The following is a 72,089-nucleotide window of genomic DNA, read 5'->3' on the forward strand; positions in this document are numbered from 1 at the left end:
ACCCGCCGGTAAATCTCCACTGGATGACTCACTTCAGAAGGGTTGAAAATCGCGTCATCCTCCCCAACTCCGCCCTTTTATCTAAATATGGTCACTTCTGGCTCCAAAATACCAACATGGCAACGGCCAAAATGCAAACTATTGGCTTCAAAACAGCAGTCCAGAAACCAGTGGGTGACATCACTGATGCTACGTTCATTATTTCATTTTTTTGTCTATGGTCTTTACCCCAAAATGCACTAAGCATAGTGGCCAGTATGTGACAGTGTATGTGCTCAGTAGCAACCTTAGACTTAGACTTAGATTTAGAAGACTTTAATGTCCCCGAAAGGCAATTTGTTGTACAGTACAAGCATATTGACACATAATCAACGACACAAACATTGAACCAGACATCTACAGCGCTATTTATCTAACACATAACATACACACATCAATAAATAGAATACAGTAAAAGGAGTATATTGCACAATATCATAAATAAATAAAATAAAACTACTGCACATTAGCCTACTTCACATCTATTCCTTCAGTCATACCCCTCCCTACATCTTATTTAATTGGGTTATTGCCATGGGAATGAATGAGTTTTTTGCTCGGTTGGTTCTAACGTTAGGATATCTATATCTACGACCAGAAGGGAGCGGCTTGAACTCCTCTGAAAGTGGATGGGTTGTATCCATACAAACCTTGTCTGCCTTCTGTGCCAATCTGGTCAGATATAGCTGGTACAGGTCTACCTGTTGCCTACCAATGATTTTTCCACAGGTTTTAGCAATCTTCCCCAATTTGTTCCTATGGCTGATTTTTGAATGTCCATACCAGCATACAATACAATAGGAGAGAATACTCTCGATAAAGGACTTGTAAAAAAGAGTCAAAATTTTGTTGTCAACATTCAAATAATTAAGTTTCCTAAGAAAATACAAACGTTGTTGGCCCTTTTTAAAAACGGCATCAGCACACTGATCCCAGGATAATTTATGGTCAATGATGAGACCGAGATATTTGTACTCCGTCACCAGCTCTATCTCCTCTCCTTTTATCAGAGTCGGAGTAGGTGAGGGAGCCCCATGTCTAAAATCCAAGACCAACTCTTTGGTCTTGGACATATTCAAATGCAACTGGGAGGCTTCACACCAGTCAGCAAATTCATGGACCATGTTCAGTTTCATCTCGCTCCAGTAAACTAATCACAGCAGTATCATCTGCAAATTCAATTATATGACGTCCAGGGTGACTACTGCGACAACAGTAGGTGTACAATATATATAGCAGTGGTGACAAGACACTACCTTGTGGTGTCCCAATTGAGGTAAAGCGGACCCCAGATAATGTGTTTCCCACCCTTACTCTTTGTGGCCGCCCACTCAGGAAGTCCAAAATCCATTTAATTAATATTGAGTTTAGCTGGAAATTGTCTCTAAGTCTGTTTGCTAAAATTTGTGGGTGGAATGTATTGAATGCTGATGAAAAGTCTGCAAATAAAACACGAGCATGCGTTTTACAACCCTCCAGGTATGTATACAGATAATTTAAAAGCACTGCAATGGCATCGTCCGTCCCCCTCCCAAATCTATAGGCAAATTGCAGAGGGTCAAGGGCATGTCTACAGGAGTTAATGATGTGTGTTTTAATAATTCACTCAAGTGATTTCACTAAAAGAGAGGTGAAAGCAATGGGCCTATAATCCTTGGATGAGGATGGATGGGAGACTTTGGGAAGGGGGGTCACGACTGCTGTTTTCCAAAGCAGTGGAACCACCTGGGTGTCCATTCAGCGCTGGAAGAGGGAACAAAAAATTCCACTTAATTGGACCGCACAGTGCTTCAGCACTCTGCCTCCAATGTTATCTGGCCTCGGACTCTTCCGCACATTAGTCCTCTCAAACACTCACTGGACCATCTCCTCCTTAATAATCAAAGTGCTCTCCATCCCAGCATCGTCTATCACAATCTGTTGCCAGGCAGAGACAATTGTCACTGTAATTTATTTCAAAGCGGGTAAAATGTTCATTTAAGTTGTTGGCCAGCGCTAATGATGCTGTGTCATCCATGAAGTAAATTTTTTTCCCCGTCTTAAAGGGGGCATTGGCCATCAACTTTATACCAGTCCATGCAGCCCTTGAATTCCCCACAGCCAGGGTACTCTGTACCTTGTCCTTGTACTGACACCTGGCCTTATAGATCTCCTTATTGACCTTCCTTTGCATGTCTTTTCTGTTCTGTAATCTTCCTGAAGGGAAGACTCTCTTTTTCTCATTTAGTGTCCTTTAGTTCTTTCGTCACCCACGGTTTATTGTTTGGGTACACCTTAATGGTCTAAGTTGGAATGACCGCACTCACACAAAACTCTATATAGCCCGAAATAGGTTCTGTCTGTTCGTGCAGGTCAGCTGAAGAGTCCTCAAAGATGGTCAAGGATGTACACTCCAGGCATCCTTTCAGCGTCTCTATTCTGTCCTCATCCCACATCTGGATCTGCTTTTCCACAGGCTTAACCCTTTTCAAAACCTGTTTATAGGTTGGTCTTAGAAGGACTGTGTTGTGATCTGAGCCACCCAGGGGAGCCCTGGCACTGGATGAGTATGCCTTGGGGATGGAGCTGTAGCATAAGTCGATTATTTTATTTTTTTGTGTTGGACAGGTGACATACTGCGAGTAGGTAGACAGAGTTTTTTTGAGGGTGCAGTTATTAAAGTCCCCCATTATAAACTTTGGCGCATCTGGTGAGATTTCATCCAATTCTTGGGTGATATTAAAAATAATGTCTGCTGCCTTGTTTATGTCTGCTCTTGGATGTATGTAGACAACAGTCACAAATATTTGTGGAAATTCACAGGGAAGATAGGAGGGTCACACAGAAACTGATAAAAGTTCAGATGTGCAGATCCTTGCAGATGTGCAGATCTTTCTTCTTACCACAGTTGTTTTGCACCATCTGTCATTCATGATGACGCACACGCCCCCTCCGTGTTCCTTGCCTGTAGCCTTGCTGCATCGGTCCAAGCGTACGATACTAAATCCGTCAGGACAAACTTCAGAATCTGGCACGGTATCATTAAGCCAAGTCTCAGAAAAGGCTAAGACACAGGCTTCCCTGTATTCATCATGCAGGTAACGAGTGTTTGCTCGCAACTTATCTGCGTTTCTTTTTATCGATTGGACGTTTGAGAGAATGATAGTTGGAAGTGGAACCTTTGTTTTCCTCTTCTTGAGTCTTTGTCGCACTCCTCCCCTCTTCCCTCGTTTTCTCTTGTGTTCCTTGTCATTTAAAGTTCTCCGTGGGTATGTTTGCATCGGTATGATTCCAATCGCCTGCGTAGGCACTCAGTTGTAGGAGGAAGTCTCTGTTGTCCAGCTCTCAGCGAAGGCGGTCGCTTTTTCTCCCTCTCCCTCCCAGGCCTACCCTGCTTGCTATCTTGTCTTGTGTTGTCTGCTGTTAACTTTTTAGAGACTCTCCCTGCAAGGCTCTACAAATACCTAAAAATCATGGAATTGATTAACTGGTCTCTCAACGCAATTGACACTGTATTCTCGAGGAGGAGCACTGGTTCGGGTGAGCCAGCATGTCCTGACGGGACGTTTGCTGCGGGGTATACGATGGACGGCTGGGAGAAATGGCGTGTCGTGTGTCTCTCTGCTCTTTCCGTGGAGGACGTTGAGGATATCTACCTATTTGGAACCCTGATAACTGGAATGTTGCTGATTGGAGGATGCTTCGCTCTGGTTTATCGAAGAATTGGAAAGACTTTGGTAGCTGTCCAAAGCCCAAGGAAGCTGCCTGGCCTGACTGAAGCTGTCGGAAAAGCGATCAGTTTGCAAACTGGAACTATTAATCGCGTGATGGAAAACAGCATGGTAATGACCCGCGGCTTGGATACCATCATGAGGAAGGTCATGGATTTGGAAAGAAAAATTGACCAGTTGAACAGTGTGTAGTTGGACAATAGAATTAATGTTTAAATTAGAGCAGCCATTCGCGTAGACAAAACAAATTTAATCTTTCGGCTCCCTTATCCTGAACGGCCTTGCCAAGGCCGTATCTTGGAACAAACAGTCACCCTGTTGGGGCTCTGCAAGCGAGATGCTCTTGGTTCCTCCCCCGTCTTCCCCACTGCCTGCTGATTGTCGTATCGGTTCTGGACTGTTCAAGGGTGTCACCATGGCAACGTGCTGTGTTTTCGCTATAACATTCTGCGGACTGGGTCACTAGTGGGACTGCCGGGCTGTGCGTTTCTCAGCAGGCCAAACTCCCCCAACCTACCCTCTCCCCAGTCCAACGCCTTCGCAGCCAAATGTGCAACTGTACATTTATGTTATGTTATGTTATGTTCAGCAGTGCAAATGTACTGTTTGTGTGCCTATGTGCTGAGGTGTTTTTTTTCCTGTTCCCACACTGTTCTTATCTTTATGAGGATAGTCTGAGAGTTGCTTTTTTTTTCCCTCTCCTCTCCTCATGTGATGCTGTATTCTCCCTGCGAGAGTTAAGAGAGAGTTGTTTTGGCGCCGCATATATGGCGACTCGGTGTGTCTGTGCGTGTTGCTTTAATGTGACATGCACCTACAGCATCAGGACAAATTCCTTGTGTGTGTAAACGTACTTGGCAATAAAGCTTTTTCTGATTCTGATTCTGATTGTAGAGTACATGTGACTCCGCGTTGCTGGCCGGTTCACTTGCCATGCTGATAACAAACAATATCGACCCAACTATAAAAACCAGCTCCCATACGCGACTCATAGTGGCTTATGGTAACGGTCCGTAAGACAGTGCATCTAATGATGGTTCTTACCGAAAATGATCGCAACAAACAACTAATCAAACAAACAAAAGACGAGACAGCCTGCTCTGCTAGTCGCCACTGTGCAGCGCCCTGGGTCTTCTTCTTTAAGCTTCCACACTTTGAATACCCCCCGCCGCCCCCGCCCCCCCCATCTCACCCTCCATTTCTCGCAGAGGTAATGAATGGAGGAGCTGCGAAGGCCACGGTGGGTTTGAGAGGAGGCGCCGGGGCAACCCCCAGAGGTCCACCACGATCACAGGAGTCGTTACCCACTGTCAGTATTGATCTGCCCACTAGTGCTCTCTCACATTACTGTGTGGTTTCAGAATTTCATTACCCCCTCTCTCTGTCTCGCTGGGTGTATACTGAATGTTTATGTGTATACGTGCCATCTAAGGATATATACCTGACTCTAAAAGAGTTTTCTATACGTACAACGTGGCCACAACCGTCCATATTTGCAGCCTCCACACAAGACTCACAAGGTGAAGCTGGAGGCAGTGAGGCAGTACAAACGCCTGTCCAACATTATATTTTCTGTTATGTACCTCATGACAGCTGCACTGAATCACACCTGTCGAAATTATCTTTTCTGTAAGCGTGTGTTTCTGGACCCTGTCACTACCTGTGTGTGTACTGTAATGTGGTTTCCATTTATGGTTTAATTCCATTTAGTAATCTAACCAATGCACTACAGATAATGGGCCATTTCACCCAACATTTGAAAAAATAATAATAATAATTAATCTTCTTGCTTATTTTTTCCAGGTGAATCTACGTTGATCTAACTAGTCTGGCGTTAAATATAGTTTCCCGTAAGATTATGTGGTAGATACACATCTGATATTACGCGTGACATTAACACATATCTCTGCCATCTTTTCACATACACATCTTTTTGCACTTTATACTTCATACTGTGAACTTTTGCACATCCCTGGTCAATATTTTCCACATTCCTGCATATACAGCTCTTCCACACTTGCACCCCGCAATGTTGCATTGGTTGCAGAGAGTGAGCCAAAGAGAGGCTGGGTCTAACGGTCCCCTGACCCCCGAACGTCTCCGGAGCTGCATCGGCCGGTTCTCCGCTCCAGCAAGCGGCGACACATTTTACAGCCCCACTGACGCACGTTGTCACCAATTATAACTGACAACAATCGCCATTTTGATTCGTAATAATCAAATGACCATGGCAAACAGTTCAATGGCCATTCTATCCATTTTATTTCTATGCTAATATCCTTTTGTTTAGGGGTTCTGGGTCAAAGGCTTTTAACCCTTGTGTTGTCCTCCAGGGTCAAAATGAACACTCAGCATGACACAGTTTTTACGTTTATGTTGCTTTTTCCCCACGTTATGCTTGCTTCTTATCATTTTTGTCACTTATTTCAGCGTTTTTGGCCCTTTTTTCCATTAACTCCAGTATATTCACCACTAGACCTATTTATTTGCATTAGTTTTACACTTATTTCTTGGAATTCGTGGTCAATAAACCTCATTTATATGAAATTGAAAAAATGCAGAAATTGTGAATGATTTTGACTAATGGTTAAGATCAGAGGAATGAAGGTAATGGATATTCACAGATCTGTCAAAGTTTAGTCAGGATAATGCTATAAAAATTCAATACAACACCCAAAATTCCATGAAAATGGAGATCTCATCCTTAATTTCCTTTGTGAAGAGCGTCTTATGGAACCATCCGTGTTATTTTGGGGCAATTTGGTTAAAAGAAACCCAAATTTATGATATAGAAACTTTGAAAACAGGTCAAATTTGACCCAAGGACAACATGAGGGTTAATACATAGTAGCGTTGTGACTTTTGCCGTTCTGCTTTTATGTATTCTTTTTCTGATTTTACTGTATGTTATGTTTTACTGTTGTTACTTCATGTAAAGCGCTTTGGAAACCTGCTGGTTGCTTTAAAGTTCCTGAGCCTCCTGTTAGCTCTGTCGCACCTGTTAGGGCGGGACAAATGACAGCTTTATCAATCTTATTGGTAGATATAGATTTGTGACCTCGGCGCGTGACCGCTGGGTTCAGTAATAAACTAGTCAAATGAATGTTTATGAACTATTTTTTGAAAACTGACTACATTACATTAACCGATAATTTAGAAAGAATAACTATTTACTTATTAAACAAATATGACTTATTGATACAGATAAAATTAGTGCGACAGTATTGCAGACACAATTTCAGGGTAGTTACTAGTACTGCACGATATGAGGAAAATATGTGATATGCCATAACGTTGTTGGATATCGCGATTTTACTTACAATAAATAAACAGATATTAAATTGTACTCAGTTCTGCCTTTCTGCTGCTTTCAGTATTCTGCTAAAATATAACAAATTGCTTGAATGAATGAAAAATGAATGAAAGGAAAGTGTAGCCATGATGATTTTTGCCGGTTCAGCAGATAAAATACCAGATTACCTGGAGCCCAAATGTTATATGTACAGTATACTATGCAGTGGTGTTGTCACCGTGATACGCAGGTATACGCAATATACCCACTAAGAAATCTCCAGGATTTCCATATACCCACAACAACATAGTTTTGTGACAGAACTTTCACTTCACATATTTGTATTCACAAATACGGGGTCGAGTAATGTGACAGCAAACTAAACTAACACTGCAGAACATGCAGAGAGAACGTAGTGTATGCGTAGCGACCGGGCCCAAATGCTCCGCCTACACTAACACCAGTATCCTCCCTTCAATGCACATTTAAGACAAATATAAGTAGCTTATTTTATTTTGTCCTCGTTGCTTTGGGGTCAACTTTTGTGATCCAGGCTCAGGTCCCTGATGTGAAAGCCTCTTACTGCTTTATATTCCGTTATATTTTTGAATGTCATCTGTGTTTTCCTTCTCATAGGATAAATAAAGGTATTCCCACCTTAAATTGGTGCATAAAAATGTATCAGAATGCAGGAAATGTCTTTGATGCTCAAAATAACCCTGGGGGAGGACACCCAGACCCCACACTTTGATATGAAAATATTCCAAAGCTGTAGGAGCCACATTCTGTATGATGTTTATGGTCTCATTCATATTATTTATTTATTATTATACTGTGCACTTATATTGTAGGTGGTGGGCGTGTTCATTGCGGTTTGAGCGGAAGTGATAACATTAGATTTGTTTGCTTCACCTGTTCACCTGGGTTTTTTGGGCTTTGACGGAGAAGGGGTGAGCCTGGGAGCGAACACTTTCTGTTGACCAACGCACTAACGCACTTATTTCGACTAACGTGTGGAGGAATAAATCATTGCAATACAATCTTCAGCTCGTCACAGTGTGTTTATGCATCTCTCAGTGTTTATAGTCCCTCGCGGCAGCACTTTGTTGGACTGCTTACAGCCGCAACAAAAGCGTTGCGGGAACATTTCAATGAGCATTAGAGCTAGTGTTACATTGTCATAGGAAAATTAAGACCTGTTGAAAATTATTTTAGACCTATAACACAATACTTCAGCGAATTTGACTTTTTTTGATTTTGAAATTTTAGACATTTTATTTTGCTTTTTAAGACCCCGCAGAAACCCTGATTATAAAGTAGGCACATTCGTATTTGAGCCTATGATTTGGCTGTATGCAAACAATGGTGCTCTGATTAGAATATCCTTTTCGATACTGATTTATTTTCTCCTTGAAAGAGAGACATTTGATTTACAGATCTTAGTTGTGTAGCACAAAAAAAAATGTGCCGTATGTCCAATTTATGAATCAGAATAAATACTTATATCCATCAGATTAGAACTGTGCCACATGTATGGGACAAGATCTGGTGTGATTTATGTGTAAATCACACAGATATCGCTATAACTGCACCTTGAATAGTGAATGGGTTTAGCAGCAGTTTGAATGTAAGGCTCCAGGGTGTTGTAACACTGATCTGATCCCGTAATGGCTGTTGCAGGCTGAATCCTCTTACTGTTGAATGAGGACACCTACTGGCACTCAAATCACCTCCATTATTACTTTTCCCTCATCTCTCCGCTCCCCCTTGCCTTCACTTAAAACCCCCATCCCAATTTTCTTGATACATCTCTCCCGCACCTTATTGTCTCCTTAGAAAGCTTCATGTCACAGGAGATCACAGGCAGTGGTAGAGAGGATATCACAGCCTCAAGGAGCTTTTTGTCCCTCTGCTTCTCCACTTGAGCCTATGAAAAAAAAAAAGATTACATAATGCATCCCATATCTTTTAAGACCTGCTTTAGGCACATCCAGATCCATGGGGTATGAGACAATGGACCCTTGGGTACGGACGTGTATAGCCCCACCAAACAACAAAATAAATAGGATTTGTTTTGCGTCTCCTTGAAGGCATTTTATTTTTTGTATATCATCTCTTTGTAGTCAGCCTGCATCTTTTTTATATTCAATTTGTGTCTTTTCATAGTCTGTTTGCATCTCTTTGTAGTCATTTATGTCTCTTTATAGTTGTTTCGCATCTCTTCAACTGCCGCGTGTAAAATCACCTGGATGATCGGCACCGCTTCCACACTATGGGGCCCCATAGAGCAGGTGCACCAGCTACTTCCGGTTTAGCGCTCCGCTAACCTGCATGGGGATTAAATTATTGAATCATGCAGCTCTTCTAGAGTTTCCAAATGTTTTCGGACCAAATGGACCAAATTATGATCGTGAAACGAGAAATTTCAGGGGGGTTGGGATGCTCAAAAAAAATGTATCCACTGATTTACAGACGTCTCTTTCCCCATGTGAGTCTATGGGAAAAAGTCTTTTTTGGGCCTCATGGCATCACATGACGGACACAGAAGTTGTAATTCCACTGTTTGGCCACTTTGTCAAATTGGCTTCAAACCCTGGCACACTCCCTGGGGTAGTCATTGTGTTTTGGGCCTTGGTAGTGGTTTTAGGTCTCTTTGTAGTCATTTTGCATCTCTTATGCTGACCTTACACCAAACGACTTTTCATGCAATTCCATTGTCACTGACTAATTTTCAACATCGGAATGAAATCCTGAGTCTTGCTAGAGTTGGGCTCTCCCGTCATTTCAATCCTTTGGTGTAACGTGGTCATAAAACTCAGTCCCAGTCAGTCTTTTTCCCGTCTGGATGTTCTGACAAAATGAAACGTGTTTGATATTATTAAGTTTTAAGTCTTGGTAGCGAAGTTAAATCAGACCCTGCAAGATCCCCGGTCTTTACATATAACAACAGTCTTTAACGTTAGATGTGAGATGATTGTCTTTAGATGTGAGATGGTGTCAGACTTTAGTTTTTTCAAAGTCTGTTCAAAGACTTCTAGTGACTGGTGGGCATAAGTTGTTGTTTTGCGCCTCTGTAGTTGCTTTGTGTCTCTTTATAGTTGGATTGCATCTCTTTGTTGGTTTGCATCTGTAGTTGGTTAGCATTAGTTTGTAGTCATTTTGTGGAAATGGTTGTTGTTTGTTCATTCGTCAGCATTCTGGCCATTCTCTGTGCCAGGAGGTTCCCAAAGTACCTCCTTTATCACATGGATAATAGATGTTTTATTTAAGGCTAATGACTGGTGAAAGGGAAGATGGGGACAGCATGGTCATCCTCAGTGTGCGATTTTCTGAGGAGGATATGTGAAATTTTCCCCCTTTCTGGTCTACATATCCCTACCTCTGCTGAATTATTTTCATCCCCGGTGGGGACAAAATGTATCCCCCCCCCCCTCAAAGTGATCAATGCTACTTTACCATTAGCCTAGACCATATTTAATTATGTAGGCTACCTTAAACTAAGTAAAGTGCTGTAACATGAACAGTCTATAGTGATATAGAACGACAAAATCTGAGCAGCAGTTGCTGGATGTATTTAGCCGCTACAGAGCTCTGGGATGCCGGCTACCAGCGGCAGTTGGTTCGCCAATAGGTGACTGTGAGCCGGCTACAGGCAGCGCCAGATAATGGTTCTTTCAGGGGCCGTGGTAGTGGAGTTTAGCCAGTAAAAATGAGAATCATGCGGCGAGTTAAGTTTAGGCACCAAAACAACTAGTTGAAGTGTCTATACTGTAACTTTCAGTTTGTGTTGATTCTAGCGGCCCCTTTAGACAAAAGAGGTAGTGTTGTTACCACACTTGCTGTCGTAAAGCTCTTTTCTTTATGGTGCTGTATTACTGAGTTAACGTTACCGGGAGGTCATATAGTCACGATGAATGTTTTGCTCAACCAGAAAGAATAAGTTATAGGTGCATCTTTGCATTTAAAGTGTTGCATAAGGTAAATTAGTGTGACAGGATGAGGTTTTTCCCTCCCTCTTACCTGTGCACAAGAGTGCGCACCAGTACACCTGGGGCTCATCCCCTTTGATTGGGAGAGGTGGGGGCTCTATTTAAGCCTGTGTGTAGACTCATTCTGTTTCTGTCTTCTCCTGTTGGGTGTGGAGACGTGTCTGGGCTGGCATGCTGCACGCTTTTTGCCGCTGCCAGAGGTTGTCAGTTTGCTGCGGAGTGGTAAGGATGCTTATTCATCCTTTGTGCCTTTCATTGTTTGTATTGCCGTGCGGGTGGCATTAATGAGCGTTCTCTCATAGAGCCGACTTTGTGTCGGCCGTGGACGTTAGTGATGTGCGGATCGATACTAAAGTATCGATATTTACGATCCCAACGTCTCCTGCTCTAGTATCGATTCTCATATAAAAAGATCGATATTTAAACTCAGTAATTTGGAGTGAATGTTTATGTTATCATAAGTAACTTTTTGTCACCAGAAAAGTCTAATTATATCCGGTTAGGGGTTACTTCTCCTTCCGCCGGTCAGTTGTGTGTGCACTGCGGCTTTGTGACGGAGCCAGCCGCTGCAGCAGCCCTTCTTTAATTTCCCGCTACGAAGACTGCAGGCTGCAGAGTGACTATGGCTGACTGCAAAAGGAGCCATGTCTGGCTGTATTTTGAATGTTTTGTGAAAACAATTTGAGTTAATGGTTTTCAAGGGTGCCTGATTTACATGTGTTGTAAAGAACAGCAAAAAGTGGATATGGAATATTTTTAAGGTTAAGAGTCAAAATTTTTTTTATTTGTGTGTAATTTTCAACCTGTTTTACTGTACAAGTCTCTGAGATTTTCTTTATAATTAAATAATATGAGAGTAGTTTATTGTCTTGTCATTATGCAGCTATAATTTGGAATTGGTAAGCCTACAGCCTACTTTTTTACTTTACTTTAAACTAGTTGTCACATCACACTACAAATAAAATAGTAAAAAATATTGGTATCGGTATCGGCAATACTAGCCTGGGTATTACTTGGTATCGGATCGAATAGGAATTAAGTGGTATCGCACATCACTAGTGGACGTCCTTGTGTGGATAGATGAACACCTACATATTGCATGTGGATTTTTGTTCTTTTCTTTTTGTTTCATTTTCGTTCTTTAATTATGCATGCTGGTTTGTTGATTTGAATTGTGTTTTGTTTATTTTCCTAATATTCATTCTATGCTTTCTTTTAACATAAAAGAGCCTGTTCTTTTAATAACATTTGAAACAAAGAAATAAATCGTATATTTTTATAAATACATTGTCTCTGACCCCTAATTTTGGATAAACGGATTTGTGTGCTTTAACGGTCTTGGGCCTATCCCAAGTGGCGTTGTCGGAAATTTTAGCTTTTCGAGTGTCATAGGCCGCTTGCATTGCCACATCAGCCTACTTTGGATGTCTCGTGAGATAAACCTGGTATCACTGCCACTGTGTCACGAGCCAAAGCATTCAGAGTTTGTTGTAGCAACCAACGTAATAACTTAGATTCATATAGCACATTTCATGAAACCCACGGACACTTTACACAAGTAATGTTACAGGGGGACAACGGAAAAGAAAATAGTAGGCCAACACAAACATGGATTAGGGGGACGTAATTTAATGTTGGCTACTGACGTTCAACCACATCGCGCATTGTAAAGTTATTTTATCAATGAAATAAGACCTATTACATGAGTGCCAAATCGGGGACGTTTTTGAGTCATTTACAATGTCTCCATCTGTTAAAAGCCTGACCGAAGTTGAAGTGTTATTATGGAACCCACGCAACTTCGAGGCAAGGCTCGCACTTATAGCGTTCACACACTATTAGCCAGGCGCCCATGCTAACACAAGGTAACTTAACCCAATTTGTTCAGGTCAATGCCTAACCCCAACCAATCAAGCTGCTTCGTAGGGTGGGACTTGCCTAGAAGTTACGTGAGATCCATAATAACACGAAGTTGACTCACGTTATCGCCCGTTGTCTTTCACTTTCCCTTTTAGCTTTTAGTTGTTCTTCGTTTAATTTCTGTGACGGCCCTGCCCCAGTATCAGCCATAACTACAGCAGATAATTAAAATAACATAAAAATACATTTCTAGTGTTACAAAGAAATCTATGACCCATCAAAATGTGTTACTGTAGCACCGTCTACCTGCCACAAATCATTCTGTGACTGCGTGGGAAAGATCGAACCGGGCAGATGCCTTACTAAAAACTGTTAGTCTCATTTGCTGTTACAGGTCATTTAAGATTATTGTATGAAAAATGACAGAGCTTCAGAAACATTAAAAAGTGTCACATCCAGTCCCCGCTCTTATTTTGTTTTCTGTTTGTTTCATGGACTTCCTGTTTTATTTTGAAATGTACTGTTTGTCTTCATTCCTGTTCACTTGTCTTCCTGCCTTTGTTTGTTTCCCGCCATTTGTGATTACCTGCCCCCGCCCTAATGTGATTCACCTGTGTGTAGTTGTCTTCCCATCCCCCGTGTATATATACTCACCTTGTTCACTTACCTGTTGCCAGATTGTTGTAGCTCCTCGTGTGTCTCTCTTTCCAGCGTTTTTCTAGTGTATGTTTCAGTGTTACCAGACCAACTGCTTGTATTCCTGACCACGTCTTCACCCTGTCGATTCTGTACCTTTGCCTGCATTGTTCGTTGAACAATAAATCCACTTACCTTTTACCTCTGCATCCTGAGTCATGTATTTGAGTCTGCCATTGTACCCTGACAAAAAGTTACATATAGTCACTTTAAGTTTAGGGAAACTATCGGATTTGGATTAAAACTCTCCCGAGGACCGAAGGAGCGTTTCCGGTGAAAGTATTTTGTTTTCGCCGTGAAGTGAACTCCGCTCTCCGGCTTGAACACGCTGGGTTTTATGTTGACACAGCGTTGTGCTATTTCATTTTGAGATTATTTTCCATTGAATATTTAAGTGTTTTGGCATGGCTGGCTGAGTGGCTCTATATCCATGGTATTGGAAGGGGGGATTTAATTCTTACAAGTTTTGTTTTGTTGTGCATGATCAACCCCCCCCCCCCCCGCTACAAATCGCACCCTGGTCATCAGGGAATGCAGTTCACCCAAAATTTAAAATAATAATAAATCTTCATGCATCTAAAGCCTGGTTCACACGGGACGATTTTAAAATTGTCGGCCGATTTTCCAATCCTGAGAGACCCGATTAAAAAATCATGGGTCTAACAGTTTTGGTCGTACAGTGTGTGGTGCGCAGCACACGGCAAAATCAACACATCACACACGAACCGATTTGACTCCCGAGCATTCCCAGGTCAGATGGGAAATCTCACAAAATCCCTCGAGATCAAACGTGACTTCAGAGTAAACACTCATGGCGGACGAAGAGGATGCAGTGGCGATAGTTTGTAGTTTGTTTTTAACCGAAAAAAAACGTTATCAAAAGAAAAGGCGATGGTCAAAGAAGTGGAGACAACGCGAGCATGGACTATACTTGCTCTACTTATCTCCGACGTCCACCGGACTTTCTGGTGCGCCGTGCCTCCGGCTGTTTTGATTTTGTTTCCCGGTGCTTTCCTCGCCGCCTCGTCACCTCGCTTTCTGATTGGCTACACGCCACAGTCCACAGGCTGCGTGCTCGTTTGTCCCCGTGGGACACCACACACGAGGAGAAATCGGGCCAAAACAATCCAACATGTTGGATATCCCCGATTTGAGATGGGAGCGGTCCCGACGTCCTTCCGAGCAGACGAGAGCAGTCTTAACACACCACACACGGCAGGAATATCTGATCAGATTATTTTACCATAATCGGAGCATCCTTAAGATTGTCGGAAGGGGTGAATCGGGGCTAAAATCGGCCTAATTATTCTGCCGTGTGAACCAGGCTTTAGTTGATCTAACTAGTCTGGCGTCAAATATAGTTTCCAGTAAGATTATGTGGTAGATGACCACATCTGACATTACGTGTGACATTAAAATGCCTTGTCCAGATTCCTGTTTGAAATTCCTCAATTAGTGATGTCACTGATTGAAAATCCCAGCTCAGTTTTTCATATGTGCTGCCCATAGGTGCTGCCTGAGCAAGCACAGCCCGCCCAGTGGCCTGTTTGAATTTGGTTGACCAATCACAACAGCATGGGCCAGCTGACCAATCAGAGCAGACTGGGCTTTTCAGAAAGGCAGACCAAAAGCTCAGACAATGTTTCAGACAGAGGAGCTGTAGTAATGGGCAGTATGAGAAACAGTTTTTTTGAACATCAAAGCATGTAAACCTATTCTAGTAGACCCCCAAGAGTACAAATTTGATGCTGAAAAGGAGTATAATTTGGGGCTCTTTAACACACAGATATGACAGTGATATTGATTTTCTCATCTGACTTTTGAAAAGAAAGCGAACACGCACATTTCCCAAAATATAACCATATTCCTCTACCTAAAAGTGCACCTTGGGAATCATATAATAATATAATGTTTTTACTAGACTCGACTTGAACTACAAGCTGAACCAGATATTTTTCTAAAACAGTTTGTCATCATGGTGATTCAGCAGGGATAGTTCCATGTCCATTCAAGTATTTGAAGTACGTTTATCAAACAGGAATCAAACATAACTCCCACATTGCTACTTTTATAGCACACACTGACTATAGCATATGTAAAGGAATGTTCTTTATTTATCTCCTGATAACGTGTGATCTAACTATTGGTGTTCTCTGCTACATCAAGCAGCTATACTCCAAACAAACCCACCACCTGCCGAGAGGGGCCTCTGTGAGACACTGTGATATAACACCGTGATAGGTGTGGGGGTGCAGCTGGGCTGAGAGAAGTGTACCTGCTGTTCTATTAACAAACCTCATTTGCATAATGTGATAATAACGGAAAACAACAGTTAATTGTCAAAAAAGGGAGGGAGGGCAGGAGGGAAAGAGAGAGAGAGAGCGCAAATAAACGTGTTCTTGCAAATGTATTCACAAATGGACAGCGGGAAAACAGCAACATAATTAAATGGTAACATCTGCACTTAAAGGTAATTCATTCACAGTAGTCGGTACTTAAAAGGTAATTGACGAGAGCAGCGCGGCGAGTGAATTATTCCAAATGACGCTCAGTGCTCACATGGTTACACAGTTGTTTAACTGTTCAAGTGTGAGCATGTCTGTCTCTTTTTGTTTTTGTGATTGTTAACCTTGTGTGGAATGCTTAAGATGAAAAGGAAATCAGTAGAAAGGGACATTCAGTACTTTCTCTCCCAAAAGCATTTTGAAAGCTATATTTCATTTCCCAACTCAGATTATCTCCAAACAGACAACTAACCCAAGCTTATTGACCGCCCCAGTGGAAATATGAGTGCCTCCGCTCCTTTTCTGATCGGCACAAAACAGCCCACAGCTCAACAGGAAGGAGACAAACTGAGTTAACTTGCTGCACCATTGGAAGAAAACGTACTTCTTCACAAGCCCTTCAGGCGCTCATGCAATCTTAATGTTATATTTTTTCTTTATATCAGTGAGAAAAGTCTCATCCAATGAGGAGCCTTCCAATGAAACTTTTCCTGGGTTAAGAATTAAACAAAAAAAGAAAGTTAGTAACAGGACAGAGTAAGATTCCCCACTCTTCTAACATCAGGAAAACTACATTTGGTTCATGAATATTTCTGTAACAAGTTGATTCACATTGGAAAAATTTAAATGATATCACACCTTTGCCACTTTTTTTACATCAACAAGGGCTCAAATGACAAGTGAATCAAAAATATTTAAAAAATCTAATGAATATCTTACTTACAATCATCAGGTGGATACAAACATGACTCCAAATAAAAGCTAATGTTGCTCTGTATCTGCTCAGACTGATCTCATGAAATGAAAAGTATGACATGTCAATTCGTAAACCATTATTGGCATGTTATCAAGACGCATAGTCGCTTTTTAGCGTGTTTATCAACGCCGTTTGGCCTCCATTGACATACATTACCTTGTGATTGCATGTGAATTTATGCCGTAGCGAGTAGTATGAAAGGGCGAAAATCCACATGGAGAGGTTGTTTCGGGGTGGTGGATGGGTCAAACACAGGACTTTCACCCAGGAGACCGGGGATCGGGTCCCGCGTGTCATGTTTCCTAAACTCAACCGTTGCTTTCTTATTTTACTAAAGCCAACCCCGTTATTCTTTTCCTAAACCCAACCAGTTCTTCTTTTCCTAAACCCAACCCGCGTGTCACGTTTCCTAAACCCAACCGTAGCTTTCTTCTCACGATAACACACCAAATGGCGATCACACGCCAAGTGCTGTGTATGTTTACGTCCACTGTATACAGCGTAGCATAGTAGGATAGCTCAAAATCTCAAAATGCGTACAGATAACACGCCAATTGGCTTAAGAAAATGGGCGTGTATGTTTACACAAAGTCATGATGTCATGTTGATATTCTGGATGTATAAATAGCCAACTCTTTGCTAAACATGTTGGCCATATCAACAAATTGGACCATATGATAATAGTGTCCTCACAAAATTGTTGAAATCTAGGAACACAGAATCTCTGCCACTCTGCGACAAACACTCGCAGTCCGAAGATCAGACGATTATCTAAAGCACTTTGTTTAGAAATCAAACTGAAAGTGAACACACTGATGTCAGTTAAAAAAAACAACCTGTGTGCACACGCATGGTCATCTTTGTTATAGGTAAAAGCTAGTCTCGCTTTGCCAGACCTTCCTCCACAGCGCAGCGGAGGAATGACTAGTCATAATGACTAATCCACACAGCATTCCAGGATGGGAGAACAACGTGCTCTGGTTTATTGCCATTTCTTTAAACTAATCACAATCGTCTTGGGCAGTGCTAAGCGCCCGGAAAAGCCACGGTGCCGCTGCAAAATAGCCTCGGGAAGGAACATGTTTTGGTGGAACGTGTACATTCAAAAGTTGTTTTAGTCGTGCAACAGAAAACTCAGACTGGACAGATAGTCTAGCTAGCTGTCTGGATTTACCCTGCAGAGATCTGAGGAGCAGTTAACCATAGTCCTCACAAATCCACCAGAGTTTTAAATGGCAATACAAGTGAAGCCCAAGGCAACGGGTATCCAGCCTAAATAAGTGAAATCCGGCGGAATTTCCATCAGCAACGGAGCAATCCCGGAAGTGGAACATCGAGGATATAGACTACGTAAAAGCTAACCATAAGAGTCGGCCTGTGAAATGGTCCTGTGAACTCAGAATAATTTACCATTTGCCTTCACTTCCTCTTTCAATTAACTTTGTCTAACCTGGGGGGTTTGTTTACAACCTGTCTGATTGCCTGGCTGCTTGTGTGTCTGTGTGGACATAGTAATTTAACCTTGTTCCCTCCATCTAAACTATTACTGATAGGAATGATGGTGAAAACAAAAATGAAGACCTGGGTTCTATGGAACTGGCATTTCTCTTTAAAACTAAAGCATGGATTAGTATGCATATTTTTCACAGTGGATTCCAGGCAGGCCACTATGGGCAGCACGATAGCAAGCAGCAAGTCTGAATAAAAAAAATCCTGAGCCTCTTCCTGTCCCAGGGTGTTCGACTGCTGTAATGCATTCAGAGATATCACTCTAAAATTGTTTGGGGGGTCACTAGGAGTCATGGTATGAGCCTTCGCAGATTGGAGAGATTGTCAGACTCCAGCAGACTGTGAAATGGAATATGGTGTGTGTGTGTGTGTGTGTGTGTGTGTGTGTGTGTGTGTGTGTGTGTGTGTGTGTGTGTGTGTGTGTGTGTGTGTGTGCGTGCGTGCTTGCATGTGTTTAAGTCTCTCTCTCTTTCTTTCTTTTTGTGTTTGCACCAGGGCAGGAGTTTATTGTGTTGAACCCTTGCACCCAGCCTGCGGAGAGACATGCGGCCGCCTTGACCTGTCATTGTGTCTGTCAAACACAGCGGCAACCATTTTGTAAAACAGTGACTACATTTACATAATATTCCGGTTTTTGCCCCAATTCCGAAAAAGATGATATTCCGACTGAACTGTTTACAGCTGACCATAAGCCTGCGGTGAAAACCCCGATTGAGACACATATTCTGAATGCGCTGTATACAGTACATGTCCAAAGAATGCCTCTAAAGCCTGAATATTACCGGAAAATCCCACGTCTTAATTGGAAAATGCTACATTTGGAAAAAGTGCTTATTCGGAATATCCAACCGGAATATGCTGTTTACATGACCTTATCAAATTCATTTTGCTCACTTTACCAGAGCTGCAGTGATGAGTTAATGAAGGAAGATACTGGTATTTTGGGACTGAGGCTAGTTTGTTCTATTTATTCAAATTAGTATCAGTAGCTATGTTTCCATCTACTTTTCAATTGAGTTACCTGAAGTTCGCTAAAAACATTAATGCGAATAAAGCCGGTGAAAGTGTGCTTCCATCCAACGGCTTTAGGGCGAATAAAAACCTGTGCGTAGTGACGTCACATGCTGTTTTGCAGTCAAATTGGTATATGGAATAGATTTTAGACATTTTAAGGGGTTTCCATTCATTTTCGCACTGAATCACATTACATTCAAGCTAACATTTGCGAACAAAGTTTGCTCGCAAAAAAGGATTGCGCCGTCTATCTACAAATGATTCATATTGCCCAAGTTGTAATAGTGCATCTGTGCCAGCTGATAGCTACACATCAATCTATAATAAGACAACAACGACGCTATCAAAACATCGCTATGATGATGCAGATAAATCATGGCATTTCTTAGATTTTGGTCATTAAATAAAATAAATTTAAATAAATTTAAAAAGTCTCTCGTCTCCTCATTTGTCCACTTATATCTGTTTTTGTCGACACCCGCCATGTCTGCAAAGAAAGCGGAAATTACCTAAAACTTCTTCTTCTTTGTTTCATGGCGGGTTGCAACCATAAAATGACCTAAACCATTTCATTATTTATTCGTCAAATAACATTTCCATCAGCGTTTATCGCATAAACTTTATGTCAATATTCATGAAATCCAATTGCATAAAAACTTGTGTATGGAAAAATGGTTTGTCTCCACATGTTTTTATCTGTGTGCAAAAAAGGCTTCTGGAACAATTACTAATGAGAAAGACAACAGCATTTAGTTGTTTGTTCAAATGCTCACATTAAAGGCCCCATATTTAAAAAACTGAGATTTCCATGTCTTTTATTATTATAAAGCAGGTCTAGGTGCTATAAAAACTTGTGCATTCTAAATGAGCCGTCAGGACTTCTGTATGGTTGTGATGTCACAACTATACTATATATATATATATATATATATATATATTATACAGTGCCATTGCAGTCATTCCCCTGACATGTCACGTGGTCATGCAAGAAGGTTGGAAGAGTCTTTGACACAGGAGTTATTTTGCTTTAAAAACTGTAATTCCTAGTCATTTTGGAGCTGAACAACACTTCCACATCCTGTCTGGGGTCCCCGGCAAACCTCTGGACAGGCTCCAGTATGTCCAAAACTCTGCCGCCAGGGTCCTCACCCACACCAAGACCTGGCAGCACATCACCCCAACCCTCATCCACCTTCAATGGCTCCCAATTAAGTCCAGCATCACATATAAAATCCTCCTTCTCACCTACAAATCCCTCCATGCCCTGGCCCCACAGTACCTCTCCGACCTCCTCCATTCATACACCCCACCCCGAAACCTGCGGTCCTCAGATGCTGGCCTGCTCTCCATTCGTCACACCAGACTCTGTATCTTCGGAGACAGATTCTTCAGTGTTGCAGTGTTGCAGTGTTGCACCCTCCCTGCAGATATCGGCAATGCTACATCCCTGGACATATTCAAAAAAACTCCTCAAACACCACCTGTTCACCACAGCCTACAATCTCCCTTAGCTTAGCTTAGCTTAGCTCTGTTTCCCCGGTAATGCTGTAAAGTGTCCTTGGGTTTTGTGAAAGGTGCTTAATAATTACAACTTATTATTATACAGTTGTTATGGCTTAAATATTAGTTGCCTATTTACACATTCAGCTGACACAGAGCACAATTAGTATCTGAGTTCTGTTCACCTGTCCAATAATAACTGAGAAATGAGCATCTTAAAATGTCCAGATCTTGTATATTTAAAAACCTTGGAAATACTTTTTTGAGTAATGAACAATGGCCTTCCTGTCTGTATTTTTTTTTCTTTTCTTTTTTTTTTTATTAAGAATAGCATTCCACTGTCAGTGAGGGAAAGCACAAGTCTTTCTATCTTTAGGAGTCATTTAAAAGTGTGGTTGAGGGACATACAAACGTGATCATGTTTAGTTAATTATTATATATCAGACTTAAAACAGAGTTAGTGTATTATAAAAAGGGACACAATTATTAGTGCAATATGGGTTGTGCAATAAGTGTCCCATTTTTCTTTCAAATAAATAAAAATAAATAAAATAAAGGTAATTATAATTTAGGCGGTTCTCTATCTTTGAAACTAGTTAAGTGAGGACTAATGTAAAATATAGATGTGTTTCAGTTTTGGGGGTTAAATTATTTAATGAATGAACTTGTTTGAGTTTCAAATGGTTATGAAGTAATTTGAATAAAATGTAAAATTGTAAAATGTATTACTTGAATACTACTCAAGTATTTGGTTTCATTTAGTTGTGTTGGATTTCTGTGTGATTCTACAGGGATTATGGGATAGGATAGGCAAACATAAGCCTTACTTCAGCCTGTTCCTTTTTCTGTTAACCACGGTGGACAATTGTGGGAAATAATTGTTTCTTTCATGTATGTTAACCGAAATACAATTCATCATCATCATCATCATCGTCATCATCATCAGAAATGAAACTGGGTATTTAGCAAAATGATCGACTATGTTCACCAGCTAGTTGCTAACGTTGGCTGTCTGCTCTGTGGTGCTGGGCAGGTAGTTTAGTTAGTAGTGGTGAGTAGTAGGGTTGGTGAGCATTCCCTGTGGGTCCGTCTCTACGAGTGACCCCTTTCATATTACAGTCATTTGAAAATTCCTTTGTAAATATATATTTGAGTGTTTTTCCTTTCTCCCTGCTCTTGACCTTAAAAGCTAAAGATGCTATGGCCCTATTTCCCTCACACTAAACAGTCCTCTTAGCAAACACTGAGGGACTCGAGATAACATCACTGACAACTGAAACCGGTAAAATAAATAAAACTTTCCACAACTTACTGATAAATGCAAGCCACATCCAGTCATTGTCAGATATAAAGATGAATAGCACAAAAGCTTGTCTTCTTCAGCCAGTGTATCAGGACAATTTGTCACACACTCTCAGCTCCGGTTTGATCACTCGTTGTTTGTCAGGGCAAGTGTGCTGCGCATTCTGTTACACTTGGTTTCCTGTCAATCACCTGAGACCCTACAGGAAGTGGGAAGTCTTCTCCCTGGAAATGAAATGTTGCATAAAAGCATGTCACCTTACACTGTAGTGTCAGATCCATGTCTTCTGATATACTGAGCCTTTGTGAGCTGTTCAAAAAGTTTGCATTGGGGCTCACACAGAGTAAGAGGATCCGTCGGCCGGCGCTGGCTTGTCAGTCATTTGGTAGTCAGAGGATGTTTGACCGATTCAGCAGAAAATTACCATATATATATGCGTGTGTGTGTGTGTGTATATATATATATATATATATATATATATATATATATATATATACGTGTATGTATGTATGTATGTATGTATGTATATATATATATATATTGTATTAGTTAAGGGTGGTTAAGGGTTTAGTTAAGGGTAACTACCGTTTTTTTCAACCTGGATCCTATTTTTCTATGTTTTTGTGTCTCAGTGACTGATGGGAACAACATTGCATACACTGCATTCAGCAGCAGTGAAACAAGCTACAATGTTGGAGCAATTGTGCAGCTTGTATTTACCTTCACAAAAGTGCTCCTTTTGCCACTGACAGGTTCAGATTATTATTCTAAGTGTCTGACAAAATTATGGAAAGGATTTATAAGGAGGTCAACCTTTCTGTTAAAGAGTAAGATCCATTTTTTAAACATAAAAACATCTGTGAAATTGCTTTCGCTAAAGCGAAGACTTTGATCATTGTAAAACACTAAATTCAAAGTCGACAGAAACAAAATAAAACTATGAAAAGCCGTTTTGGTTGAAATAAACAGTTTATTGATTTACATGTGAAAATATGTTGGCTCTATACACGCTAAAAGTATTGCTTTTTTAAATGGAGTCTGGTGGGTTTAGCACTAGCGACCTCAGAGCTGTTTCTGGTTAAACAAAGGTTTTAAAGAGGTTTTAAAAAGGTCTATCTCTGTAGGGATCCGTTCAATAATGCTGTCAGACACTTAGAATATTAATCTGAGCCTTTCAGTGGCAAAATAAAGCACTTTTAGTGGACCAAATTGACAATGCACATTTGCCCCATATGGTTACATTGCAGCTCGGTCTGTGGCTGCAGTTGACATCGTTCACGCTTAATAGCGGACCAATTTAAAAGATTGTTGTTTCTATCAGTCACTTACACACAAAAACATAAGAAAAAAGGGTCCAGGTTGAAAAAACGGTAGTTACCCTTTAACCTGGAACCTACAAGGGAAAAGAAAGCCCAAAGACCCAGGAACAGCTGGAGAAGGTTTGTGGAGGCAGAACTCAAGGAAATAACATCATTCTGGAAGGAAGCAGAGAAGACTGCCTAACACCGAACCAGCTAGAGAAAGTTTGATTGCTCCCTTGACCTTTGACCTTTTTTCAGGCACCACCTATATATATGGACAATACAATGGCTAATTAATCAGCGATTGTCTGACTAGTTGTAGGGGTGGTGGTGGCTGAAAAAAGGTCAAAGGTCACAAATATGATGAGGATGAGGATACATCCTATGGGGGCAGTGTATGTCTACAGCAAATTACATCACATCTGGCTATTATATGGTGCACTTTGTGGTTGGGCTTATTTGAAGCTAATGTACTTTGGGATTCTTACTGTTCTGAGTTTTTACCTTCATGGTTTATTGCACTTACTGGATGTCGCTTTGGATAAAAGCATCAGCTAAAAGTAATGTAAAATGAAATGTAATGTATTTCACGTCTCACCAGTACCTGAAACGTTCCCCCCCAACACGGCTGTCTGAATGCCCGTTTGGTAAGTTGTTATGTGGTGGTGGTGAGGAGCATTGTCTTAACACGTCAGCGTATAGATCCAACAGTTGGTTATTAAAAACAGGTTGATTAATTACAGTCGACACTCAGCATAACAATAGCAATTTAATCAAATATCTATTTCCACATAAGCAGTATGCGGCCACCGTGTTGGGTCATTGATCCACTGATAAGGGGGAAAACTGACTGGCAATTTCCACCAACTGCGGAACGGCTGTGGATCAGCTCCACTGCGTGTCGGCTGCGTGCTCCGCCGTCCTTCAATACCCACCAGGTCCGGATTTGTTGCGGAAAGGCTGCGGCCATGACTGACAGCTGAAGTCACGAGGACCCACGAGATCTCGCAAATTCACTTGTGATCGCGCGATATAACAGGATGTTTCCATCCAAAGGAGTAGAGGGGAAACAACTCTGTGCTGACCTGTTGACTTCAGGTCTGTCTCTGCCCATTATGATGTTTTCAAGGTATAGTGCAGGGAAATATGATCTGCCATGAGCACGGTGTATTTTATTTTGAAAATCAACAGGATGTTTTATTTTATTTCTGTGCTCGACTTCCTGTCCCGCACAATGTGCCCTGTGCTGAGTTGCCGTAGACCTCTCCGGCATCCGGTAAAAATAGAAGCTCTGTGTATCTGCTCCGGAGGGCTGCGGATTGCTGGAGCTGGGACGGAGTCAGTCAGTGAAAATAGACACATTGACTTTAGTGGAAACCTATTGACTCAGCCGCCGTTCCGGAGTGGATCCGCAGCCCTTCCGCTGGTGGAAATTGCGGGTGAGGGGACATAGCAGCGATCAACCGTTATTTATTAAAGGGGTGATTGAATGCAAAACTGATTTTACCTTGTCATAGTTGAATAATGACAGTTTAGTGGGTAACTAGGACATACATAGAACCTCAAAATCCCATTGACACCTCTTTCCTCTGCAAATCTCACAATTTGAAACTGCCGCTGAAAATGGGCAAATCTCAACAAGCCGCCTAGTTGACATCAACTCGTCCTCATTTGGCTCTAGTCTCTATCTTTGTCACGCCCAAACATTTACATATGCTACACCACTGATCTGAGGTCAGCTTAGTTTTCTGAATAGGTCGCGTAGATCTCAGAAATTATATACATTGTTAATCTGCTATTTTACCACTAAATTCACTTCTGAGACTTTCTTATGCAAGAAATCAACTATGTAGAGGTCAAATATGGGCCGAACATTGATGTCTAATTGCAAATTTTGTCCGGCGTCGGAGTTCAGCGGCCGGTGCTGCCTGTGTTGCTGCCTCGCCGCCCGGCCTGCCTTCCTTCACAGACCCCGGCCTGCTATGAGGTAGATGGAGCTCCGTCACGGCTGGCAGCCCACGGCACTCCATACCCGCGCAAAGTCACCGTTTTTTGGGTTAATGGACTATCAAACACCGCTGCCCTGACAGAGCTCCAGGGCCTGCAGCTCCCCTCTTCCTGCTAAATGGCCGGTGTGTGTGAGTGAGAGCGCGGTCAGCGAGCTTGTTATGCCAGCAATCTCTTACAACAGGTTCCAGTTAATCTTATAATGTGTGTAATTATAATATGTTGAGTTATTTAAACAAACGATCGGGGAAATAAACGCCTTTTGTCTGCAAGTCTCATTGATGGATTGCTGGATGGCGCTCTATCAATGAGAGCTAGCTAGCCTCCTCTTAGAATTCCTCTGAAATTCACAAAAATGCATTAAATTGAAATTGGACACCATTGTTAGCTTTATACGACCTTGGGGTAGATGTTTATATAAGTGGCGTGACGAAATTCAAACTGTAAATATACTCTAATTACGCCGAAAATGAAGCTAACTAGCTGCGATCTGTACACATAGGATTGAAGGGACAGTAGCAGCTAACGAAACCCCTAATGTTCACAAAAATTCATTAAATTGAAATCGGACACCATTGTTAGCTTTCTAAGACCTTGGGATAGATGTTATATAAGTGGCGTGACGAAATTCAAACTGTAAATATACTCTAATTACGCCGAAATGGAGGTTGCCGCTTTCTCGTCAGTTTGTGTGGAGCTCCTAGCTAAAGTCCGACACGTCTTACCAAATTTGCAATTAGCCATAAATATTATTTATATTTGAGCTTTATATAGTTGATTTCTCGCTTAAAAAAGTCTCAGATGTGAATTTAATAACAAAATAACAAAATATGAGAACTGCTGTCTCGTCTCCAATGTGTTTCTATGGGGTTTGCTCAAACCAATCAGCGTGCAGCTCATCTAAATATTCATGAGCATACCATATTTGGAAGAAAAGCTCTTGTTCCAAATAGAGCCATATTCACAGGGTAGTTAAGGGCCTAATAAAATAGCATTCGGGCAATTTTCAGCCCAACCAATGTTACATACCCTATTAGGAGACCTTAAGGAACAGTGTAAAATACCCTATATAATCAATTAATCACCCCTTTAAGGCTGAGGTTCAGGTAAGGTCACAAAATAAACATTAGACATGTGCATAAAGCAAACATGTGTTCAACAATAAATAAATCCATACACATTAGCCAAAATTATGATCCAAAGACATTGTAAATTGCATTGACTTCTATGGGATCGTCTTTTCTATCCCCCAAAAGGGGGCATGGCCTTGACATTTAGCCGTATCTGCCAGCCTAACGTATAGGACATTCAGTGAGCACTTGTGTCCTGTAGCATCTGCATTTGCTGTTCCTTCACTCATTTGTTTGCTGTTCCCCAATAATAAACTTGCTTTACATGTGCATATAGAAGTACTGTAGCAACATTGAAATCAGTATTCAACACATAGTGTTGGCTGCCGTTCCCCCTCTGTGCAGACTGTAATTGAACGCTCCCATGGAGAGTGTTAACACCCTTCCTTTCTGCCCACAGAGTAGTATGATCTTCTTCTACTGAACTTAAACCCCCATAAGTGTGGAAATCACCCCAGTAGGGAACTCCCCAGAGGACCAGCAGGAAGGACAGTATGACATTTCAATGAGCTTTGGTCAGGAATATAGGCTCTAGTACAAATATAAAGCACTTCTATTAATAATGTGTGTATGTATCCTTGTCAGGAGTAATTAGCGTTTATAAAGCACACTTGCTCCTCATGGAGTGTGTGTGTGTGTGTGTGTGTGTGTGTGTGTGTGTGTGTGTGTGTGTGTGCGTGCGTGCGTGCGTGCGTGCGTCCGTGCGTGTGTGCGTTTTTACCCCAGTTTTGAACTCGTCATGACTGTTGGTACTCACTGTGGCCTGTCAGCTTTGCAGAACAGACCTGTTAATTGGACAAAGTGGTGTTGGAGTAGCTGTTACACTGTAACACAAACAGAAAAATGTGAACGGCATCACTTAGTGCTGAAGATGTTTTCTGACATGAATAGGATTTCTGGCTGAACTCAAATTGCTTTGGGCAGAACAGTGAGTTAAAGTTACAGCAGACAATTCAAATTTCAACACCAGCATTATAGATTATATCAGGGGAAATCATTATCTAACAAGTGTACACCCTCCTCTGTACTGCCATACATACACACACACAAACACACACACACACACACACACACACACACACACACACATGCGTTACTTTTACATTAGCATTCTCTGGGCTGTAAGGAGAGCTGCAGGGCTCTGTGTTCGGCTCCCCCTGGGTTTCTATGTAATCTCTTTCTTCCAGCCTGTTATACTCCCTCCTGTACCGGCTCTCTCTCTCACACACACACACATGCATGCACGCACGCACACACACACAAACCAAGTATGCATGCATCTACACATTCTGTCGAGCATGTGCACATGTACACACACTGGCTATGCCGGGGTACCAGTCTCTTTGATTGCCCTCCAGTTCTCTAATGAATAATTTAGCTCCAAATACATTCCGACACAGTGACACCCAGATAAAGTAAGTGAAGTATGGAGTGAGGAAGGAGGAAGACAGAGTAAAGTTGGAGTAAAGGTGAAAAGAGATGGAAATGGAACGTTGGAAGAGAAGAGAGGAAACAGATAAAGGGGAGTATATAGTAATACTCCACCAAAAAATCTCTTTTGAGTTTTACACATGGCGTTTGGGCATCCCCATCTTGTTTTTTTGCTAACTGGATGTGGCAATTTTTGACGAGAGTGTGGAGCTGGCGAGGATGACATAGCCAAGCCAGTATTGTTTATGGTTGCAATGGCGCTGCGCTAAGCTAAACACTAAAGAGGGAAAGTTGACGATTTTCAACCATTCTGAAGCGAGTCATCCAACGGGAGATTTACTGGCGGGTAAACGCGGACCTCTGGGTACTGGAGACATTCATCTGCATGTACGGCAGAACAGAAAATCTGCAAACTTTCTCTTGAGTTAAAAGCTAACAGTAGCCAGCCAGCTTGGTTGGCATAAAACTAAACAAGACATTTTTCAGTGACCTTCATTTTTCAATTAACTTTGAAAAACGTAGCTAAAGGCACCAAAATGTAGGAAATGACATCTACCACGTTAAAAAGTTTGAGGGAAGTAGATTGTTACCCGCACATTTTCAGTGCTTCCCACGCCCATGGAAATATCTATCATTTGGGTATTGGGTGAGCTTTTACGTCCAGCGCAAATTGTCTAATTCTGATAAGAGTTTTGGAAATGTTACTACAGATTGGACGAAAGGATTTTAGCGATTGTAAAAAAACTACGAATTTAAGAGCTGGATTGAAATTATGGAAGCGCTATCTAACAACCATCCATTCATCATCTGCAAGCATGCTTCATAAACATAAGCTATAGGCCACGCTCTGAGCTGTAAGAGCAGCACCATTACCACAGAGTCCATTGATTATCCAGTGATAATGCAGGCCTGTAGGCTTGTATAAATCTATAAGTAGAGTAGTATTCTCTGATGGCTAAATCATAACTCAGTGGGCAGGCAGTGGAGGGGAGTGTGTCTGGCTATAAAACCTGACAGTGGACATGGACGTAAAATGCCTGAGAGTGAAATTATGTTAAGCTGTGACAAACGTCTGTCGGCTCATATTAGCTTTAACATTTCAGCACAGCTACAACTGTACCAGTCAAAGATATCTGATTCACATAGATCACATAAGGACTGTCTTACCTCTAAGAGAGGATACATATTTTTTTAAATACAATTTCATTTATAGTTATTTTTAAAATTGTATTTATAGTATCAAATCATAACGAGTTATCTCAAGACCCTTTACAGATAGAGTAGGTCTAGACCACAGTAGTAGTTCATGGCGTTGCAGGGTGTAGCAGGGTGCCGAGCAAGACTGCAACCATGATTTAGGTGCCACTCTAATCCAAGAAAAACTGCGAGGTGATAAAACATTAGGACTCCGGGGAATAAGCTCCCCAGAGCTAAGTTAGTAACAAGCATTACTGGGACATGGATGCACACAGATGGAGAGAGAGAGGAGAGAGGAGCTCAGTGTGTCAAAGGAAGTACCCCAGCAGTCTAAAACTATGACAGCATAACTAAGAGCTGGTGCAAGGCAAACCTGAGCCAGCTCTATAAGGGTTGGTAGATGAATCTGATGACTATGAAGAGAAGCAGAGAAGAGAAGGGGTGCCGTGTCTGGAGATATAGACCCTCCCCCACCGTGTATAAAGTGTATAAAACCATTCAAAAGCTGCTGGAGAAAAGATGCAGATGAAGACTGTTTGAAGTTAACTTTTTGAAGAAATTGGTTCACTGAGCAGCAACATTATATTTGGACTAATACAATTTAAATGTATTTAATGAGTTACAATAGTATGAATGTGTACGGTGCTTTGATATATAGTGGATACAACATTTTTTTCCACCCTTAGGAAAGATTTGCAGATTTTTAAAATGTAAAAACATAAATAACAACGTAAATGTCCGACTTGTTCAAAGCCGTTGGAAGTAGGGGTGCGGGGAGTGTGGCAGCACCCCCTATCGACAGCACCAAACTTTTTTTCAATTTTTTTTTAGGAAGAATTTACTTTAATTTCTGCATTTAATTTCATATTTCCTTACAACATAAATAATATATGCTGTCATAGCCTAATGATGTGATTGTCAGATTGTCTCGACATGTGCACATGCACTTTTTTTTATTAATATAAAGGGTTTTGTTAAGTTTTCATGGTTGATATGAGCAGAGCTTTCCATAAGCGTCGGCTGCCGGCCAAACAGCCTCATTTAAGTCTAGCCGCTACATGACTGCATTAAGATTTTAATCTAATAAAAAACTTTTGATGAACAAGTTGCAATTCACTATTCATGAACATTTTACAACCACTATAGCTCCCGCTTCAAACCAGTGTTAGTGACGAGATATGAGCCTGTCTGTCTGTCTGTCCCGTTCTCAGCTGAGACGCTGCTTGTCCTGCAGAGCAAAGAGCGGAAAATCGTCTTCAGTGTTTCGATTAGCAAAATAATTGACAAAACACGTTTAGAATTGCATTGATTGACAGGGAACGTCCTCATTACACAAAATGCTGTATTTTCCGTATAGGCTACAGTACAACACGAAATGATAACTCGAGGCCACACAAAAATATTTTCACTATCTATGATAGTTCCAGGGCTCCGTAAAGACGCACTGCAAACACATTTAAACATGCAATGTTGTCAAAATCCTGTTTTATAAATAAAAAATGATGTCATAGAACTCTCTGCAGTAGCTTAATATGAGTGCATTTATGTTTCTAGTAATATAAAAGCCTCTATTAACCATCAATCATGTCTTGTTAAACCTCACATTGAAAGAGTCAATAACCAAATAATAAATAAGGTGTATTCTAAGTTTTGATCTGCCAGGAATAGTTGTGGCTTTTAAAAGCTATTTACATACAGACTGTGATGGCTAAAACACACAAAGCTTAAATCTTCTTTACAATAATTCACTACACTACATTGACAATCAGGTATCTGCAAACTCATTAAAATATGCAATGATTAAGATGAGTGTATATGATGAAATAGCATCATTTGTACGTGCCAGAGGCCACCAAATTCGAGCTTTTACCACCAAAAAATTCTCCAGGGGGGGCATGCCCCCCGGACCACCCCTACACCCCCCGCCCCCAACGACAGACCCACAAATATATTTACAGTACCCCTCCCACATTATAGTTCCAACGTCCCTGGACTTCTTCCATCTTTGTGATCTTCCAGCAAACAAAAATCCAGGAAAAATGCTTAAATTATTATTGTTGAATAAAATAAACACCCTGATTGCTTTGTGGAAGCACCTTTTGCATTTATAACAGCAGCAAGTCTTTATGAATAAGTGATGTAAGTATATATTTTTTTGTGATTTAACTTCTAAAGCATATTTTGTTGCACTGTGTACCTACACTGAAAAAATTGAATCATTGACTTTAATTAAATTTATTATGTCAACAGGTTCCACGTATTTTTATTCGGTTAGTTAAAAGCAAAAATATTAAGGTAATTTAATTTAACTAAATTATGTTACAGTAACAATGATTGTAAATTCAGCTAATTACACTTACGTTAATTACGTTTTACTTCTGATCAACAAGAGATATTTAAGCTTAACCAAATTAAGTCAGTTACGTTATATTAACCTAAATAATATATGTACAGGCTACATATTTTACATTTGTCAATTAAGCATATATCTTATTTGTAGTCATTAAATAATACATTTAATTTCAGTTAATGAAAACATTAGGTTTTCATCTACTATAAGTTTTATTATTTACTTTGACATAATTTAAGTTTGTCAACAGGTTCCACACAAATGAATTTGGTACACCCAACATAGTTTTCTTATTTCCTTTATTCACCAACACAGCAGTGATTCAGTAACATTTTGGTGCAATTCTGTACACTACAGTAACATTGTATACAATAAAGTAACATTTAAATGCATGTACACATTTGTAACATGGAATTACAGCTGCAAATCAATTGACTGATAGCAAATTAATAAATTCACACTTTTTAATAAATAACACTTTATGGTTTAATAAATAATTAATACTTTTTACAATTTTCAAATTTGTTTACAACAAAATAATAGTCTCTCCATCTAACAGCCTTTCCACTGGAAACTTTATTTTAGATGTTAACACTTTAACAAACATCCACTCTCTGTTAAAGTAGTATTTCTTTAACGGGTATATGAAAGATGGTCTGATGATTGAACTTCCTTGCAGTTGTTTTTGATGCAGCTTAGTGTTAAAACATCCACAAAATATCCATAGTTATATATCAACCGTTTTTGCGCAGCATGGTCTCTCAATTCTACATCACTTCTCTAGTAGTGCCACTCAACTACCACTTTTCATGTATGGTAAAAGTTTTTCAAAAGTTTGCAAAACAATTGGTTGTTTTCCTCAAGTAAGTTTCTCTGCTCTATTTTCAAACAGGTAATAATTTTATTCAGTTTCGGCCCAAAATATTTCTCCTGTTCTATGGAACATTCAGCATCCACATAAGTGATTGTCTCATTCGTACAGTTAGTTCTTGAGCAGCTGTACCTTGGTTGAAAGTCTGCAAGCATCCATTTGAAGGAAGAGCTTTTGAAGTACTTCAAAGAAGGCTTTCAGTCCGTTAGGATAACTGAGGGCACATGCAGAGGCAAAGTCTCCCAAGTCGTGCAGAACTTCAACACCCTCAATCACAATTCCAACAACGGCTGGAGGAGTGGTGGTATCACCTCCCTTAACATTGATGCTGTAGATACCAAAGGTGACTTCTCAAGCTCCCTGTCAACAGCTGTAGCATCGGCTTCCTTTACAGAGGAGAAAGAGCAAGGAGAAAAACAATTATATTAGAAAATGTTTTTTTATGCAATTCAGATTACCTGTATATAATAATTTTAATAGCATCACCCAACAGTATGTGTATAAATAAGATGAAGTAATGCTGGGTGACTGTAACAAACTAGAGATCATTTTTATCATTTACATTTAATAAACACTGACTAAGCACTTTATTTGGTAGGGCAATCTAATGCAATCCAACAGCTCTGCTATAGATTCTCTTTAACTATACTTAGATATTTTCATCTTCATTGTTTTTGTTTACATTGTGTTCCTAATATTCTCATGTAGGTAGACAATACTAAAACATTTGTACATTAAAACTGTACACCACCAACCTCACTAATTAACTGGAAGTAAAATTATCACCTTACTGTTAATGTCCGAAAAAAACTCTAGATGTACAAGTTTAAAACAATAATGCATACACAAACCCACATTTCTATAAACATGTTAATTGGATGACATCTCAAAACAAGGTTACCACCACTTTGTAGAAGTGTGTCCACATTTAACAGGGAAGGGAAAGAAAAAAACAGTAAAGAATCTTGTTTGTTTTAAATCTCTTTCACGTACGAAAACTGAAGTTTTTGTCCCTTACCTTCTCACAACACTCACTAATAGATAAACCCGAAAACCGGCCTCAATTGTTTGTGTGATCAGTGCTGTATGTTGAGAAGCAAACTTTTTCTCATTCCAAATTTCAATACATTTGATCCCTAAACACAGCTACAGTGACTGATCTGTGTTTATATTCAGAGGTGGCTGCAAATAAAAAATGTGAAAGAAGCACAAGAGTTGCTGTTCAGGCAACTATCAAAACCCACCTTTATAGCCTACTCTTAAGGGTGCATTCACAGATACTGTCTAGTCAGTCAGATTCACTAGTCAACATCAACTTATAATTCCATAATATTTTCTACCAACAGCAAAACATACCTGTGTCATTGGGGCCATAATGATCCTGATTTTGCTCCCTGCAGAGCCGCCTTTGTTCTTCAACACTTTCATGAGCTGCTCAGTGCGTTGGTCAAGTTGTGTAAGGAACTTTGAGAGAGGGGAGTAGTAGTAGTAAGACAAATTCTGCCTCCATCTGAAAACATGTCCACAAACACAAATTATATTAATGGTACCTACTACTAAAACAGTCAACATTCATTATTTTAGTAATAACTCATAAAAAAGGTTTTTCTATGTTCTGCCATAACGTACCACATGCAAGCTCCGCAGTCCAGCTATAACACATCAATAAGGAGGGAGCTGACAAAGGCTATCCCAGCCAGGATCTGAAATTCAACATATTAACAGAAGCCATCAACTACTGAAATGCATTACTTGCATTTAAGAGAGTTCTATACCTTAAAATAAATAAAAAAAATATATTCAGAACAAGATAATGAAGCTGTCATCTAATAAATGTTCCTAAAAATATGCAAAACCCGATTTTGCAGTAATTAGGTAGCTAGTTATAATCTTACCTTTTATGAGTAGGTCTTATCCAGACAGGAGCACAAATCATCAACGAAGCAATTGTTCAGGATCTGAAATGTTGCAACATAATGATTACTAAAAGAGACAAATAAATGTATAAAGATGTTAACAGATCAATTATTGGGACACATTTTACATGGTTCTTAAAGCAACACTATGCAACTTTTAGCTGCAGCTGTAGTTCCAATGAGACAACCTGTAGGGGGACCGAAGCGGCTGGTAGCGCGAGCTGTAGTTACATAGTGTTGCTGAGCTACAATATGACAAAAATGTCCTTAAAGCCTGCTTTTACATCATTCCCTAGCATGACTTTCACACACTCAACCCAATTAAAAAAATAATGAAAAAATAACTAATGATTTGGCTGGGGGGGCTATATATTTTATACTCTAAATAAATGTGCAAAGTAAACTTCCAAATTCACCACAAATAAGTGGATGGGTCAGCTCCACAAATGGGCACCTTTTCTATTGTTTATCTGTATTAGCTAAATGCAGAAAGTTTAGCGCGCAGCGAGCATGACACAGCCACAACATTCACTTCAGGCTCAGAGGCTAACGTTAGTAGCAGCGTGCTGCTTGTGGTGTTGTGGCCTGCCGGATTACCTGTTCTAATAAACCGCGAAAGCGCCGCGGCCACACCACTGTGGAAGCGACCCCGAACGTCATTTTTCTGGTTGTTCACCCTCTCCCTCTGCTCCACTCGAGCTGACCGGAGCTAACCACTAATCTGAGCTAATTACATTGGGCCACCAGCACTAAATTCAAGTTTAGAAACACTACAACACACGTTAGATATAGCTAAGCAGCGCCCTGCTGGATAAACAGAAAACCGACCTGGGTCATACAGCTAACGTTAGCTAGCTAGCTAGCTAAGTCTGCTAGCGAACATGTCGAAGACCCACCTGATTTTACAGCAGTTTGCATCACAAACACAAAGTACAATCATGCTCAACATGAAAATATTACACAACAGGTTCGAATGAAAGAAAATGTCCTCCTACCTTTTAAAAAATAAGACACCAAACACCAACTGCAACTTTTCCGTTACCGAAATTAACCGAAGGAGGGTCAGGCGGGGTCAGGTCAGGAGTTCAAAGCTATACGCATGCGCAGTCTGACGCATCTCAGTCTTCTTCTCCTTTTTTGGTTTAAATACAGCTGGTGTTTTATACTGCCGTCTTCAGGATGTAACAAGTATTGCAATCCTAATTCACTTTAATTAAATGTTTTGGGATTTATCAACACATTAATATTTTTTACAGGTAACAATAGACACAATTACATGGACTTTACCCGAAAATAACATTTTAACCTAACAAAGACATGTATTTTAAGTAAACTGAACATTAAACAACTATTTAAAGTGCACAACCCCCCTGATTCAATTTTTTGAGTGTATAAGGCATGTCACAACTTGTTGAAATATGTAAATGTAGATTGTACTAATTGTTTGCATTAATCTCCGTTCCAGGACCACATACCCTCATCTATCTATAAATTGCAGGAACGTCTGTCTGTGTGGTATGCGCATATCTCTCGAACCGTCCGATGGATTTCAAACTTGACTGGTGTCTTTCTACGGGCACGTGTAAGTGCAGTGCCAAGTTTGACGTTGTTTGGATTAGAAATGCAAAAGATATTGTTAAATATATAGGTAAAAGAAGCACACATTGGCTTTTGCTGCTTTAGCTGCTGGCCACTCCCCCTCTCACCCTGAGGACCAGAGACAGAGAGCAGCGGAGCTTTGGCAGCTAAAATGTGACATACATCTCAGACCCACAAAAATGTGCAAAGTTGCACTACTTTGGACTGTCTTTGCCAAAAGCACAACCAGCTACAGACAACAAGTGCAGACAGAGCGTGATGCAGGATGTCTATCTTATAAAGTGAGACGTATTTGTTTGGGGGGAAGGTAACCTGCACATCACACGCAGACGCCACATGCGGAACGCTTTAGAACAGCGGGGGGGACTCTTTTCCTGTTATTGTATTAAATTGCTGTGAGCTGGCAGAACATAACGTAATCTTGGAGATTATTCCTTCAGAGCGCTGTGCAATGCGAGAAAATCTCAGAGTTGAACCAGGCAGACACATCAGTTTTCATCAGACTCACCCTGGGTCGGGTTAATTAAGTCTACTGCTAACTTACAACACTAATAACATTACCGTCGCCAAAATACTCCCGCAAATCAAATCCATACTTCCGTACCGTCAAGCCACTAAACCTGTATGGAAATGAACACCTCTGCTGAAATGTTAAATTTGTTAACGATCATACGACACAACGTCCCTCTCTCTCTCCCTCTCTCTCTCTCGCTCTCTCTCCCTCTCTCTCTCTCTCTCTCTCTCTCGCTCTCTGCGCACGTGCACACACATGGTCCGGTTCTGATGGTTGATGAATGCAGATAGGTGCTGATTAGCTCTCATAATGGGGCAGTTGGGTAGCATACTGCCATGAGTCCATGACGCTAATGTCTGATTACTCCACATTTTCATTGTGATATTTAGTGATTACATTCTGAATCTGCAGCGTTCTCTGTCAGGTAAATATAGTAGTACAATGTCTTCCTCTGATGTAAAAGTAGCCTACACTGTAAGTCAGTAGTAGGCTATACAGTGGAGTTGCATATTAAGTGGTTCTGTAAGTAATTTTGGGGTACAATTTGGTTTTGAAGAATTCTACAAGCAGCAATACCACAGGCCAAGCAATCGGCCCATTCCAAACAGGCACATTTTCAACGGGCACTGCACTAGTTTCAATAAATAACTGAAAAAAAAACATCTCGTCTGGAATGCATTGTAACCGATGCCCTCTTGTGGCCAGAACCTTTTATGAACCAGTCAAATTATACAGTCCTTCCCATTCACCGAAACAGGTTTGTCTGTCAGCAGGATGACAGAAAAACTACTGGCCCAATTTTCACGAGACGTATTGGATGGGTGTAGCATAGCCCATGGAAGAACCCAGTACATTTTGGAGTAGATCCGAATCACGGGGCAGATAGACAGATATTTTTTTACTTTGGTTTATTTAGCGAGGACGTTTGTGCTGTTTTCATTAGGTGTCGGAAAAAACGACTAAACATACATAGATACCCCCCCCACACACACACACACACACACACACCCTTGTTTCTGTGAAGTCTTACCAAGTTTCATAAAATCAATACGTAGCCAGATCAAGTGTGCTTCATAAAGCCCTAATTACTCCTGAGTGGGTGAGTGTTCCAAGTAAGTGGCTGTAAAAGATTTTTGTCAACTGATGACTGATTTTCCACTTGGGTGCCAGCATTACAGTCGGACTTGTTCCTTCCTATTATTCAATAACAAGGCCTCTGCCGTTTTTATTTGATCTTAGCAACTTCTTACGGTTTGGATTATTAGTTCTTTAGTCGAGTCTCACCAGAAGAAGAACACAGCTGTAGGCAGTGTTACTTTGTGTTGAAATATTGGCTTTGTGTGCACTACAGGACCTTCTTAGCTTGTAGAAAAATTCAAACGTGGTTTCACAAGTGTGGTAGATAAGGCTTACTTCAGCAAGGTCACCAAGCTATCAGTATGATTTATGTGGAAACTGAGCTGCTCCCACCAGTTATGTAGCGGTAAGTAAAAAGATGGCTTAACTACTGTATATGAAATCCTATACCTGAGGTCAACAATTAGCAACAGAATAAGTAAAAACATCTGCAGAATAAAACTCATTAGCATTTCATTTCCATATATTACATAGTTGTGATTATTATATTCTACTTAGAGTTAAATTGATTTATTATGGTTTTATCTTGTGCATATAGTAGAGTAGAATTGTTCCAAAAACAAGACACAGGAATATCTGCAGTTTCAAGCATTTATTTTAAAACAAGAGCTTGCTGTTTTCTCAGTTAGGTTGATAAAGTCACAGGCAAAAACTGTAAGATCAATTTTGATTCAATTGATGTCAATTGGAAGGGATGTTTTTTTTTGTGCGTGCTGCCGGTTTGTCTGTCTGTCAGCACTGTATGCACTTTCATCTACCCTAATCCCTTATGCAACTTTTTAACTTAAATCTATTTATTTATTTTAACCTGGCATGGCTGTTTGTGTTTTTAATGATGCGTTATGCAGTCAATGCGGAGCTGCTAAACTGCTTTTCGTTGTCTGTAAAGCAATGACAAATAAACTATTCTATTCTAGAGATGGGATTCCTATGTTTATGACTTACAAGTGCTCAAGTTGACGGACAACTCAAAATGGTTGTATGATTGCAGAGTTGGATGTTAGAAATACTGTGCACTGACCTTATAACACTATATCCCATTAAATGTTCTTGAATGATGGGTTGCAGCTGACGTGAGCTGTCCAGTTTGTTTGGTTTTCAGGCACTTCCGTATAATTAAGCGGCAAGATATGTCTCCGTTTTCAGTAATAATAACAATTTTTTTTTGGCCATTTCCGCCCTTTAATGGATAGGACAGTTAGATATGAAAGGGGAGAGAGAGGGGGAAGATATGCAGGAAAATCGTCACAGGTCGGACGCAAAACTTCAAATTCCGTTCAGTGCCAATGTTTTGAGATCTCACAATCTACTATACGCTATATGGTTCAGGTCAGTAAAAAATCGGGATTAAAGCAACATGTCTAAGGTTGGCGCGGGGCAGCTATAACACTTGGTTATGGTTATGTATGGGGTATGGGGTTGTCCTTTAATAACATACTGTCCTCACCCAAAAAATGACCATAAAGGGTTGATTGTTGATTGATTCAAAGTGCAAAACCTGTAATTGGCACAGTCTGAGCCTTAGCACTGCAGGTAAGCTCTCCTCTTTTGCGAGAACTCTGCAAAACATGGAGGCAGTTCAAGCAAGATAGAGAGGAGTAGGAGGACGAGGACAATAACAAAGAAAAGGACCAGGCAACAGACTTCAACATATTTCGGACGACATTGGGGCCACTTTGGCGGAGCATGTCATAAATCATTGCCTGACGATAAGCGAGGCTATGCAGAGAGGCCAGCCCAACCTGAGATACTAGCATCCATAATACGGACATTTAGACTGCAGCACAGGTATGTCTTAAACTTCCTGCACTAGACTGTACCTATGTTATTGTTGCGCTTCATTCTGCATCACAGTATGTACAATCTACAATATTAGGTATAAGCTCCTCAGTGAACAAAAAAATCGGTTTAGTGTACATGTAATAAAGTTTTGATGCATGTGTGTGTACAGTATGACATTGCAGTATTTAAACAAGCACCTACTCTATTGAAATCTCATGTTCTGGTGCGGCGAGAGCACCTGTCTGTCCTGTAGCATATAGTTTTGAATGAATGTGTCTGACCCAACCCAACCCTCACCCCCATCCTCGTGTGAAAATGTAGACATTGTAGTCCTGTGTTTTAAGTAAATCACACCATATTCAGGGTACAGCAATGTAGGCATTTTCTGTTATAGAGAGTCCAGGGGCCTTGTGTATAAACGTTGCGTACGCACGACAAGGTTGTGTACGCTGGTTGTCAAAAAATGACCTTGCTGTGAGAATGTGTGGGTCGCCATGCAAACTCTGAAGCAGACAACGCCATCTACTTCAGTTACCGTCTATGACGCTGTCTTTGAAAAAAACATAATTATATCCACTGATACACTGCTAAAGTTTGATCAGATGTGGATAATGTTTCACATAACCCTAACCCTAAGGCCAAAACCCAAAGAGGAAATGCTATTAACTGTTTAATTCGTAGGCTACTTAATAACTTCTCTTAAACATGATGGCGTCAAATGCCCTCAGGAAATACAGTCAGTCACCCTTTGTATAGTGCGCACCAGGCTTATTTCCAACAATTTAAATACTCACTGTGCAACAAAGAGATCGACACAGAAAAAAGCAACTGTTTCCTGTGAGTCTGTACAGTTGCTGAGGCTCACAGACATCCATGACGCACAGGACACGAGACGCACAGATCCATCTCCCCACGCAGAAACATAGTGACGGGTGGGCAAACTCATGCGTAATAGATCCCGTGGATGATGTGTAAGTAAATGAACAAGGTGTAGGAAATGAACCCGACCCGGGCCACCAAATACTGGGCCGAATACAGCAGCTTATGGCCGTTTGGATGTCATGAACAGTATGGCAGGAGACTTGGCATATACGTTTTAACCAGTTATTTTAATGATTTGATTTTGTTATTTTGAACATTGTTCATTTTTCTTAAGTCTCGCCAAGCGTCCGTATTTTACGTGATGGAAGAGAATGTGTTGTCAGGCGCGTCACGTTGGGTGAATGGTGCCTGTAGTGCAAAGTGCTTTGAGTGGTGGCTAAGACTAGAAAAGCGCTACATAAATACAGTCTATTTGACATCAAAACACAGAACAATAACTGAGGGATTCAAATTAATCACATTTAATGAATATGCAATCAATTAAACTGCATCATACCCATCAGATTACAAGTAGATGACAATGACAGCATCTTTACAAGAAGCTCATTTTCAAACAGGTGCAAGCATCACCTTACATACTAATAATATTTTACTTCAGTATGCTGTTTAAAATGTCTTTTCAGGGTCTTGACTCCAGCCCCTCCCCTCTGTGAAGCGGCTGCTGGCTCGTTTTCATGGCTGTCGGCATCATTTGCTTTTCCCTTCATCTTATTTATGTATTCTGGTTAATTGTCTCTGTTTATATTCTGCAATGCGTTGCCCTTTTTTTTTTATTCTGCCCACACTCCTTTGCTATTCCTGCCTCTTTTCAACTTGTCAACTTGTTCCATCAAATCAAAAAGCATCCCTCCCTCTCTTCTTCTCTCATCCTCCTTCCTCTCACTCTCTCTTCTCTCACGCTCTCTGAAAACAAATTGTATTCTATAAATGTTAATTAGCATGCCATGGTCTAGGGGATAAGAGTAATGGTGTACATGGGGCGCTGGTGGAGAAGAATTCATTACCACCCGAGACACCTGCCTGATTATAAACAAGCAGCAAACACTGATAATGCTGCTGTTTTGCCTGTCTCACTAATGGAGAAGTTTACAAATGGACTTTTAAAGGATAGGAAGAAAACGTATCACAAACAGAAAAGTTTATAAGCACAATATTTCTGTGGTTATTATGAGGGCTGTCGCATCGATTCAAATATTTAATCACAATTAATCGCATGATTGGTCATAGTTAACTCATGATTAATTGCAAATTAATTACACATTTTTGGAATACGATCTCGTATTTTCCAAAAATAGTTCACCAAAACGTGTTTCTGAAAACACTTTACGTGAGAAATAGGCCATGCATTTACTGCATCTCTCTCTATTTCAGATCGACAAAGGTCAGTTTCAAAGATATCCGTCAGCTTTTGAGAGGCGCAGAGTCGGCTGCTCCTCATTTGCATACAATTATCTGGATTCAACTTTATGCAAATGAGGAGAGGGCGCCTCGATGTACCACTTCTCCAAATTCCCTGCGACACTACCAGAATGCATTGCACGGCTGCTCCCGTAGAAATGAATGGGAAGCGGGGAAATGACGCTGACAATGGACACACACCTTTAAGCTCTGAAGCTGTACAGGGTGTGGCCCTGCCTCTTCAGAACGTACACCACATCCACGGCGCTCACCGTCTTCCTCTTGGCGTGCTCGGTGTTAGCTGACGGATCATGTTCTCCAGGAACACCTTCAGCACACCGCGGATCTCCTCGTAGATCAGACCGGAGATGTGCTTCACTCTGCCGCGGCTAGCCAGACGGCCGATTGCGGGTTTGGTGATCCCCTGGGTGTTATCACGGAGAACTTTACACTTTCTGCTAGCCATCCACAATGTTACTGCTGCATCGTTTCCTGATTTCCCAAACTATGGAGCAGCCTGGGCCCAAATAACCGAATGCACGTGTGTTAATTGTGCATAAAAAAGAAATGAGTGCCATTAACTCGTTATTATCGCGTTAATTTTGACCTAGTTATTGTACATCACTGTTTGAGTCGATGATCCAAATAGTTGTTAAACTGTTTTCTAATTCAAGCTTATTGAAGACAATAGAAAGTAATTTAAAACATAAGTAAAACTGCACTTTAAAGGTGCTCTAAGCGATGTCACGAGTTTTTTAGGCTACAGCATTTTTTGTCACATACAGCAAACATCTCACTATCCGCTAGCTGCCTGTCCCCTGAACTGTAAAAAGACGCGGTCTCTGTAGACAGCCCAGGCTCCACAAATTGCAACAAAAACAAACTGTGCCAACCTGCACCACCAAACATAACAAACAGAGTTCCAGCCAATAACCGACAAGAAGGATTTTGGGGGTGGGGGTTGGGGGGTTAGTGCGCGGAAGCATAGAAGGTGGGGGAGGGGACGAGGAGGAGGGAGGGGCAAGCTAGTTTGATAATACTTCGAACGTCAACAAGAAGTAACGTCACCCAACATCGCTTAGAGCACCTTTAAAGGCATACAATTGTATTCACTTGTTTGCTTTCTTACAGAGATTTACATAAGAAAATTGATATCAATGACCCTTTGCTAAGCCCACTTTAACTAGATTAACCCTTGTTTTTTCTTCCCGTCCCCCTTTTTTGGCGCTTTTTCAGATGCTTTTGACGCTTTTTTATGAAAACAATTTGGTCACTTATATACACCACTAACACCAACTTTCATCATTTATTAATACATTTTACACGTACTCTTGGAACATTGGTCAACAAACCTCATTTATGTGAAATTATACCAAAAACATTTTGTTAAAAAAAAAGCAGAAATTATGAATTATTATTAATAGTTAAGATCAGAGGATGTTGAGTGGATCTTAAAACCATTTAAACATGTTTTTTTCAAATGCTATAAAACCATCCATATTATTTTTGGGAAATTTGGCCTAAACCTCTATATATGGGCTCGCGCTCTACCAGGTGAGTTACCCAGGCGCCCAGAAACCCAAATTTCTGATATCAAAAACTTTGAAAACGGGTGAAATTTGACCCAAGGAAAACACCAGGGTTAAAAAAACTAGACACATGTAGACACATGTAGATCTACAGCACTAGCAAACCGTTAAACTTCCACAGCTCATACATATCATAATAAACTTAGAATTCACCCCAGTTATTTACTCTATTTACATCTTTAGTGTTATCCACTACCCAGATTAACTGCAGGTTTTCTAACCCAAGTATTAATCTTTCAAATAACATTCATCCTGCTGTCATTTCATGTCAGTAAGGGAAAACACTTCCCTCCTCCCTGGTTTGAGGTTTTTATTAATGATAGCAAATCACAAACGAACCAAATGCATCACACGTGTTCCTCACATTGAATGTGTTAACGGAAGTGTTATGCTTCATCAAATTACCACAGCAATCCTGAAATATGAAATGCAAAGATTCTTGTGAAAACCTGTCCTCCGAATCTTCGGCTGGTCTAAATTTCACACACACACACACACACACACACACACACACACACACACACACACACACACACACCAAACAATGCACTGTCCTTTTCTCCACCATCTGCTTGAAGATTGCATCAGAAACACTGGATAGGAAAAGTGATGAGAAACAAGATAGAGGGACCTAGAGAATAAAGGCAAAACAACAAGGGAGGAAAAGCGAGTGAGCCAGAGTGGGAATGAGTGAAAGAATAAATGAAAGAAATAAAGGGGCCAGGGCCTCTCATCAATATTTCATTTGCACTGAAAACAAAGGGTCGAGGTGGGGAGGGGGGAGAGGTTGTCTTCGGAGACTGTGCTGAATTCAGCAGGAACATAAAACCTGCCGAGTCGAAAGTCAATATGAGCGAGTTGTTGGCGAAACAGCTTCTCCTGTGAGTTTGGAGCGGTGGCAGGGATCAGCAGGTCCTCAGCACTTGTTAATACCAGCTGACTCTGTTGATACACACACACACACACACTGCTAAGCTTTCCCCACCATCTCCACTCTTGTGCGACGGTAACTTGCTGAAGCAGTTTGCTGCAGGTGAAGCAGCCACTACCCCTGATCTTTCATTTGTGATAAATCTGTAATCCAGACTCAAAGGATCACTGAAGTGCTGCCATGCTTGATCTCTTGGCTTCAGGCAGCACCGAGAATGGAGTGTGTGATTCACTTATGTAAATGGGTGTTTGAATCTATTTTGGTTGGCTCTTTATACACATTATTGATTGCGTGATCAAACATATGACGTCTACAGTATTCTTCCAGCTTGTGCATTACATTTCCATCTTCCTGCTTCTTTATTTAGGCACTGCTGAAGCATCTTTCATTGTTACACAGGACCCTCAAAGCACTATAGCCTTAAAAAAATATGGGTTCAAGGCCAAAAAAGCAATCACAGTAGGCTACATTATTGATTTGCCCTATTGCATATTGCAGTAGTCATTTTCAAATGGTTTTGGAGTGAAGTCAAACTATTTAAAATAGTACTGCATACACCAGATTGAAATGCCTCGTATGATGGGTTGCAATTTTTCTGTTTCGCTAAGTTTGTCTACATTTTTCCAATAGTCAACCAATTAAAAGAAATGAAAAACCAACAATGGATGTATTGTTTGTGTATCCAAAGCCTGATTGTTTTCCCCTCTGTGCCTTATTGTTGTCCAAAACTATTACAAACACATCATTGAGTATGTTTACATACATTCTAAATTTGATACAGGTCATGTAAACAGCATATTCCGTTTGGATATCCCGAATAAGGCCTTTTTCCGAATAAACCATTTTCCGATTAAGACTTGGGATATTGTGCTATTAATAATAATAATAATAATAATAATACATTTTATTTATAGGCACCTTTCAAAGCACTCAAGGTCACCTTACAAGAAAAAACTATGTAGTATTATTGTGGTTTTAGAGGCATTCTTTGGACGTGTATACAGCGCATTCAAAATATGCGTCTCAATCAGGGTTTTTACTGCAGTTTGTGACAGTTTACAGCTTAAGGTCAGCTCGATGCGTTGCTATGGTTTCTGTACACAAATAAACCAGCCAACAGTTTGCACGGCCGCAGACCCGATAAGAAGGAGAAACACAGCTACTTTTAAACATTATCAAAGACTTGGATATTAACAAGTTTTTGGATATGCGCAAACATCGCTACGACGACCTTTTCAAGAAGCTGGTTGAAGGAATGAAAGAGGGACGCTGCAAACAGCTTAGTTGGAATATTGTCTTTTTTCAGAATAAGGGCAAAACCCCGAATGTTATGTGCATGTAAACATAGTCAATGAGCCACACTGTTGCATTGGGTTACATGTTCCTTCATTACAATGAACACACACACACACACACACACACACACACACACACACTATGGCTTATTTTGACTGAATTCCACATACACATCCTGCTGCCAGAAATGTATATTAGAGCACACCAAATGTGGATTAATCCTTGCTGTCTTCGACCCAATTTACACTTGGCATTAACATTCAATCTGTATCTGGATTTTATCTGAGGAAAAAACAAGCCCAGTTACAGTACAATTAATACAATATTCAGGCAGTTTGTAAATACAACAGTCAAAGTTGGCCCCTCCTCCCCGGTTCAATGTGGGTTAAGGTGCTCCCTAGTGAGTGAAAACCAACCCTAGATACACTTTCGTTTTGGAACGAGCTTTGTCCGCTTGGCATTTCGCCTCGCTATTTTTGCGTTTCTTCATCGCTGTGACTGCCATTTTGGTAGCTTCCTCTTGAATGAACGTAGTCATACTGAGAAATACAGAGAGAGTTGTGTGGAGCTGATAGTCTTAATTAGCTTTGTAGCAACCCATTTGGCAATGGCTTGAATGTAACGGACGTTCATTAATATCAAAAAGATACGCCCTAAAGCTTTAAGATCTCTTTTACCCAGCAATTTCTGCCACAGCTTCCAAAGCCATTAGATAGAGGTTAAGGAACAATATTGGAATGCAACACTGTTTTAAGCGTGTTAGAAGCCCAAACTATTGGATCCACCATTTGAGAACCCTGTCACCTCATGAATCAAATATAGATTATGATTTAAAGTGTTTTTTGTAAGGGAATCTCTTTTTATTATCCATCCAGAGCTGATGTTTAACTTTTGCTATATGAAATTAAAATCTCTCTATATACACAATATAGCCAAACAAAACATAAAACATAGTTTGTAGTAATATGATTGATGTTTTTTTCTTACCCCTGATGTGTGACAAGCTGTGGCCTATATAGTATCTGTGCATGTGTCTGTCTTTGTTGATTTGAAGAAGGCCTGAAGGCTGTAACATCATTAGAATAAATAGAGAAATGCATATCGAGCCAGAGTGTGAGACACTTTTTTTCTTACTTTCAAAAGCCCAAAAAGGGACAACATCAGGCTTTCTACCAAAAGGTATCCTCACATCCAGCCAACACTTTTGCATTGCTTTGCAGTGAGCTTTACCATTTAGAGACACCAAAGGATGTCAAACTGCATATAATCAACTTTTTTAGTAGTAATTGGCAATTACTACTAAAGAAGTTGAAGTGGTACTTCAGCACTTGGAATGGGTGTTGAATTCAAGGGTGTCAACCATATTGTCAATTATGGGTCCCCAACAAACACTGAGGCCTACATGCAAGCCTTTGTTTGGAAGAACAGAGTGAGATATGTCTCTGGCATATTCAATTATTTTATACCACAGCAGACAACTACAAGGCATATCTGATGAAATGCTCCAGTATGTATCCAAGACAAAACGGTGCATGAGAGTGAAAATTCTGCATCTGTTTGATGGAGAGAACACAAAGCCTCTTGAACCAAAACATGCATGTTGTGGCTTCTGTGTATAATCGTATGACTGTCAAGACACCTGTGATGGATGTGCAAGCCCACTAGAGAAACATGCAGGGGATTGTTTTGTCACTCTGTCACAGATAAACAGAGAATCATTCTTTGGAAATGCTTACAGCGCATAGCACATGTGCCATGTGACATGACACAGTAAGGACTTTGTGGAGCACACGCAGTTAATATCTTAATAAAGATGTAAACAGATTACGGATACATTTAGTAAAATGGGGTTTATTAGCAGGATTACAATTTTAAAATGCATTTCAAAATAAAGAACGATATACTACCATCCACATGTGCACATATCACAACACTTTACGAGTCTCACACAACACCACTCTGCTCTCGAGTGAAACCATCACTAACAGTTGCCAATTCATTATGACCTCTAGTTATGCTCTCTAATGTTGGTTGGAATACCACCATTAGTTTGTATTTAAAGTAGAAAAGGGGAACAACAATACAGTCCAATCCAAGTTATACCCATATTTGGTATTGACGTAATCCAAAAGTAACGGAAAGAAATTGAGTTACATTACTTCAATATTGTGATACTTGAATAAGGTTATTGACTACATTTTTTATCAGGTAATTAGTAATTGTATCAGAATACATTTGTAAACCCTCCCAACCCTGGTTATGATGTTCAGTAGAAACAGCTCAGCTCTTAAAATGTATTTATCAATTTAAAACCTGGCCACTACTGAGCAATTCAGCCGTATAATGTTTCAATGAAACCTCATATCAGGTTGGTATTACATGACTGGACAATATTTAGTTCTTAATAAAAGTTCACTGCCTGCCTCCTACAGTGTATTGCCACATCAAACTACTATTCCAGTGCAGTAGTGGAAGTGTGAGCTAATGTGCAGTGACCTCTGTGCTCTATAGACTGAGGAATCTTTATTTCACAGCAATAATTATCAACAGAGAAAATGCTCTGAATGTGAAGGCTTAGACAAAAATCAAACATTCATCACGGCAGCCACTCTTTCATTACATTATATTTGCATTCCAATAAACTGCTCTTTAGGAACAATGTAATTTCTGCCATTTTATATCATGTTTAGACCTCAGCATTGTAATGAATTATTATTATCAGTCCTGACACAGGTTCCTTCCTATCTTCTCCCACTGTTCCCTCTCTCTGTGTAATGAATAAATAGAATGGGATTATCAGCTCACTTGTAGTCCACCCACATTTTGTATTTGAAATGAGCCACACTTTGTGCTGGCAATTTGCTCCAGTTGATAATGCAGACCCAATTAAATGGAAGCAAATTGTTGCTTTTGGGGAAGTCACGTGGATGAAAGGCATGCTTTTCATATAAGGTGCAATAGAGATTGCATAGGCTGTATTTATATAAATGCAAAAATGACTAGTAATGATAATTTGCTGGAAATCATCAGTCACGCCCTGTTTTTTTAAACCTTCAGGCAGACTATCCTTGACACAATGTGAAACTTTGCTGGAGGCATGGCATTGGACGCCGCGGTTGAATCCTTTGGAACAATTCCCTCAACACCAACAAGTATGGGCCAATAAGCAACCAAAACTTACCAAGTGTAAAAAAAAAAAAAAATTAAGATTTTATGGCAATAGGTAAGATACTGAATGTCCCACACTACAACATGGCCAGGTGATAGGTTTGGTGCAGGGATGGCAGATAAAGAATGATGGGAAGCAAAGAAATGCTAGCTAGATTCAAATGGCTTTCAGCTGTGATCCTCAGGCGTCAGTTGTGTATCAGTTCCATACATACCACTGCTGCCTTCACACAGAATGGAAAGAACCAACACATTCTCACTCCCATCGCTTGGTCAGGTGCTTTTGACGTTTGTAATTGATGCATGAAGTCTCCTTTAGGACCCAACAGTACCTTTTTTCGGTACTTTCCCTCTGTAATAACAAAAAAACTATTTCAGTTGTAAAAAGAATTCCAAACCTATACCATCCTATTTACAGTTTGTTATTTATTAAGAAATTTTTTTACACTCAAAACAAAAATAAAACCCCTCCCTCTCTCCTCCCAAATCTCGGTTGTACCGACATTATTCGGGCGGTACCCAAAAAAGTACAGAGTTCAGTACCTAACCCTTGTCGGTACTCTTGTACCTCTTGTATGTAGGTACCTGGTCAGTTTACCAGTGTACAACAGTACATAAAGTGGAGGTGGAGTACATACTAGCTCTTCCGAAACCAATGTATAGCAGTAACACAGATTGCCAAAGGTTAGGTAAATGCAAGTTATTGGTCTTGCTGAGGGAATTATGCGCTGCCACTTGTACACTGGAGGGATGAGGTTAGAAAGAAATTAACACTTGTGTTGGTGGCCAGGCTACACATTCATATTGATGCAGACTGGAATGAAAGAGCAAAGGAAATACACTAATGAGTCACTCATACACACACACACACACACACACACACACACACACACACACACACACACACACACACACACACACACAAGATGAACCATCTACAGTCCTGTGAGACTCCGGGATTGAGTAGAGTTACTTGCTAGAACATTAAGTACAATGCAGAAGACCCAGGGCCATAACAGTGAACTACTGACCAATTTAATCATAAAAAATGTAAATCACTAATCTACATTCATACTTCCACATTATGTTTCATTCATAGAGATTTTGAAATCAATGTATAAAACCGGGATACGGCTTACGAGGCATAGCCCCGTACATTCCTCTGAGAGCTGCTCAGCAGCGCATGAAGCCTTCATGGAGCCAAAATTGAACCGGATGATCGGCTCAATCACACTAGAGACCTTTGCCGACCGAGCTTGGGACTTCCTGTTTACCGCTCCTCTAACTTGAATGGGGATTAAATGAATTAATCGTGCGGATCTTCTAGACTTTTTAAGTGTTATCGGACCAAATGGATCAAATTCTGATAGTGAAACGAGTCATTTCACGGGTTGTGAAGTTAAAAAAAAATCCAATTCATCCAATGATTTACAGACTTCTCTTTTGTCATCTAAGTCAATGGGAAAAAGTCTTTTTGGACCAGAGGCATCACTTGATGGGCCAGAAGCATAGACACAAATGGACAAAGTGACACCGTTGTTTTCGATGGAGACCAGTGAAGGATATTAGAAGCACTTTTCCGGTGATGGCTGAGCGTTACTGCGCAACCTGCAACTGAGAGAGACGACGTAAATGTGATGTGAGCAACCTGTCTGAAAGTTGTAAGTCTTCTGGTAGCTGTGCCAAGAGAAATCTCAATCATTCCCAATCTTGCAGAGACGGAGAGTGTAGGTATATGTAAGGAGATAACATAGGCACAGGCTAATTATTGCTAACTAAAATGCTCGTTAACATTAGTAATTAAACTTCAACAGCTAATGTAAGTCCAAACTACCTGCGAGCTTCTCTTGTACTGTACGGTAGTTCAGAAAGTAGTGTGGTTATGACACAATCGTTAACCTATTTTTACAAAAATGGCTGCTACAGAGCCATAACGTGAGGTACAAGGTAATGGAGCCTTTTATACATTGTCGTGTTTCTTTAGAAATAAACAATGGACAAATAGAGTCTTTGAACGCTTCAGATGTAAAGTTATTCGCTGTCAAAGTGACATCAAAATAAGATAAGATAAGATATACTTTATTGTCCCCGAAGGGAAATTTGTTTTGGACTCTGTCCATTCTGCAGCGTTACAAAGACAACACAGAATACAAAAAAAACACAAAAATACAGAAAAGACAAGACAACAAAAGAAATATATCAGCACATACTCTCATGCAACACAACATGCTTCCATACACATATAATAAACACATTAACTACTCCTTTCATTTCATTGGCACTTCTCATTAAACAACCCCGTCGGCTATATTCTCCGCAATAAATATGGCACAGCCCTTGCACAGTACAATATTGCACAGCTAACATATTGCCCTACCCCAATAGCCTACATATCACACAAATTCCACAATGCACTGACAATGCCCAACCTCGATAGACTACGTCAGGGGTCACCAACACAGTGCCCGCGGGCACAAGGTAGCCCCCAAGGACCACATGAGTAGCCCTCAGGCCTGTTCTAAAAATGAAAATTGAATATTGATATTATCTGTTTCCCACCTTGTTAAGTCATTGTTGATAATTATTGATAAATAATATAGATATTGATAAAATGAATGGCAGTCAATGGAATGCTAACGGCGGGTGAGTGCTAGGTAGTATCAAAATGGCGCCATAGGAGGTACGCTTTGTAGAGGCTGGCTTACCCCCTTGGCCAGGAGTTGCAATTTCAATGTTTGGCCACTATGTTTAATTTACTTCAAAGCATGGCACACTTCTTGGGGGCCTGATTAAAGCCAGAATGACTCCAAAATGTCAAAGTTAAGTTAGGCCCATACTAGTCCTTCATGGAAGCAGATGCAAACTGCCTGGCACATCATAAACATTTTGGGAAATAGACTTATTCACTTTCTTGCTGAAAGTTAGGTATTAGAAAACATCGATACCACTCTTATCTGTACAGTAAATATGAAGCTACAGGCAGTAGCGCATTAGCTTAGCATAGCACAAAGACTGAAAACAGCTAGCCTGGTTCTGTCCAATGGTAACAAAATATGCACTTCTAAAACTCACTAATTAACAGGTTTGTTATGTGTAGAATCTGTGAAACAAAATGTATCTGTGTCTGTATCAATTCAGCCAAAACTAAAGAATAAAGATAAAGAAAGGAAAACATACTACAATCACTTAGAGAAGCACACTGATGAGATTCAGGGTGGTACAGTTGGTAAATCCATCACCACAGAGACCCTTTGATGGAAATCACAAATTATTCTGCCAATTCACCTCCTTCAGTTTAGTTCAGTGCAATGATTTGTAGTCAGTGTCTATGCAGTTTGTTTGCTTTTTTTGCTAAGCATCACCACTCTAATGCACCTCAGTATGTATATGTCAGTACGTGAACGTAGTGTTTAACATTAATTGACTAGAAAGTCTAATTCCACAGTTTCATAATTCAATCAATCAAATTATATTTAAAGTGTAAAATCACCATTAGACATGGTCTCAGTGCACTTTACAGTTAAAGGAATGCAGAAATAACAGACAGCAACAAAACAATTGAACAGCATCAAAGCAGTAATAATTTACAATACAAAATCACCAACATAAGAAAATAAGTGAAAAAGGTTGGTTTGTGAATAAGTGAATTGTGGCTGTAGTATAATGAATAGAGGTGGGTTTTCAATCTAGATTTCAACATGTCAACTGAGTGAGCTTCTTTAACATGTAGTGGGAGGCCATTTCGCAGATGAGGGGCACAGTATAACCAACTGATTCTTTGTTTGCCAGACCTTCCTCCACAGCGCTGTGGAGGAGGATCTGGCTAGTCCACACAGTATTCCGGGATGGAAGAAAAACGTGCTCTGGTTTATTGGCATTTCTTTAAACCAATCACAATCATCTTGGGCGGTGCTAAGCGCCGGACGGAACAACGGTGCCTCTGCAAAATAGCCTCGTTAAGGAACTTGTTTTGGTGGAACGTGTACGTTCAAAAGTTGTTTCAGTCGTGCAACAGAAAACTCCGATTGGACAGATAGTCTAGCTAGCTGTCTGGATTTACCCTGCAGAGATCTGAGGAGCAGTTAACCATAGTCCTCACAAATCCACCGGAGTTTAGAATTCCAACACAGAGAAAAAGGAAGGTAACGGACTTCTGGCCGGTGGAATTTCTGGAGCAATCCCGGAAGTGGAACGTCGTGGATATAGATTACTAGGGGAATGACCAGCATCAAGGGAGCAGAGGAAGCATACCGGTGTATATGGTGTAATAAGCTCAGATAAATAAGGAGGCGTGAGTCCATGCAGGGCTTTATGTTAAAAGAAGAACTTTAAAATAAGCTTTAGCTTGCACTGGGAGCCAGTGAAGAGAGGCTAGAACAGGTGTTAAACATATTTTCTAGTTTTTGTCAGGATTCTGGCTGCAGTGTTCTGAGCAAGCTGAAGGCCTCTAGTGGCACAATATGAAAGACCAGAAAAAAGGACATTGCAGTAATCAAGTCGGGAAGACACAAATGCATTTCAGTTTCAGCATAACGAAATTATAAAATGGGTCAAATTTTTGCAATGTTACTGAGATGGGCAAACACTGTATTATTAACTGGAAATATTTTTACACTTATATCACATAAAATATCTCACCTGCTTTAAAACATTACACTGGGCCAGTAAATAGAATCAGCCAGCATCTTGGAAAAGTGAAAAAATCCTTTCATTTAAATTATTTTCCAGACATTGCTTTGCGAGCGACGTTACTACATCTGCTCTACTCTCCGAGACCTCTCTCTGCTCTGCCTGTGTCTGCCTCCAGCAAGCAGCAGCAGCTGGTTTTTAACACGGAGATGTGAGTGAAGGGTGAGCTTGAACAGAGTCTTTTTCTCAGTCAGCCAAGCTGGCTTTTCGCGTATATTCTCGTGTGTATCGCGTAGTGGTGTGAATATTCACTGGTCTCACGATTCGATTACGATTATCCTGCCAACGATTTGAATCGATTCAATATCACGATGCGTCCCGTCCTCATTATTAATATATATTCCTACACATGGTTTTCATCGACAAACTCAAGCAGTCAGATTAGGGCTGCACGATATGAGAGAACTATGCAATTACGTTGTTGATTATTGCGATAACGATATTACTTGCGATAAATTGATATTTAAGTGTACTCAGTTCGGCTGCTAAAATACAACAAACTCCTTGTTGAATTTAAAACACATGAAAGGAAATTATTTCCAACATTCTTTTATTAAACAAACTGAACATTGAATTGGACATAAAAGGCAGCGCTAAAAAAGTGACTGTTAAACCTTTTTTTGGGGGGCATTTTAGGCCTTTAATTCTACAGGACAGATGAAGACATTAAAGGGGAGAGAGAAGCGGAATGACATGCAGCAAAGGGCCGCAGGTTGGAGTCCAACCCGCGGCCGCTGCTATAGAGGAGTAAGCCTCTATATATGTGCACCTGCTCTACCAATTGAGCTAATACGGCCACACAATAGTTAAATCTTTTATCTAACACAAAAAAATGATCAGACAACAGACAAAAGGCAAAAACAAAAAAAGCAGCGAGCGGAAAATCAATCATCAGTATAGGCAATAATCAATTATGGTCTGTCACTGCATCCATGCAGAATCGTCCAGGTCCTTATCGCGATGCATCAATGCAATGATTAGTTTCATCACCCCTAGTAATAATAATAATAACTTTATTTATGTAGCACCTTTAAAAAGTTTACAAAGTGCTTTGACAGACAAGTAAGGCAGATGAGGTCAGTAAAAATATCAGGCAGCCAAACAGTAGGGCCGACGTCACAAAAAAGCAAGTCTAAAAAAATGAGTTTTGAGAAGTGATTTAAAAGAGTCCACTGATCCTGCGAGCCTTATGTCCTCGGGCAGATCGTTCCAAAGTCGAGGGGCCCTGATGGCAAAAGTACAGTCACCCTTAGTTTTAAGCCTCGACTCTGGAACAGCTAAAAAGGCCCTGACCGAGGATCTAAGGCTATTAACTGGCTCATATGGGGACAATAACTCTGCTATGTAGCTAGGAGCCAGACCCATACAGGCTTTAAAAGTGATCAATAAATTCTAAAACAAACAGGGAGCCAATGGAGAGAAGCCAGGATTAGGGTAATAGGATGTTGTCTGTTAAAACCAGTGAGAAGCCTAGCTGCTGTGTTTTGAACCAATTGAAGGCGAGAGAGTGACCTTTGGCTGATGCCGGAGAGGAGGGAGTTACAGTAGTCGATTCTGGAGAAGATAAATGCATGAATTACTTTTTCCAGGTCAGAGCGGGAGAGCATGGATTTTATTCTGGAGATGGTTCGTAATTGAAGGAAACAGGACTGTACGACCTTCTTGATATGGGGATGGAATGTTAAATCCGCGTCAAATACAACTCCCAAATTTCTGGCGGTTGGCTTCATATTTGCAGACAGGGGACCTAGGTTACTCTCAATGAGACTTGCAGGATTTGGGGGATTGAACAGTATGATTTCTGATTTAGAGTTATTGAGTTGAAGAATGTTTTGTGACATCCAACACTTAATATCATTAAGACAGTTTAAAACAGCAGCTAGGCTTTCTGGGTCATCTGGTCTCAAAGGACGGTATATCTATGTGTCATCCGCGTAACAGTGAAAAGAGACGTTGCGGCGCTTGGTGATATGGCCTAGCGGAAGCATGTAGATTGAAAATAAAATTGGGTCTAAAATCGAACCCTGCGGTACACCACAGGTAATGTTTGCTGTAGATGATGAGTAATCACCTATGGAGACCGAGTAGGTTCTTTCTAAAAAGTAAGAATAAAACCACCTTATTGCAGTATCCTTGATGCCAACCCAGGATTTAAGGCGGTCAATTAAAATAGTATGGTCTACACTGTCGAAGGCAGCACTTAGGTCTAAAAGAATTAAAATTGAGTTCTTACCCGTGTCTGCTGATAAAAGAAGGTCATTAGTTACCTTCAAGAGGGCCGTTTCTGTGCTATGAAGCGCTCTAAAACTACACTGAAACTTTTTTGAATATGTTGTTATGACACCTAAAAGCTAAAAGCGGACAGTAAAAGCGTATTAAAGTTACTAAAATAAGTAAGAATGTCCCGACTAGGATGTAAAATACCCTCTGGGGGCTTAATTTGTTGTCTTATATACTCAACTCTCATTTTAAAAATGCATAAAAAAATCTCACACAATTCATGGGAGGCATCAGTAAAATGGGGTGAGGAGGGGGTAGTGACCACGTCAATAACTTTGAATAAAATTCTAGGGTTGGAATGATTAGCTAAAATTAAGTTAGAAAAGAACAAAGCTCTTGCCTCTTTAACTGCCCTTTGATAGTTAATCATCACATCTTTCCAGAGGTCATAAAATGCATTTAAACCAGTTTTCTCCATTTATGTTTCTGTCTTCTTTAAACATGAAAAGTGCTAACTACTAACTAACTACCGTTTTTTTCAACCTGGAACCAGGCTGCTCTATAGCAGTCCTGAATCAAAAACTAAGTAAGTAGTAGCCTATAACAGCTGCTTTTTAAACTTAGGCTGGAGGCGTTAGGGTAACTACCGTTTTTGTTCAACCTGGACCCTATTTTTCTATGTTGTTGTGTCTAAGTGACTGATGGGAACAACAATCTTTGAAATTGGTCCAATATTAAGGAAGATCGCTGCAGTCGGCAGCTGACAAAACAAGCTGCGATGTAAGTTAATAGGGCTTCACAAAAGTGCTTGTTCTGCCGCTAACAGGCTCAGATTAATATTCTAAGTCTCTGATCTCCCACTAAATAGTGAGGCACACTACTTTATTCTTTGATTATGGGTTGCTGGAAAACATCCTGAAAATTACTGACCATCAATTAAGGACAACTCAGACTATATACAGACTCAAAATTAATCATGTCTACTGTATAAAAGATAAAGCCCCACACTTGTTTTAGTAATAGGCCTACAAATTGTTAAATTGTTGATGGGGAATATGACTTAAAATGTGGAGCCTGAGGCTAGACCAGTAGGAATTTAGAAAACCATGTTTTATACACTGCCTTTTGTCTATGCTTTCTAAAAATTAAAGAAAATGTGTTACAAGCTGTAAATACAATTAACAGACCACTATGCTGATTTTCAACATTATATCCACATTGTAAATCTTTGATTCAATTCAATTGAAAATCCTTTATTAATCCCACAATGGGGAAATTCACACTGTTGCAGCAGCAAGGGATAGGTTTAGTTTTAGTGTCATACAGGATCATACTGTAAATTGGAATGCATTCTGGGAGATAATAAAATTACAGCAATATCTGCGAATGTTACAGATTACAGGTATTTTCTGATAATACCAATACATCTTGGGAAAGTAAAGTAAAAGGCGGGAATTTACAGTGTATTACTGTAAATTCAAATAATATGGTAAGAAACTGTATTTACAGTAAAATACCTTAAACTTTAAAAACAGCAATTTACTGGTGAAGCTGCTACCAGTATATTACTGTAAATTTACAGTGAAAAGTTTTACCGTTTATGTATTTGTGTTTTGTATGTTTTGTATGCATTTCTATATTTGCATATCTACTGACATATTCTGACTACAAGGAGTCTGACTGAAATTAGTTTTTTGGTATCTCCGCCATAAAATAGCAGTCTGACAACAGGGTTTCTGTGGCATCTTAAAAAGTCTAAAAAAAGTCTAAACTTTCTAAATCTTTTAGGCCTTATAACGTCTTAAATTCGCTGAAGTATTGTGTTATAGGTCTTAAATAATTTTCAACAGGTTTTAATTTTCCAACGTCAATGTAACTCTACCTCTAATGCTCATTGAAATGTTCCCGCAGCGGTTTAGAATGTTTTTTTTTTTTTAATTCTGTGGTGTTGTTGTTCTTTTCTGTCGCTAGTCCAAAAATAATTTGCTGTATTACGACTACAAATGATACCAACATGCTACTTATATTGCAGCCAACCTAGACACCAGTCCTACAATGCCAATGAGGAAATCAGGGAATAGTTTCAGACAATGTTTCCGGACTCTGACATCTGACTTTGTTTTTGATGTTGTGACAGAGGTCTTAAATTTCATTCATAAAGGTCTTAAAAAGGTCTTCAACAGTCTTAAATTTGACTTGGTGAAACCTGTAGAAACCCTGGATAACAGAGTGACTTCCCACTGTACTGTATGCACACAGGGAACACATTTTTATAACAAACATCACATCTTAGTTAGCATTATGTTCTTGTCAATGTTAAACTTGCAAAAAGTATTACTTATGATTTGACGTATGATTCACTCAAATTAAAGGCTGTTGGTCTTAGCTACATTTTCAATCTCTATTTTGAGATGACTGACCACTCTCCTCCCACTCTGCACTATTTTACATAATGACTGATGTGTGTGGAAGAGCAGAAAATGGTTGTGGAGTGCCTGTCAGTCAGACACTGTCAATCATGCAGAGGTGAGCTAAACTAGGAATGAGTTCTCAGCCATTGGCTCTAATATACTTGATATAGCTGACTATTTAGTGTTCAGACACTGATGCCATGCAGAGCTCAGTATAGCTAGCTCTAATTAAAGGGGAATATCTGCCATTTTTTTTATTTGTTTTTCAACTTATTTGTTAAGTTATTTATTATTTCTAGTATATTTCTTGTATTTTCTGAATGTGTGTGAGTGAGTACGGGTGTGTGTCCTTTTAACTTGCTGCTTGTAACAGAGTCATTTCCCAGTTTGGGATTAATAAAGTCTATCTATCTATCTATCTATCTATCTATCTAGCTATCTCAGTGGTTCTCAAAGTGGGTTCCGGGGATCCACAGGGGTCCTTGAAGGGGTTCCAGGGGGTCCCCAACGAAAAGGGGAATAATTTATTTTCACTATAATTTCATCCATAAGTAACAATGCAAGAATGTATGACTATTTTGCTCATGGGTTTCATTCACTTTCTGTAATAAAAAGCAAAAATTCTATCTTCCCTGGTGGAAAATATATTGTTTTTGATGTTGTGACAGAGGTCTTAAATTTCATTCATAAAAGTCTTAAAAAGGTCTTCAACCGTCTTAAATTTGACTTGGTGAAACCTGTAGAAACCCTGGATAACAGAGTGGAGTGACTTCCCACTGTACTGTATGCACACAGGGAACACATTTTTATAACAAACATCACATCTTAGTTAGCATTATGTTCTTGTCAACATAGAACAGCCCAGTCTCATGGCAGTTTGTGAAATGGTCACATGGGGACATTTTTCTGAAAATCCGCGTAGGGAGGTTGGTCGGGGCACTGGATGGGTCAAACAACACAGGACTTACACCCGGGCGAGTGGGGATTGCGTCCTGCGTGTGGAATTTTGTTTCCCGTAGTCCTCCTAATCACAACTGTCCCGTTATTGTCGAGCAGTAAGGCATCCTTTTCGGTCGTCTCCCGGCGTGTGAGGCGTCCTTTCCCGTAGGGTATTTCGTGCTGGCCACCACGAAAAAAACGTCCCTGTGAACACGTATCAATAGATTAAAAATAACGTGACATTTACACAAACTGCCGTGAGACCGGATTGCATAGAATGCCTGCACTCTGTGGTTATCAGCTAAAGTTGTTTAATGTTTTAAACAAAGAATACATTTGGGGCACCATCTCAATAACGAGAAGCGGATAACCATGGCTTTTTTTAGTCTCATAAATTAAAAGGACGATCTGGCTACAGCGATCTGAGCTCAAATTCTCGGTGTACAGCGGCTTATTAATACTTCACATTCACAAACATACATAATCAGGTTCTTTAGAAATGAAGGATTTATTTACCAAAGAATATACACTACTTAATCAGAATAAGCACAAATGACTAAAAGAAAGGAATGGATTAACACGTTAATGGTAAACAATGAATGAAGTGTCGTGGATTTCTCTATTTACGACTGACCTAATAAATTATTCAAGGAGACCAAGATGGTGATATAATAAGGACCTTCTTTTACTGCAGAGTATCACTAAAGACATTCTAAAAGCACGCAGTACTTTATACATTGGGGGATGGACTTAATCGCATAGCATAGTACGTCATCTGACAGCACATGTTTGTCATCAGACCCTGGACCTCACTGTCTCCAGCTCCAAGCCCAGAAGTTATAACAGATCATTGTTTATCTAGGCCCAAGATCAGGCCACACTCCTCTTGTGAACTGTAGTAAACTCTCTGTTCTCTTAACGGACCTACGCACATCCTGTTTCCAGAACTCAGCTGAACATTCCAGAATTATGAAACCACTTCCTGTCTGATCAACAAGTCAATCTCCTACAAAACCCTCCTTTTGTGTCTTAATGACACGATATATATATATATATATATATGTGGGGACTGTGTTCTACAGATCAAATAGTCCGACGCTGTTTTTCAGATCTGTTTAGAGCCAGCTGACGGTTTAAAAAAGAAAAAAAATCTCCGACAGGCAGAGACGCAACGCGAGTCGCATTCTACCAAGCACCACGTCTGAACAAACCCCACTTTTACCAGAACTCTACTGGTTAATAAGTAAGTACTACAAACCGAAGTAAAAAACAAACCTGAAGCTGAAAAAACCCTAAACGTTAACGGAAAAGACCGGCGAACCTGAGAGAGAGAGAGACAGAGAGAGAGATGTTCTGTGTGTGTGTGAGTGAGCAGAGTGGGACACAACAACGCAATACATCTGTATGTGTGTGCAGGGGAGGGGCGCTGTGACGACTAGCCTATCACAGAACGCAGACACAGTCAACTATCCAATGAGGATTTTTATTCAATCCGAGCACAGATATTGACTCGTATTACTCGTATAATACTCGTACTTGGCAAAAGTGCTTTATCCGTACCGGATACTCGTTTCAGCCGAGTATCCGGCTCAACTATATATATATATATATATATACATATATATATATATATATATATGCCAAATGAGACACAATCGGCAGCAGCTTGTCTATGGGAGATTAACGTCTGAAGGCCCTATATCTTCCCTACACAACCCAGCATCAAACCCGCAAACGAAAGTTCTGACCTACTCAAATGGGTGGATGGATGGGTGCAAGATAATCAGAACTCGGTTTCATCAGCTAGTTTTCTCCCGCGGCGCAGCTGGGTCGTGTTTTTGTCTCTACGTAGCAGGCGAAAGCTTGACGTGCGGTAGATGATGGCCGCATGTTGGCACTGGTTCTTCAATCAGCTCCAACTTTTGGCTAGTCAAGAGCGGTTAGCAGGATGTCCTTGTCGAATCATGAACAGGTTTTGCAAGCTACTTCAACGCTTCGTCCGAACTTAATGGATCCATTGAAGTCAGAGCGCACATGGGCCAATGGCCAGCTTGCGTTACAGAAAAAGATAAAGAGGAAGAGGATTAGAGAGAGAGAAAAGTCTCTTAGGTCAAGAGACCATCGTAGAGAGAAAAAGCAAACAAGAGAGATGCAAGAGAGAGAGAAGTTTGGGGTGTCCCGCTGTTTTAAAGCAACACTAGAGAACTTTTCCCACTTTGGTCCCCCTACAGGTTGGAAGCGGAATTGTCCATTACATTACATTATGCAAGTTTGCCAGATAGGGTAGTGCGAGCTGTAGTTCGAATGAGACAACCTGTAGGGGGACCGAAGCAGGAATAGTTCTCTAGTTTTGCTTTAAAGGTCCTCAGTCAGGAGGGGAAGAAGTCTCTCCCATCCATTTACTGACCCTACAGTTTAACTGAACTAAACTTCCTCGTTTTCATATTAAACATTCTAGTCTCACAAATCTAAATCTCCCATAATTGAAATATAGAGACATTCAGCTACAAGTAGGTTCTGAACATTAGTATTATTATTCAGCATAATAATCATAATAAAAATGATTGTAACATGGTTACATAGCAAACATCAGGGCATTCCTATGTTTGTACATATATCTTTTATATATATATATCTTTTATATATATATATATATATATATATATATATATATATATATATATATATATATATATATATATATAGTGAGTGAGTGTGAGTATCTGTGTATCCAGAATTTAAACAGGAAATAAATGGTCACACTTTGATGAAATCACATTTCCACAGTTTTGCTTGGCTTTGGGTAAATTCCACCCTTTTCCCTGTCACACTGTCGCACTAAATGCTTGCTCTTGGGGGAATTACTGGAATTGTTGGGTCTTTATAAATTATAGAGTGTAATCTGTAAAGCAATAACTCTTGTTATGATTTGATACTATAAATAAAATTTAATTGAATTCCTCCTTTCTGAGGAGACTGAGGGGGTAGTTTTACGATCCAATTTGTGTCTCAAGCAAAAGCCTCTTCTCAGCAAGGTGAGGCAAGATCGATTGCTGTCAGCTTGGACAACTGTCCAGAACAGAATTCAGGCTTTATGGTGGATGTAGGAATTCCACCATACCATTCACGTTACACAGCTACTGATCTACAGGGCAATGACAAGGTCAAGGCTAATTCATGGTTTATATGTTGTGGAAGAGCAGATGAATCACATTTTAAAAAGGCTTGATGTTATACTGTCCGATTATGTTGTGGGGCCCTTTGAACAACTCCAGTCCCGGCTTTACTGGTAGAGATGGGGGAGATGCCATTATCAATTTGACAAGAGAAACTGACAATGCAATATATTGTCAAATGATGGGGATATAAAGGAGAGCATCCACAAAAGCAGGGCTGAATAATGCTTGGGAGGGTGGGTCAGGGAAAAGGAAGAATGAGTGTTTTGTGTGTAACATCAGTAAAAAGGTGGAGAAGCTGGGACTAGGAGAGGTAGGGGTGGCCCCACAAGTGTACTGTCAGTTATACCACCATAGTCTTGCATTGCCAGACCTTCCTCCACAGCGCTGCGGAGGAGGGTCTGGCTAGTCCACACAGCATTCCGGGAAGGGGAAAAACTTGCTCTGGTTTATTGGCATTTCTTTAAACCAATTACAGTCCTCTTGGGCGGCGCTAAGCACCAGACGGAGCAATGGCGCCTCTGTAAAATAGCCTCGGGAAGGAACTTGTTTTGGTGAAACGTGTACGATCAAAAGTTATTTTAGTCGTGCAACAGAAAACTCAGATTGGACAGATAGTCTAGCTAGCTGTCTGGATTTACCCTGCAGAGATCTGAGGAGCAGTTAACCATAGTCCTTCCGGCGGCACTTGAATAATCTCGGAAGTGGAACGTCGTGGATATAGACTATACCACCATAGATGCTGCCCACACCAGAAATAGACCTCAGTGTATTGGAAAACATAAATGATGATGAAAGTACTGTATATCTGGGCATGATAAAGCAAAAGCTGGGAAATCACTTGGAGACATATCTTCAGATTTACACAGAAGAGGCTCAAGAACAGGTTTTGCTTATTATATTCCCCAACTCGAAATTGTAAGGTTCAGACGACTGTCTGAAGACTATCAGTTTATACAACAGAACTAGTAGTTATAATATGGGCACCACAGTGGCTGGAGGAAGCCTGGCCAAGGAGAGAGGAGAGAGAGAGAGAGCAGTATGTTCAGATTCGGCCTCAGTTTTAAAAAACTCTGAGAGTAAGCAATTGGGGAGCCCGGGCCAGACCTTGTTATGGAACTGATGGTTCTGTTGTGTAAAATCGAACAGGCTGGAAGATTGGTGAGTTTTCTTTGGGTATCTGCCCATGTTGGGGAGATAGCAGACAAAAAAGCTCAAATGACACTGAAAAGAGACATTGATTTAACAAAATTTGCAGTATTGGGGTATCTAAATGCCAGTCTGTCATTAAAGAAAACGTAACAGCAGTATGGCAGAGGCAGTGGGAAAATGATAAGAGGGGTCAGAACAGAAGACACACTGTAATAATGACAAGGCTGAGACTAGGAATTTGTGGACTTCAATTCAATTTTCAATTTAAATTGTATTTATTCTGCCCTCACTGTTAGACCCAGACATAGCTATGCAGATAGATAAACTCCTCGACAATTGACAGGTGTGATGTCTTTTTATTGACGTATCCTTCGATTATCGACAGAGTGAAACTACAAAAAGAAACAAATAAACAACATGTAAACTGTATTTTAATGTATGTTCGCATATAGCTATGCAAAGTCTGGCTAACATTCATCAAAACTAAACTATCAAATATAATCTTGTTTAACGTAAATGTTCACGAGTATTGTCTTCAAGACTCATATTGAACATAAAATACTCACAAGCAATGCTTTCTGTAAGACAACAAAGAAGGATGGATGTAGATAGCGTCAGAAGTGGATTCTGCTGTCAGACATATTTCCACATGTACTGTGTTTCTAACTCTCATGCTAATAAAGGTTAAACATAACGCCAGTAACAACTACAACGCCTCCCGCTGGAGGGAAAGGAAACTACTCCAGCACACTCCCCGCCTGACGTCCATAGGATGTCACCCTTAATACTTAGGACCGTTGGCTACATTCATTGGAGTTGTGCAGCAAAAGTACAGTCTCCGTAACTGGTCTCAAGAAGGTTTTGCACGTACCCCCAGAAGCAACTTTTATCTCTACTTTCCTGACTTTGCCATCTCGACTGGGGAAGGCATTGATCACAACTCCCGTGGGCCATTGGCATCTTTTGGCTTGGTTGTCTTTTAGAAGTACAATATCTCCTACTTGTAGATTTGGCCTGTTCGTCTGCCATTTCCTTCGATCTTGCAATGTTGGCGGTGCCAAAAGACATTAGAAAGATGCTGCACCTGTTTCCACTGGCGTCCGTACAAGTCTGACTTGCCGAAGCTTCCAGGAGGCATAGATGGAGACCCAGTCTTCTGGGTGAGGAATGTAGCAGGTGTAAGAATGAAGGGACAGTCGGGATCAGATAAGACAGGAATGAGAGGCCGAGAGTTTACGATGGCTGTTACTTCTGTAAGAAGTGTAACGAGAACTTCATGGGTCAGCAGCCGAACTGAGTTGGTGGTCAACATTGAATCGAGAATACGCTTCACAATCCCAATCATGCGCTCCCAACTTCCACCCATGTAAGGGGCATGAGGTGGGTTAAAAACACATCGGAAACATATCAGATTCCTCTTCAAATAGACCTTACGCTCCTCCAAAGGCATTTCCCTGAAAGCTCTGCATTTTTTAAGCGCGTGAGGTTTCTTGTGGATTGGGCATTCTTTGTTTGGGTCATGGATGTTTGTTCCTGCGGTTGGATTTGGCTCAGTGCTCACCACTTCGGTCCGGATGACTGAGATTGCTTCTCTCTTGCTCTGCTTGTCCTGAAACCTCATCTTAGTGGGTACAAAGCCGGGTTGCGCTGAATGCTTAAAGCTTGGGTCGTTGCGCATTTTTGATTCCCTGCTAATGAAGGCGACAAATGCTGAGAATGGTGGAAACGATACAGAATGCTCCTCTTTGTATTTAGACCCATACGTCATCCACTTTTCTTGCAAAGCGAAGGGTAACTTCTCCACAACAGGATGAATGCCCCTTGCAGTGTTGAGGTACAGTAGGCCTGGGATATAGCCTTCTTCGTTTGCAGCCTCTATCTCTAAGAGAAGATCCTGAAGTTCTCTCAAGAGGTGTGGGTCTTTGTTGGAGATTCTCGGAAAACGCTCGAGTCTGTCGAGTAGCGCCTTCACCAGGGCTTCAGGGGAGCCGTAGCACTCATTCAGTCTTTCCCATACTTTGCCCAATCCTTCAGAGGGTCTGTTAATATACACTGCTCTCAGACGTTTTGCATATTGAACGAACTCTGCTCCGAGCCATTTGATCAACAAGTCAAATTCTTCGCTAGCAGACAGGTTGAAATCCTCAATAACATTGTTAAATGAAGATTTCCATCCCCAATAGTCGCCTGGCATGTCGCTGAACTTTCTGAGGCCACCAGTGAGCAAATCACGTCGTGCTAGGAACCTGGCTATATCAGTCATATTGCCATCTTGTGGAGTGTGTCCCGTACTTTGATGTGTCGGTGATGCTCCGAATGAAAGTTTCTGCACAGGAATGCTTTGGGAAAGTTGGGGAACATCTTTGCGTTTGACTGCACTCGGGGGTAGATGGACGTACTCTGTGTCCGTAGACTGGCCTGGCTCTTGTTTTGGTGGCTCGTATGGGACAGTTGTTGCTAGAGTATCGTTGTGCTCGGTGTTGCCAAGTGGACTTGAATCTGCTTTTAGGATCATTTGGTGTTTTATGTAGTCGCGAGTGCGTTCTGTGGAATCTACCTTCACGGACCCCGATGCAGATTCTTCCTCAAGATCGGTGGCCGCTTTCTCAAAGACATACGCCTCAGCTTGTGCGGCTTCTGCAACATACTGTTGTTGTAGTGCCTGTACTGTGGCATCCAGTCGCGCCTCTTCTACTTTAAGCTCCGCTTTCTTAACTTTCATTTCAATTTCCATTTTTGCAAATTCTGCTCTTGTATGAGCTGCTTCAGCTTTAGCTCGAGCATTGAGAGCGGCTATACAAGCAGATGATTTAACTGAACCTTTAGAGCTCTTGGAGTGATGCGATTTCTTGGAGCAGACGGACGCTGCGCTTTCTCCCCCTTCTTCGGACATTGTTGATTATGCTGGGCTGATGTAACATCCACTAGTTGTCGCGAAGATAGGTGCTTTTTCACTATTCTGCCCTCACTGTTAGACACAGACACAGCTATGCAGATAGATAAACTCCTCGACAATTGACAGGTGTGATGTCTTTTTATTGACGTATCCTTCGATTATCGACAGAGTGAAACTACAAAAAGAAACAAATAAACAACATGTAAACTGTATTTTAATGTATGTTCGCATATAGCTATGCAAAGTCTGGCTAACATTCATCAAAACTAAACTATCAAATATAATCTTGTTTAACGTAAATGTTCACGAGTATTGTCTTCAAGACTCATATTGAACATAAAATACTCACAAGCAATGCTTTCTGTAAGACAACAAAGAAGGATGGATGTAGATAGCGTCAGAAGTGGATTCTGCTGTCAGACATATTTCCACATGTACTGTGTTTCTAACTCTCATGCTAATAAAGTAACAACTACAACGCCTCCTGCTGGAGGGAAAGGAAACTACTCCAGCACAGTATTTGTCACATAGACAATCATACACAGTACAATGTGCAGTGAAATTCATTGTGTACTTTTTTTCTGGCTCAATAAACACAATAACAATAAAATGGGATTACCTCCCATTAATGCTGCAAACACTTTCATGCACGCTATGATCTTTTCACATCTAAGTTATTATGTAACCTCTTGGTCACAAGCAGCACAAGCAGCACCTACAATAACAAAGCCTTTATATATTTATATATATATATATATATATACACAATCGAGCAATTAAAATTGTGGACAGGAAGCCAATAAGATCTCATCATTTCCATGTTCTCAAGAAAGTAAATATGTTAAATTTCGATAATTTTATTAAGTTTGCTAATTTTAAACTTGTATATAAGTGCATACACAGCCAGGCTCCCCAGGTGCTCAGTGACCTAGTGGTTCCTCTTACTCTCTTCTGTATCGCGTGGTGCATTCAACGGCAACTGTAAGATGCCCCTACGTAAATCTTCATTAAGTCAAACAGCCTTTTTTGTTCGGGGGATCAATACGGGGAATTCATTACCTACTGAACGTAAAAATGATCCTGACTGGGATCATTTTAAATTTCATCTGCAACTGTTTTTGAAGAGGGAGCAGTCATGTAGTATGAATAATAGGGTGCTCCTGTTGTATGGTAATTCATTGTATTAGCCTGTGTTGTGTATAGTTTGGTCTGTATTTCCTTGCGAGTTTTGCATTTTAAGGTATGTATCTATTGTTGAGTTTGTATTCTTTACTGTCTTTTATTTAAGCGTTAAGTTACTGCATTTGAAAAAAGGGTCCATGTAGGGACATGCATTGGAAATTAGCTTAAGCTATAAATGCTGTGATGTATGGCTTAGCTCTATGCTACATACTTGTCCATATACAAATAAACATTGAAAAAAGAAAATTCCATAAAAATAGTACTATACAACACAATAGATGTCGTAATAGATGGTAAACATGTTGATATCGTCAGAGCTGCACTTATCAATGCAACATATCCCAGTCTGTGCGGTCCAGAGCGTCCTGTAAGTCGGCCTCTGATTGGTCAGTCCAGCATGTCACTTCCCTTTGCACTGGGGCTTCCTGCTTTAGCCGTTGTTTATATTTTGGCATGAGGAAAATTGCAGCATGGTCAGATTTGCCGAACGGAGGGAGAGACTTTGTTTTGTAGACATCCATGAAGAGTGATCCAAAATTGTATGGAATTTATATGGGATTTGGCGAAGATGGGCAAGCATGAGGATGGACTCTGTAGAACCTGCAAACAGCAACAAACTGTTAAACATGTAGCCTACTTATGGAATGTCACCAATACAAAAAGCAAAGAACAGCTTTACATGGCGTTATCGTGCATTGGAATACGGACTGTGACATTGAGAGACCTACTAAATCCCTCTGAGAACCAATTGGAGATAGTGAAAGCAGTCATGGATGTTATGCTATATCTATAACAGGATTAGCCCTCTGAGAATGGCGATACCTTGACATGGTACCGAGACTGACCTGTGAGAGGCAGCAGTACCGCAAGGCATCTAGTCTGCCAGAAAACGAGAAAAAGATGAAGTCCTGTGCCAGCTTGTTTTGTACTGTTTGTATCAGCATTCCATCCTGTTTTCCCTGTGTGCTTCTAGTGAGTTTTTCTACCCTGTTTTGTCTTCTGGTTTTTACCGCTGCCTCTTAGTTTTTGGTACTTTCGCCTTTGTTTTTGATCCAGTTTATACATTTTTTGAAATTGGTCCAGTATTGAGGGACCAGTGTTGGCTTGTTTTGCAACCAACAGCCGCAGAATGGCCTGCAATGTCATCACATCATTACGAATTGTCAATGTACATCTACTAAAAGTGGTGTTTTTGTCACTTACAGGCTTAGATTGTTGTGTCTGACAATATGGAAAGATGGAAGGTCTCGTTCTGAAATTTCATCATTACTTGTTGCTGGAAGGCAACAGTGGTAACGTGATTGAGAGTTAAAGTTTGCAAAGAAAACCGGACGGTAATTTGCATAGAATTGCAGCTATATACCAACGGCTAAGCAGCGAGTGAGTTCACGGTTGCAGTGGGAGGGGAGAGCTGCTGGGCTATTCTCAAATTCTGGCGTTTTATTTAGCCTTATCCAGATTTCTACCTCCCTCAGCTTTAACTTCAAGATCGATGGATAAAAGATGATAAAGTGAAGCTGTGGAGACTGGAAATTGCTCTTCATCGTTTCACGATTCTTCCCTATTTCCACCATCATTTGCAATGTCTCTGATTACAGTAGCTCAGATTATAAATATCACAGCTACATAAGATGAGATAGTACATTTCAAGCCTCAATTAAGTAGCCACATGTGTTCCTTGAGTGAAATTACTTTCCAGAATAGCAGCTTTATATGTTCAGGGCCAGTTATCGGGCAAAATCTCCTCTTCATTTTCTTGTGTACATAGATAATACAATGTTGCCACAGGCTGGATATTGATACATAGTTTGGGTTTGCAGACTGCTGTTGAGAGAAATGAAAGGAGGGGCTTGTGAGCAGCATATTATATTTTTTTTATATCAGGCTGCTGCTGATGCAACAGTAAGCAGCAAATCTATCAGAAGAGTAAAGTGAGCAAGAGTGTTAATGCCTGGAATGGTTGTTGTTTGACTGATTTGTGCACTTGTTTACTGTATGCAGAACTGAGTCAGGCTGGAGGGACATTTACAATAAGATTTTTATTTGCAGGTGAAAAAGCGTTTAGGCTGTTTAGAATGCAGCTCCAGCCCTCCTTGGATGTCTATGTGCAGCAGCCTTGCTTTCAACGCCGCTGACAGCCTGAGGACACAAAGCAGCTCTGTGAAAAATGAACTCGTGCCACTTAGTCGCTGTAGAAAAAAACAAACACCTACGAGCAGAGGTCTGAAGTGTACAGGTTTGCTAATGTCGCTCTTCAACATGCATAAAAATGACCCCTGGCTTTAAAACAGAATAACATATACATATGAGATGCAAGAGACAAGAGGAAGGGAAGAGGTGCAGGTATAAAAAAGTCATCCAATACACTGACACGAGAATGTACGATGAAAGAACACATGTACGTGCAAACATAAAATATGTAGGAGTATGCATACACACAGACATTCAGCTTGTATGAAAGGCCAGGGGAAGAGAGAAAAGGAGGAAGTTAAATGTGGCTGCGGTCTCACATCATGGTTGAAAAGGCATCAGTACTTCCACTTGGCTACACCACTGTCTTCACACTCCAATCTCCTCAGTGCCCTCATCCTATCAATTACCTTCTGCTGTTACCAGTAGAGTTGTGTCCCAAGGTGAAAGCAGAAAGAGGACCCAGGGTCAGTTTTTTCCAATTTCTTTCTCACCCATGTAAATGCTATTTATCCTTATAAAGTCTATTTTTCTATTTTTATTTCACCAGTGAACTTGTTTTGAAGAAAATGTACTGTTGAAGTCAAACTGATATTTTAAAAGGATTATCATAAATTGAAGCCTCTGTCATAATTGTCTTAGTAGCCACAGACTGAAGCAAAAAAGAAGAAGAAAAAAAAGATGAATGCCGTATTCACATTATCACGGAAAAACAGCTTTTACACGCCTCCCATATCATTGCGTATTTGATATGTACATTATGTGCATGTATGTATTATGTACATATTTATATAGGTATGTATGTACGTATGTATAAATATGTATGTATGTGCAGGGGGGTAGGGGTGGATGGTTGGGTCTAACAAATACGTGACTTTCATCCAGGAAACCCATGTTTGTGTCCCGGTATACTGTATATCTATGTGCAAGTGAAGTAATGAATTTTGGTCTACGCGGCTTCTCATACATGGGAAGTTAAGTGCTTGTGTTTGGTTTTTTTACCCTCAAACCTTCTTGTGGCAGCAATAGAGGCAGTGGTGTTTACTGTACGCGACTCTCACACCGCTTCAAAAGGGACTGTCAAGGATGACCCCAGGGTGACGTCGGGTTGCGTTTCTGCAAAAGTTTAAATCAACGTTTTCCGCAGGCTGCTGCAAAAAAAATGGTTTTTTGCATTTTAGCCCTTTATTTAATAGGAGAGCTTAGACATGAAAGGTGAGAGAGAGGGGGGAATGACATGCAGCAAAGGGCCGCAGGTCAGAGTCGAACCCACGGCCTCTGCGTTGAGGAGTAAACCTCTATATGTGGGCGCCTGCTACGGCTGCAGGTTCAATTCCGACCTGCAACCCTTGCAACGAGGACTGAGCCTCTGTAAATGGGGCGCACATGCTCTACCAGGTGAGCTACCCAGGCGCCCCAGCTGCTGCAATTTTTTATTGGCTCGCCCCTGCGGCACCCACCCCCTGCAGCCTTAACGCACTATCGCCATTCAAAATGAATGGAAAGACCTGCTTTTCCGCCAGACCTTCTGAGGACCGCTGCAGTGTGTGCGTGAATGCAGCCTTCCATTTGTTCAGTATGAACAAAGCCTTCAGTGTGGCAGGAGCAGCAGTTACCCGGTCCGGCAGCACTCTGCAGAGCTGAGACGGCTGCACCGCGACATGCCTGTGGCAAGGCAGAGGATACAGGGCAAGAGCGGGGTGAAGAGGTGCCTGCACCCAAAGGAGAAGGAGCTGTCACAGGACCCAGCCATGCAGAACTGACATCTCCTCGTCCCCTTCTCTCTGCTCTGTAACCTCCAACATAATGCATGTCAACTCTTTTTGCATCCTGACCCAAAGCTGACCTCATCCATCAAGCAACAAATGCTATGAAATAGATAAATATTAACCCAGTGGATCTTCAGGAAAATAATATTTTTTTTACATAGTATCATTTCAGAATCAGCTTTATTGGCCAGGTTTGCGTAAACAAACAAGGAATTTGACTCTGGTTAATCTTGGCTCTCAAAGTACAACACTCACTTAACATTTAAAGAATAAAAAAACAAAGGACAGTAAGAAATATAAAAAAATACTGTTAAAGTGCCCATATTATGAAAAAAAAACACTTTTTCTGGGATTTGGGGTGTTATTTTGTGTCTCTGGTGCTTCCACACGCATACAAACTTGGAAAAAGAAACATCCATGCTGTTTTGAGTGAGATACAGGGTTTTTGAATGTATCTTGCCTTCAGTCTCCGGCACGGCCGTCTACGTCATCGGTCGAAACATTTGAATATTCCCACCCACCACCCCCTCTCATCAGAGCACACATACAGTGTCTATGTCTCCACCCACCAGGTACAAGCACCGGTTTAGGAGACACCATGTGGAAGCACCACTGAAAGTGTTCTGTTGTTGGCTGTAAAGACGAGCACAAAACACTCCATCGTGTCCCAGTCGCAGAGGACAGAAGAGCGGCATGGGTTGAATTCATTTTTGAAGGGAATGTCCCTGCTACAGTTGGCAAATGCTCGGTAATGCTAATGCTAATGCTCGCCTATCTGCTAGCGTGGCACGCC

At 40.6% G+C, this 72,089-nt stretch overlaps 1 protein-coding gene and 2 long non-coding RNA genes across 3 annotated transcripts; all 3 read right to left on the reverse strand.

Moving 5' to 3' along the window:
* Positions 1 to 8,614: 8,614 nt before the first annotated feature.
* On the reverse strand, positions 8,615 to 42,204 carry LOC118494281 (histone H4-like). Its single transcript, XM_035997787.1, has 2 exons — positions 41,961 to 42,204; positions 8,615 to 8,968 (listed from the first exon to the last, which is right to left on the reverse strand). Exons 1-2 carry the CDS (start codon positions 42,152 to 42,154, stop codon positions 8,923 to 8,925), a joined length of 240 nt encoding a protein of 79 aa, XP_035853680.1. The 5' UTR covers positions 42,155 to 42,204; the 3' UTR covers positions 8,615 to 8,922.
* On the reverse strand, positions 9,457 to 27,528 carry LOC118494282. Its single transcript, XR_004896408.1, has 4 exons — positions 27,518 to 27,528; positions 26,198 to 26,201; positions 13,893 to 13,898; positions 9,457 to 9,560 (listed from the first exon to the last, which is right to left on the reverse strand). It is a non-coding gene; the product is annotated as an uncharacterized LOC118494282 (long non-coding RNA).
* On the reverse strand, positions 33,919 to 34,485 carry LOC116067476. The gene is made up of 3 exons (XR_004109223.1): positions 34,356 to 34,485; positions 34,090 to 34,163; positions 33,919 to 33,970 (listed from the first exon to the last, which is right to left on the reverse strand). It is a non-coding gene; the product is annotated as an uncharacterized LOC116067476 (long non-coding RNA).
* Positions 42,205 to 72,089: the final 29,885 nt, after the last annotated feature.

Source organism: Sander lucioperca, chromosome 22 (assembly GCF_008315115.2).
Source record: "Sander lucioperca isolate FBNREF2018 chromosome 22, SLUC_FBN_1.2, whole genome shotgun sequence".
NCBI lineage: Eukaryota > Metazoa > Chordata > Actinopteri > Perciformes > Percidae > Sander > Sander lucioperca.

Coding starts and splice junctions, on each gene's coding strand:
- LOC118494281 (XM_035997787.1), bottom strand. CDS start 42,154: ATGGCTAGCAGAAAGTGTAAAGTTCTCCGTGATAACACCCAGGGGATC. Junction 8,969..41,960: donor AGCACGCCAAGAGGAAGACG/GTGAGCGCCGTG, acceptor TTTTTTTCATAG/GCTCAAGTGGAGAAGCAGAG.